This window comes from Phascolarctos cinereus, unplaced genomic scaffold (genome assembly GCF_003287225.1).
Source record: "Phascolarctos cinereus isolate Bilbo 61053 unplaced genomic scaffold, phaCin_HiC Scaffold_5;HRSCAF=322, whole genome shotgun sequence".
Taxonomy (NCBI): Eukaryota; Metazoa; Chordata; class Mammalia; order Diprotodontia; family Phascolarctidae; genus Phascolarctos; species Phascolarctos cinereus.
The window spans coordinates 251180520-251241216 of NW_027555958.1; the positions used below are offsets into that span (position 1 = coordinate 251180520).

General features: G+C 42.7%; 2 protein-coding genes across 2 annotated transcripts in view; one reads left to right on the forward strand and one right to left on the reverse strand.

The window, feature by feature from the left end:
* EPO (erythropoietin) overlaps window positions 1-2445 on the forward strand; it is a 4254-nt gene extending 1809 nt beyond the window's left edge. The window contains exons 3-5 of the mRNA XM_020979182.2: window positions 33-119; window positions 1406-1585; window positions 1827-2445. Of these exons, the coding sequence (XP_020834841.1) occupies window positions 33-119; window positions 1406-1585; window positions 1827-1982 (423 nt within the window). The 3' untranslated portion in view covers window positions 1983-2445. The remainder of the gene's footprint in view (window positions 1-32; window positions 120-1405; window positions 1586-1826) is intronic.
* An 18556-nt stretch (window positions 2446-21001) lies between these two features.
* On the reverse strand, window positions 21002-40584 carry EPHB4 (EPH receptor B4). The gene is made up of 17 exons (XM_020979148.2): window positions 39962-40584; window positions 36814-36884; window positions 34560-34847; window positions 33766-34162; window positions 32391-32546; window positions 31607-31939; window positions 31095-31219; window positions 30575-30740; window positions 30081-30183; window positions 29822-29886; window positions 29356-29469; window positions 28888-29135; window positions 26969-27184; window positions 26200-26349; window positions 25336-25529; window positions 24949-25104; window positions 21002-22125 (listed from the first exon to the last, which is right to left on the reverse strand). The coding sequence occupies exons 1-17, from the start codon at window positions 40011-40013 to the stop codon at window positions 21996-21998; spliced, it is 2964 nt and encodes a 987-aa protein (XP_020834807.1). The 5' UTR covers window positions 40014-40584; the 3' UTR covers window positions 21002-21995.
* Window positions 40585-60697: the final 20113 nt, after the last annotated feature.

A 60697-nucleotide genomic window follows, 5' to 3' on the forward strand; every position in this document is an offset into this window, starting at 1 on the left:
TGTTGCATCGGGGTGGGGTTGGGGTATTTTAGGTAGCCTGCATGGAAGATTGCAGCCTGGGTGAGAACATCACAGTCCCTGATACCAGGGTGAACTTCCATACCTGGAAGAAGATGGAGGTAAGACTGTGCTTTCTTTCTTCCATGTTGACTTGGGGAAATGATCTCAGAGTTTCATTTGTTCGTTGTTTTTTTTTTTTAAGAACGTAGCCATAGGGTAAAAGAAACAATGGTAGAGACATGAAAGGGTTTATTCATTCACTGTTGGGTAGTGTAGGGATTGGGCTGGAGTAGGCCAGGAGGAATGATAATAAGGAATTGTAATTACAGTAGTGAATGAGTCAGTGAGGAATTTTCAGGACTTTGATTGGATCTGAGAGGTGAGGGAGAATGAAGAGTCAAGGATAACTCCAAGCTTACAAATATGGGAAGGGTGAAAGATAATATTACAGAAAGAAATCCTGAAGTCAAAAAGAGAAGGTTTGGAGAAAGAGAAGTTCCATTTTGGATATGTTGAGTTTAAAAGACTGCTGGGACATTGAGGTAGAGATCTCCTATAGGGAGTCGAGTATGTTCATCTGGAGCTGGAGATAACGATTGGGAAGTCATCTGCATGGAGGTGGTAGTTGAACCTGTGGTACTTAATGAAGCTACCAAGGGAAAGAGAAGAAGGGATGGGGAAGGTAAGGAAGGGGAAGGGAGAGACCTGGGGACAAATCCTTGGGAAAATATCCACATTAAGGAGTCAGGAAGAGGATGAGTATCTCCTTCCACTGAAATGAAGAGAGAGAGAGAGAGAGAGAGAGAGAGAGAGAGAGAGAGAGAGAGAGAGAGAGAGAGAGAGAGAAAGAGAGAGAGAAAGCTAGGAAGAGAACCAAGAGTGTGGTGTCTCTGAAGCCAAGTAAGGAAATATTATCTGGTAGAAGTCAACCGGGTCTAAAACTAAGAAGTCAAACAGAATGAGGACTCAACAAAGACCTTTGGATTTGGTGATTAGTAAGTCATTGGTGACCTTTGAAAGGGCAGTTTAGAAGAGTAGTGGGAGCAGAAAGGAGATTGCAGGGGATTGAAGAGACAGTAGGTATTAAGGAAGTAGAGGAACTCTATGTAAACAACTTTTTCAAGAAGTTTAGCCATGAAGGGAAGGAGCGATATGGAATGATAACTGAGAGTCTTAAATGGTTGCTGATATAAAGGAGCTGGTGGAGAGGATGAGATTCAAGATACATGAAAGAGAAGAGCTAAAGATGCTGACAAGGAAAGAAGAGAAAAAGAGAGGCCAAGAAAAAAAAATGCTGGCCATCTGAGACAGAGATAAGGCAAGGGCAGAGAGGAGGCCAAAGCTATTGATAGAGGAGGAGATGAAAATAACCTTAGGTTAGGCTGACTCTCTTATTTCTCTTTAGGTGGGGCAGAAGGCAGGGGAGGTCTGGCAGGGGCTGACCCTGCTCTCCGAAGCTGTCCTAAAAGGGCAGGCCTTGCTGGCCAACTCCTCTCAGACACCAGTAGCGCTAAAGCTCTTTGTGGACAAAGCTGTCAGCAGCTTGAGAAGTCTCAGATTCCTGCTTCGAGGACTGGGAGCACAGGTAAGAGTAATTTGGTGGAACCACCAGGAATCAGGAGAATTGGGAACAAACTTCATTGGAACCATGAAATGTGGAAAACTCACCTCTGGACCTTTATTTCTTCCCCTTCATGAAATGGGGAGAAAATCTCTGCTCCCAGTTGAGCTCTTAGGAGTTGACCAAAGCTCCAGTTCTGCCCCCAGGAAGTTTTTCATTTTTAGGATGCAGGTAGTTCACTAAACCTTTTCTCTTTCATTGCCAGGAAGAAGCTATCTATGTTCCAGATGCCCCAACAGCAGCTCCATTTCGTACCTTCACGGTTGGGACCATGGACAAACTTTTTCGAATCTACTCCAATTTCCTACGGGGAAAGCTCAAGTTGTTTTTGAGGGAAGCCTGCCAAAAAGAGGAGAGGTGATTAGTTGCCCCCCCCACCTCCACCCTAGGCACATCCACCACCCCACCCTGCTCAATGATACTGCTTGGGTCTGCCTGTGCCATCCCTGCTACCAGCACTCTCCAGGGGAATGAAGCAATCAGAGCCAGCTGGCTTATGGACACACCAGTGCAAAGGAAGATGCCTAAAGAGCAGGAGAAACTGATACTCAACTTTGAGTCCCAGGGCTATCATAATGCCAAGACAGAGAACTATGAACTGGATGAATCCAGCTTTAAATTGAGCCATGAGAGGAAAATGCCTTAATTCACCTTGAAAACACAATGATGCCACCTAGAAGTTTGGGGGGGAGAATTGCTCCTATCTGGAGCCACCAACCAGGGAAGAAACATTCAGGAGCTTAGGTGACAAATAACCTGTTCCCTAGGCCTGGCTGATTCACCTGCTAGCCAAAGACTAATAGTTTGATGTAGGGCTGGAAGAACAGCAGAAATAGAATGGGGTCCCGGATAGGGATATCCCTGATCTCATTGGTGTCCAGTTTTTTTTTTTGTCTTTTTTTTTTTAATATTTAAGAACCTAACTGCCAAGAATTGAAAACACCAAATGTGTCTTGGCTTTTCTGTTTTCCCCTTTGATCCTGACTTTTTTTTTTTTTTATAAACCGTACTCCCTCCTCCATTCTCTGGGTCCTGTCCTGCCGTCCTGGGAAGCATGGAGGTTACAAGGGTCAGGCCCTACATGCTGCCTCATCCGGCCTGCCTGACTTCTTGACCCTACTGGGCCTGAAGCCATAGACTCAACCACTGTTAGTCAATAACTTGTCTCTACTCAAGGTTGTCCCCCAGGCAGCTGCTGCCAATTTCTGACAGGAGAAACCTTTAAAGGCAATGAGGGGGTGGGAAGAGTACTAACTGCACTGGGGGTGTGTGGGTGGGGGGGAGGCAGCTCCCAATTCAAAGCAACTAGACACTTCCCTCACTGCTTCTCCCTGGACCCCAGATTTCGGCCACCTCCAGTCTCTGCCACCATTCAAGGACCCAAGCATCCCAGTATCAAGTTACACTACCTACCTCAGTTTCCTAATGTCTAATTTAATCCAGAATCTGATTTCCCAGCTGAAATATCTCTCTTGCTCCTTAATGCAGTGGGAAAGCCGGCTGGGAGCTGGTAAGAATACCAAGGCCAGTCTTTCCGAGCAGGGCTTTCCGTAAAAGCAAACGGAACCCAGCAGCTCAGGATACTGGTTGGTTGGGTGGAAGGGGCATGGAGACTTGCTTATATCAGAGCTGAAGGGGGAGTAACTTCTGGCAATTTGCTATGGCATAATCTTTGTGCTATGCAAGCAAAAAAAAGATGAGCACTTGCATTGTTCTGGGTCTTCCCGGTGGCTATCTTGAAATAGCCATACTTTCACTCTCGAGAGTCACTTCATTATCATATTCATAAGATATTAATGGCGGCTTTGACATCCCATAAGTTACTATTGGGCTTTGAGGAGTCTCATTATGCTACCTTGGTCTTGGGAAAGTCCCTTGACCACAAGGTTGCTGGTGATAAGGTGGGCTACGGAGTGGTGAGGTTGTCTATTCAGTGTATGTGGGAAGTAGTTGTCTGCTCAGCATATAGAGCTCAGAATACAGGAGAAAGGGTTGCCTAATCAGGATATAGGGAAAGGATGGGGTCTCATTGCTCTGGGGGAAAAATAGGATTTTGCCATTTCTACTCCACCTAGCATCTAATTTTCCCCTCAGGCATGATGGAGAAGAAGCTTTGGAATACAACCCCTCAGTATCCCAATTCCTTCCATATTCATTCCTCCACTATCCCCCCTCAAATTCCCTGTATTCTTTTTTAAAGCTGTATTGATGCCTTTTGCTGTTATATAATATATATAAAAGAATGCTTTTTAATTTTAAACTTCATTGATATTTTTTCTTTTTATATCACCTTCATTTCCAAATAGCTCTCTACCCCTTTGCTTCCTCACCAAGGCATCACTTGTGACAAGCAGTAAAGAGAAAAAAAAGCAATTCAGTAGAACTAATAAGCACATCAATATCTGACAATAAATACACTATTCCACACCTGTAGTCCCCAGTCTCTGCAAAGAAGGGAGGGGAGTGTATTTTCTTGTTTCTTCTCTGAAGGCTAAGTTTGATTCTTATAAACTTTTTTGTTCTATCCATTTATACTGTTGCAGTGCTTATATCACATTTATTTCTGAATATTTCCTTCCCTGCTCCCCTACCCAGTGAATCTTCTCTTGTAACAAAGATAAAGGAAAAAAAAGGTGAGAAAAACCAACTAACACAAGAACTGTGCCTGACAGTAAATGCAACATCCCCCATCCTTAGTCCTTCAGCAGAAAGAAGAGAGATAAATGTCTTTATTCGTGGTTCTTACTTCATTCAACCTTGGGTAATCTTTCTTGAAACCCTACCCAGAAGTGATATTCTCAGCTACCCAGTCAGATAATATTACCAAATTGCATTCAAGTGTTGGGACTTGGGGACATATACTGCCCTACTCGTCAACTGTACCTGTTTTCTTTTCAAAAATGAAAGAGATCAGCCCTACAAATACCTAAGTGGAAAAGATGTTTAGAAATCCACCAAGAAGGAGGTTAAGATGAAATGGGAAATGGGATGCAGGAGATGAAACAATGGAGTAAAAGGATACTGTCTTGAATTCCCATGATGGTTACCCAAGTCCCTTGTGCAATGCTGTCCTCTGCTGGCCCAGTAGGGAAATGTTATAGGAATCAATCAATTAGTCAAATAAGCTTTTATTATATGTGGCAGGCACTATACTAAGCACTAGGAGTACAGAGAAAAATCAAAAACAATCCCTGCCCTCAAAGAACTTACAGTTGAGTGAAGGAGATAACATGCTCATCAACAGATATAAACATATAGTGTACAAAGCAATTATTACTACTAATAATAATGCAAAGTAACCTTTGATGGGAAGGCTTCCTGCACTACTAAGATAGAATTTGAGCTGAATCTTGAAGATAGGAATCTTAAGAGATGGAGGCAAAGAGGGAAGATACAGGAACCACACTGAAACCTGGTATTCCATGCCTGGTCACCTAAATCCTTCTTCTCCTTCAGGACTCAGGGGCCTTCCAGCCAATTGTTTCCTCACCTAGTCTTTATTCCACTCCTAAGAACCCAGATACCCACCCTTCCAGTTCCTTATACTTCATCTCTCAGGATTTAAGTACTCTGACTCCAGGTTTTGGCTTTTTTTTCCCCATCTAATAGAATCAGCAGGATAATACAAATGACATATGTTTGGTGTTATCCTTGCCTCACGTAGCTAACAACCTAGTTGGCATGCAAAAACTAATATGAGCAAATTAATTAACAATAAAAGATAGTATATGATTGAATTGTAGTCTACTATCACTGCCCTGGACTCCCTTCTTTTAACCTCCTATGAAGGGTAGCTGGCTGAGCAATACTTTTTACCTCATCCTTTCTGGGAATAGGAGGAGCCAAATCCTCCCAAACTATGTTTGTCTCCACCTAGGGATTTGCCTTTTGGTGGACCTCTTCTCTAGCTACAGATCTCTTTTTTCATTTTCTTCTTCTATCTGGAAATTAGCCCCCAGGTGTCCATGTTCAATATTCTTGGTGAAGTGAGGAACAAAGACTTAGTTATGTTCAGAAGCAATGGCCTGAATCCACTGAAATTCCTTTCTCTACTAATTTGGAGAGGGGTTTTTTTGTTGTTGTTGTTAATGCAGATTCTTTTTTTTTTTGGTGAGACAATGGGGTTAAGTGACTTGCCCAGGGTCACACAGCTAGGAAGTGTCAAGTGTCTGAGGCCGGATTTGAACTCAGGTCCTCCCAACTCCAGGGCTGGTGCTCTATCCACTGCACCACCTAGCTGTCCAATGCAGATTCTTAATATGGGCTATTAATAAAATTATAACAGCTCATCAACCCTTTCCTCCCATTCCCCCTCCCCCCCCCAAGCCATGGGCAAGAGACCTACCCCCAAATCCTTGGTCATCATAAATGCCTCCTAGCCCAAGTAAGACTGGAGGAAAACAGAGGGGAGGTCTTCCATGAGAAAGCCCCAGGGTGGGGAAATTGGAAGCCTTGGCAGTTGAAGTAGAATAGTGCTTCATTAAGGTAGAAGAGGTAGGACTGCCCAGGCCCAAAGGCTCTGAGGTATCACCTCACACCTACCAGATTTGCTAATATGACAGAAAAAGAAAATGATAAATGTTGGAGGGATGTGGAAAATTGGGTCCACTGTTGGTGGAGTTGTGTACTGATCCAACCATTCTGGAAAACAATTTGGAACTATGCCCAAAGGGCTATAAAACTGTGTATGTACCCTTTAATCCAGCAATATTCCCTACTAGGTCTGTATCTCAAAGATTTAAAAAAAAAAAAAAGAAAGGGAAGGAAGGACCTATTTGTACAAGTGTATTTATAGTATCTTTTTTTGTGGTGGCAAAGAATTGGAGATTGAGAGGATGCCCATCAGTTGAGGAATGACTGAACAAGTTGTGGTTTATAATTGTAATGGAAATGCTATAGGAAATGATGAGCAAACAGATTTCAGAAAAACCTAGAGACTTGTGTGAACTGATGCAGAGTAAAGTGAGCAGAACCAGGAGAACGTTATACACAGTAATAGCAATATTGCATGAGGAACAACTGTGAATGACTTAGCTCTTCTCAGCATACAATGATCCAAGACAATCCCACAGGATTTATGATGAAAAATGCTAGCCACCTCCAGAGAAAAAACTGAGTCCAACATTATTCACATACAGAAGTCTGAATGCAAATAGAAGCATACTATTTTCTCTCTCTCTCTTTTTTTTCTTGTGGTTTTTCCCTTTTATTGAGACTCTTCTTTTATAACATGACTAATGTGGAAATATGTTTAATATGATTATACATGTATAGCTTATATCAGATTGCTTGCTGTCTTGGGGAAAAGGGGGGGAAGAAAAAAATTTGGAATTCAAAACCTTAAAAAAAGGGAATGTTGAAAACTAAAAATAAAAAAAAATTTTCCCCTTTTTGCCTATACCTATTCAACTCAATTTCTTTTTCTTATCTTATTGCTATGAGTAGCATCTCTAGCAATATATCAAATAATAGTGGTGATAATGGACCTCTTTATTTTACCTTTGACATTACTAAGAAGACCTTTTATTTATTTCTATTACTTATTGTGCTTCCTCTTGGTTTTAGACAGATACTATTTGCCACACTGATTTCTTAATTTCGCATTGTTTCCTTTGCTTGTTAGGGTTTGTTTGTTTAACACAAATGGGTGTTGAATTTTGTTAAAAGGTTTTCTGTATCTAGTGATACAATCATGTCATTTTTGTTATGTTACCATCCTATGTCATTGGTATACATCCAACTTGGTCATTGTGTCATACTTTTTTGATATATAGGTGGAGGCACTTTGCTATTATTTTACTTTAAATATTTGTATTAACATTCATTAAGAATATTGGTCTAAAATTTTCTTTCTCTGTTTTGTCTCTTTGTCTTTTAGGTATGAAAATCAAATTAGTGTCTTAGAAGGAATTTGATAAAATCTTTGCTTTTATTATTTTTGCAAACCATTTACATCATATTGGAATCAATTGTTCTTTGAATGTTTGAAAGAATTTGCTTGGAAATCCTTCTGGTGCTGGGATTACTTTCTTTTTGAGTTTCTTTTTCTGAGATTGGGTAATTTAAATTTTTTATTTCTTATTCTGTCAGTTTTTGCATTTTGTATTTTTGTGATAGTCATCTGATTATTTAAAGTGTTAATTTTATTGGCACATAATTGGCCAAAATAGTTTCTAATAATATAATTTACTTCTCCTTTTGCTATGAATTTTCCTTTTTCTTTTTTTTATGCTGGTAATTTGGTTTTCCTTTTTCTCTTCTTACAATCATACCAGCTCATCATTTATCTATTTTACCGATAAAAAAATAAAATTCCAGTTTTCTCACTTTATTTTGTCTTTCAATTTTGCTAATCTCTAGTTTGATTTTCAGAATTTGTATTTTGGTGCTTAGCTAGATTTTTAAAAAACTGTTGCCTTTTATTTGTTTTTTTTTTTTTAGTTGCAGGTCAAATTTGTTGATCTGTTTTTTCCTTCTTTTGATGATGAAGGTGTTTAGTGATATAAATTTTCCCCTAAAGATTGCTTCAGCTGCACCTCTCAAATTTCGGTAGATTAGGTCTGATTTTTGTTATTTCTTTAGTGAAATGATCTGTTGGTTCTATAATTTGTTTTTTGACTAACCACTTATTTAGGATTAAGTTATTCAATCTCCAATTAATTTTAACACTTTCTCTAAAGGTTCTTTGCTAAATATAATTTTATTACATTGTGATCAGTAAAGGATACCTTTATTATTTAATATTTTTGTTATGTTATGGTCTGTAAATAATGTAATAATGTAAATTTCCACCTTTTCATATTTATTTGCCATTTTTCTGTGACCTCAGATAAGGACCGTTTTTATAAAAGCACTATGTGTATTTTGTAAGTATTTTCTTTTGTGATCACATCATAAAGTACAATAAATCTTTTAGCTGCAAATTTTACAATATATTTATACTTAAATATTTCCTCCTTTCTTTATATTTCTTTCGGATTTGTCCAACTCTGAGAGAAACATTAAAGTCTTCTGCCACTGTTGTATTACTATGTATATCTTTTTGAAATTTATTTAATTTTTATTTTTTGAATTTAGATGCCATGTCAGGAGATTAATATTTGTAATGGTTTGTCTTTTATGGATTCTTTTAAGCATTATGTAATTTCCTCATTTTTAGATAATGTATGTCTTTGCTTTCTAGTGTATTTCTTGTAAACGATAGATTGTGCGGGGTTTTTTTTTACCCAATCTATTACCTTCTTTCATTTTATTGGATTTTTTAAAAAACTTTTAAATCCATTTAAAGTTATTAGAGTTAGGATTAGGAGATGGCATTGTATTAGACCCAGATCCTCCCTCTTTCCCTCAAGCATTCTACCTGGGCTTACTTGGCAATATGCCACTCTACTAGATCAAAGAAAGGATCACCTCTGGACACTCCCACCCAACCTAGGAATGCACAAAGGAAACCCTGGAGTCTTTTGAGATACTGGGATAGACAAGCCACAGCAGGTTGAAAGAGAAAAGCAGAGATCCAGGCTCAAGCAGCTGACTGTGGAACCTTCAGGGCAGTTCCAGAACTTCTGGCCTGAGCTTTACAGTGACCAAGAACAGAAAAGCCTAAGACTTTCCTGAGGCCAGGGTTTCAGGAAAGTGACTTTGGGTTATACTGGAGGGTCAAGCATGGCACTCATTGCCCAAGCTGCAGAGTATCATACCCAGACTTTTGACTGGATGCATGAGCCTGCTTCAGAAGAAGCATACTCAGAGTATTCTAAGCAGGTCTAGCCCAGGACTCTCAAAAACAGATTCTGAGGCTAGGCTAGTCCCAAAAGCTTGAACTCAACCCTATCTTAGCAATGAAATCAACCTTGGGATATTAGAAGCAGGATCCAACATGGCACCAGTGCCCTGAACCAAACTTCGGGAGAAAAGGCCTACTTAAAATCCAGCCTGAACAGTCCCTGGAACCCGTGATGAGAGCCCAACATGAGGATAACCCCTGAATTCAGCAGTAAGGAGAAGGACCACAGTAAGAGGCTACAGTAGAGAGAGGTCCTAGAGTCATGTGATAGGAGGGAGCACCCAGGTACAGCCCAGCACCAAAGCAGCCCCAGAGTGCCTTTAAGTAGGGGCCAAGTCTGGGCCCCTATCCTTGATTGGATGGACCATGCCCATACCATTCAGTTCTGGATCTTGACTTAAACACAGATTTCCTACCCCCACCCCCATAAGCAAACCAAGGAAAATCATGAATAGCATAAGGAAATACCTTGTTTTGAGAGACACTCAGGGGATCCTTTAACCCTAGAAGAGAACAGTGAGCCCACAGCAAGTGTAGGTAAAGCTCAATTTAAAAAAATATATTGGGAGGCAGCTAGGTGGTGCAGTGGATAGAACACTGGCCCTAGATTCAGGAGGACCTGAGTTCAACTCTGACCTCAGACACTTAACACTTACTAGCCATGTGACTTTGGGCAAGTCACTTTACCCCATTGCCTAGCCAAAAAAATATATATATATTTGTGTGTGTGTGTGTGTTGGCCAGAGGTACTGCAGGAATACAGGAGAAAATGAAACAAGAGATGGAAAATTTAAGGAAAATTGATGCCTTAGAACAGAAGATAGGAAACCTCACTCAAGAAATGAATGCCTTGAAAATTAGAAAGAGCCAGACAGAAAGCAACATATCAGTGATACAAGAAGAACTATCAAAACAACAAAAAAAAGAGAAAATCTTAAAAAGTAATATTGAAATCAACTGACCTGGAAAGCAGGTCAAGAAAAGACAACCTAAGAATTATCAGACTCTACAAAAATCATTATCAGAAAAGAACATATAGATGGCATATTTCAGAAAATTATAAATGAAAACTGCCTAGAACTCTTTGAACTAGAAGGCAAAATGAAAACAGAAAGAATTCACCAGTTACCTCTGGAAAGACACTCCTAAATGAAAACTCCCAAGAACATTGGAACCAAAATCCAGAGTTTCTAGGTAAAAAAAAAAATACTCCAAACAACCAAAAAGAAATAGCTACCAAGGAGCCATAATAAGGATTCCACAAAACTTGGCTGATGCTAGCATAAATAAAAGGAGAGCTTGGAATACAATATTCCAAAAGGCAAGAGATAAAGAATTGCAACTAAGGATAACCTATCTGACAAAACAGTATAATACTGTGGGGGGAAATGGAATAGAGGATTTTCAAGCATTACTGGGGAAATGACTAGAATTGAGTAGACATTTGGAAACAAGAATTCAGACGTCAAGGGAAACAAAAAAGGTACATATATTTGTATATATGAAAAGGACTATGTGGAGATTCCCACATATAGGGAAGCTAGGTGATATAGTGGATAGAGCACTGAGCCTGGAGTCAGAAACACCTGAGTACAAATTCAGCCTCAGACACTTAGTAGCTGTGTGACCCTGGGCTAGTCACTTAACCCTGTTTGCTTCCATTTCCTCATCTGTAAAATGAGCTGGAGAAGGAAATGGCAAACCACTCCAGTATCTTTACTAAGAAAACCCCAAATAGGGTTACCAAGAGTTGGATAAAACTGAAATGACTGAACAACAATATGTGGTAATTAACTATTTACATATTAATGAGAGATAAGGAACAAATGTCTTCAATAATGTATAATGCAATGTAATATAATATGATACAAATACAACACAACATAATTATATCTTACATAGTATATTATACATGTAATACATAAATAATATATAATGTGCAATATAACTGAAATAGTAGTTGAAAATGTAATTTTAAAAGAACATGTGAGAATAAAGTGTTTATCTAACATATGTGTAATATATATTATATTATGCTGTATTATATTTTACCTTATCATAGCTAACATATAACAACTCTAATATAATTAATTAAAGGTCATAAAGAAGAAAGGTTCTAATGCCAGGGAGTCTGTGGGGTTTTTTAATGGTCTTAAGAGAAAACAAAAATGGACAAAAGACTACATTGGGAAAGAAAGGAGGAAGAAGGGACAGAAAAACACTATTGCATAAAAAAGATGTATAAAATGAAGACAATATAGTCATGGAGGAAGGAGTGCGGGGGAAGAAGTATCTAGTGAAGGTCATGTTCATTTGAACCAGAAAAAAGAAGATTGAGCACAACTGCATACCCATGTGTGCACACATGCACACACACACCCCCACACACACATTGGACCATTTGAATTTCCTTTCCTTCATATGTGAATGTCTTCCTTTATGTTATTTGCAAAATTTGTTGTCATTGAAATTGTCAAATTTAAGCACTAGATGTCTTGGATTTTGAAACATAAGGTAAGTTGTTGTTTTTCCTAGAGATCATCTGAGGATTCTTTTGATTTGTGCTTTGTTTTCTGTATTCAGAATTAGTAGGCACTTTCTTACATTAGGTATTATTTCTTACATCATAGTGTTCCGATTTTTTGACTTATGTTCTGGAAGACTATGATTCTTAGTCTACAGCTATGCAAACTGTCTTCAAGATCAGTGGCTTTTGTTTATATGGAAATCATGTATTCTTTTAACATTATTCCTTTTTGCTTTCCTTTTTCATTTTCCTTTTCCAAATTGTCCTTCATTTCAGAATATTTGTATTCTCACATCTGGTGTTCTAAAAAAAAAAAAACTTGAATCAAGTTTTTCTATTATGCTAATAATTTATGCTATGCAGTTGTTAAATTCTGCCATTTGTTCCCTTCTAAAAATCCCTTATCTCAAGATTTTTACTCCTCACTTGAAACATTATGGATCAACATTATGGATAGAGAGGTTTGTAATCTTTTGGATATTTTGGTACTCCTCTTCCCTTATAATTTTAGTATCTTCTCTGTTGATTTTTCTGCTGGTGCTGTAGGCTTCTAACTGAATTTTCTCTTTCTTGAAATTTTTGGTGCTTTTTAAAAGCCTTATATTTCCTTGTCCCTCACTTTGCTGGTAAGTTTACCCTGAGGCATGCACACATGTGCTGTGTGTGTGTGTGTGTGTGTGTGTGTGTGAGAGAGAGAGAAAAGAGAGAGAGAGAGAGAGAGAGAGAGAGAGAGAGAGAGAGAGAGAGAGAGAGTACACGTGGCAGGGACAAATAAGGAGAATAGAGGAATGGGGAAGAGGATAATGAGGCCTCTGGGTTGAGAGTTCTCCAGGAAAGGCCCATTTTTTTTATCCCCTGTGTCTAGAGTGGCTTCCTCACTATCTCCATTCAAAAGAGGCCTTTACAATCCAATCTTTCCTTCAATCTAAGGCCCCTAAGTGCTCCCATTATTTCCTACCCAAATGGCCTTAGTCATTCTCTGACTTCATGTCTTCAGAGAACCTCAGTTGGTAGAATCTTTGCAAGAATGATGGATTGTGTCAGGAGCAGAAAAGAGACAACTTTACCTGCAAATGTAAATTGGTTACTGGAGGGAGGTCTTCTCTGAGTCCCAGGGAGTTCCTGTCCCCCTCAGGTATAACCCAAGTTTGAAGTCTGGAGCATTTGAATAAGATACTTTTTGTTGGAGAGAATGAATACCAGACATTGCCTGTCTATGTGAGGGAAAGAACTGATGCAAGAACTTTGGAGAGTTTGAAGAAATTCTCCATTTCTTCATTGAAAGAGATAAACTTGGTTCCAGACTTTCTTTGGGACTGACTCCAGATAGAGAAAAAAAGACATGTAGGAAACCTTGATGTCAAGTCGACGGATGAAGGGATGGAAGAAAGGGGAGGAGGGAATATAACTGACTTGAGACTCCAGACAAAGAACACTATTACTTCTCCCATCTAGTCCCACTCCAGTCTTAGTAACCTTTCCTTCACTGATGCTGCCTACTTATACCTATGTCTCAACATGTTACTGATTTCCAGTTTGCCTCCATAGATACTTCAGAGAATTTCCCCTTGGGTGGGATCAGAGTTTCTCTCGCAGTTGAGCTGAGACATCTCACTCCTAGTGGGAAAGCTCATTCATTCTGTATTTTCTGGTTAATTCTAATCTATAACTTCTTCAATTTCTGTTTGCTATCTGCTTGGGCAAATGGATTTACTAGCTACTCACTATTTGTGATGGTCTTTTGTATGACTGGCATTTGATAGGAAGGAGTTGAGTCTAAGGATATAATTTTGGGTTAACCCCTTCTCTTTCAAAGGAAATAAACATTTCCTTGGACCAGCAATATATAAAGGAGCAGATAGATAAAATTTTAGTCCTATCTGCCTCTCTCATTCAGAGAAGAGAGTGTTCAGTTTCGTGACTTCTTCTCTTGCTCCCCTCCAGGCAGGAATCACCCTTATATTACCCAACTTCACCTGCAAGTGTGAACCTAGTTATCAAGAAGAGCTTCTTCTCTATCCCCTCAGGTAAGAACATTTTCCCAAGATTTTCCAGCCCTCAAACTTTATTCCTATCAGGAACTTTAAAACTACATATCTCATGAACTTTAGGGATAGCAATAAGCTACCAGATGGTAACTTTAAGAGGATGATGGGAATTATAATTCCATACACCCCTTTTCTCTTCCCTTTACCAAATCCCTTTCTCTCTTCTCCCTTTCCTAAATCAAAGAATCCTAGTTCAGTCTTCCACTGTCAACTAAGTCTCCACTTCCCTGTTGAAATTTATGTCCCACCACTGCTGCCATGTTCCATTCCCTATTACCTATCCACTGACTTCCTATTCTTCCTTTTCCCATTTCTACCTATTAAGGACTAAAATTTCAATGAGTTACCAGATGACAGCCCAGGTCAGAGGATCAGCTGAATAAGGAGGCCACCAATGATATTATAAACACTACATGTTCTGAAGCATGAAGAGCCTCTCAATCCAAACCACACGACAACTTCAATTCTTCACAAGCCGCTGGGACTAATTTCTCCCCTGGACAAAGAACTAACTGCTTCTAAAGGCTAATAGGAAAAGTTTTCCTGGTGGGTTGGGAACAAGAGGAATAAACAGAACAGAGCATCTCCTATTGATTCTTCCTACCCTTCAATTCAGTTCAGTTCAACAAATATTTATTAAATATCTACTATATCAAGGGCTCCAAGGAGCTGAGGATACAAAGATAGTTAAAACATTTCACTTTCAAGAGGCTTATGATATAATAAGGGATAAAAAGAGGTAGGGATATATAGTGAAAAGAACACTGGATTTACAGTCAAAATACCTGGCTTTGAATTCTAATACTGCTACTTTTGGATTTTTTTTTAATAAACCTATATGACTTTGGGTAAGTCACTTTACCTTGCCAGGCCTCATTTCCTCTGTTAAATGAAGGGTTTGGATCTGATGATATTTAAGTTTCCTTCTAGCTCTGAGTACTATGGTCTTATGTATTTTATGTATAATTTTATATAATTTTGTAATTATGTAAATTTTATGTAAAAATTATGTGTACATTAATCTCCCTCAATCTCCAGGCTACATCAACCAAACTCATCACCCTGCTGGTGAATGCTGATGTATGTTACAGTGGTCATACTAGGTGTGGCCAGTATCTGTATCTACAGGAAGAACATGGTGATAATTGGGGAGACGAGGATGGACCAAGGAAATGAAACTAGGGGCTTGTCATAAGAAGGCCTATCAACTTACCTTTGTGTCTATTCCCTACTTTCTACCAGGAAAGAAATTCCAATCAAAAACAAAGCCAATCATGTGATGAAAGTGACAAAATTTAGGCTTAGAAGGTCCTTAAGCAGAGTTAGGGGGCCAAAGGTTGGGTAGCTAGTGCCTCCTTCGTGTATTGCTCCTAAGTGTACTATCAAGATCATTAAGTTTTGAGTGTGGAAAATAAAATATTTATTTATAAAACATGGCTCTTTGTATTATTCTGGGAGAGATGTGAATATGTATTTCAAGTCTAGGGTGTTAGGGGAGAAAGTTCTACATCTAGAAATATATATATGTGTATATATATATATATGTGTGTGTGCATATATATATATACACACACACACACACACATGTGTGTATATGTAATCTGAGGATATGTATATATATTATATGTATATATACATGTATATATGAACACACATGTGTATATAGGTATGTGGACATATATACACAATACATATACCTGATACCAAAGTTCCTAAATATGTCTGCATATACATGTGTATATGCCTATGTGTACATATATATATATATATATATATATATATATATACATATATGTATATGGAGAGATTTACATGTATTTAGGAACTTTGGTATCAAATTGGGGGTTGAGGGAAGATGCTAGAAGAAAGGTGGAGCATGAGATGGAGCTCTAACTTCTAAGACTTGGGGGAAAGGACACTATTACTTCTTCTCCAGACCACTAGACCCCAATAAACTTTCCTCAGCAGATCCTTCCATTTGACCCAGCTATCCCTGACCTCCTCAGTCATGGGTAGTTAGCTGTGATTCTGGGGAGAAGGCTCAAAGGTTGAATTCAACACCCTGATGATAGTATTGAGTACTGGGCAGCGAGATTTTCCCCCTCTCCCTCAGTAGGAAAGCATGCTTCTAATTCTGTTGTGTGTCTTCATCCCTCTGCCCTCATCCATTGCTCTAAAAGCCTTGCTAGTTACTATGGACGCTGGGAGCTAAGCCCTTGATGAAAAGAACCTGAGCTCAACTCAGGGGTATCAAGACCAGCTCTGCCAATTTTACAGACCTGGGCATCCTACTGCCATACCTCAAAGTCCTGAACTAGCCCTTAGCTCACACCATCTCACAATCGTGAAGCTCCTTGCTTTCTGTATCCTTCTGCTGATCTCTGCCATCCCATATTCAGGTATAAAGAGGGAGCTCTTGGATAGAAAGGGAGAGCTGGGAATAGGGTTAAGAGGAAGAATATATGCATCCTGACATAAGATGCTGCCCACTTCCATATGTGAACAGTATGAGCATCGAAAAAGCCAGAAAAAGAACATTGGTATAAGAAAACAAGACAAAAATCAGCTTGTGAGGAAACAGATTAAGTGTTGAGGAGACACTGATTGTTCTGAAGACCAGACAGAGAACTGCCTTCATAAGTGAACTACAGAAAGGACCTGTTTGAATGCAGACCAAGGACTGAGGTAAAGATGGCTGCAGGCCATTGTGGTCCATCAGTTTATTTGTATATGACTATTTTAGAGTTTTGAAGTTTATAACTGAAACTATTACAAACCAATTAAGTGTTTGGAGAATGCTATTGAATTAATATCTTACAGGGAAAAAAGCATTCATTCAGCAAGGCACTAGGGGCAGCTAGGTAGCACAGTGGATAGAGTGCTGGGCCTGAAAATTCATCTTCCTGAGTTCAAATCTGGCCTCAGATATTTACCAGCTCTGTGACCCTGGGCAAGTCACTTAACTCTGTTTGCCTCAGTTTGCTCATCTGTATAATGAGCTGAAGAAGAAAATGGCAAACCATTCCAGTGTCTTTGCCAAGAAAATCCCAAATGGGGTCACAAAGAGTTGGATACAACAACTTCCTACCTTGAGGCTCCCGTGCTCTATCCACTGTGTCCTCTTTTCTCAGAAGGATTTTTTTGAGTGTCACCTCCTAAAGATGATTCATTACATAGGAGCCTCTGATCTGAGGCATTAGGAACTGTTAAGAATCCAAGAAAAGACGTTGTAGGAAGAGATACAGGAGAGTAAGGGGAGTGTAAAAAGTCACAAAAAGAAAGGTACAAAAAACATTGAAGACTTCCGAGACAGCTTCAGAGGTTTTGCTGGGAACTTTCTGATTGGCAGAGAGGAACTGCCTTGCCAATTGTCATGAGAGCAATGAATGAGTACAGAACAGGAGCAGCTAGGAGCCAACCAGCTTTGTGTCATGCAGGTTGTTTCTGAAGGGACCAAAGACAATCAAAGCTGGCAGTCCAGAGTTGTGAGTTGCCCTGAGCACTCAGGATTTCCCCACTTGGGTCTCCCTGATAAGTTTCTTTAAATGCTTCCACTCTCCCTTGCAGACATTGCATGACACTCCATCTCTAGGCTTCCCATGCCTGGAATGTGCTCCCTCCCCTGCTCTGACTACTGACCTCTCTGGCTTCCTTTAAGTCCCAGCTAAGGGCCAATTGGGTATTAGAAGGTTATTTTCATCTTTAATCTCCATATTACTTTCCTAGACCTACCAACACTCAAGCCTCTAGGGCAGTGGTCCTCAACCTTTTTTTTTTTTTCCACATTGTGGACTCCTTTGGAAATCTGATGAAGCCAATTGACCATGGATCACCTTCTCAAAAACCTTTCGTTGTCTTCATTCATAACTAAAATCCTACCTCCTACAAGAAGCCTTCTACAATTCTTTAGTTCCAGTTAGTTCCTATTTATCCTGTATATCACTTGCTTCTTATATATTTGTTTGTATGTTAGGTTATAAGCTCCTTGAGGGCAGAGACTGTCTCTTGCCTCTTTTTGTATCTCCAGTGCTTATCACAGTGCCTGGCATATTATAATAAATATAAATATAACATAAACAATAAAAATAATAATGACCACTTTGTTATTGAATCATGCCTGACTCTTTGTGACCCCATTTGGGGTTTTATTAGCAAAGATACTGCAGTGGTTTGCCATTTCCTTCTCCAGCTCATTTTCTAGAAGAACTGAGGCAAATAGGGTGAAATGACTTGCCCAGGGTCACACAGCTAGTAAGTGCCTGAGGCCAGATTTGAACTCATAAAGATGAATCTTCCTGATTACAAGGCTAGTGCTTATCCACTGTGACACCTAGCTGCCCTAGTGCTCTAATGGTCACTTAACAAATTTATGGATGGGTTGACGTCTTGATTATTCCTGCTTTTGACTTCAAGCCATTGTTTGTTATTATTTTTGTTTCTACTTTATTGTTCAGCAAATGTTTCATGTTTAAGACAATAGCATCATGGTGACTAGTTTCTTGGGGGCTCATATGTTGTGTCGAATAGTAAAAGGTCCTGTCCCCACACACATACTCACTAAGGTTGTCTCTAGAACCTTGAGAGTAGTGACATGATAGTTATGACTGTCTCTGGGAACCTCAAGTACACCTGGGTAAATCCAGGTTGGGTTAGCTATGCCAAGAATGGAGGGGGCTTTGGGAAGAGAGGAAATCTGGATGTGAGGGAGGCAAAACACCTGGATATTAGAAGATACCTTCATCTTTAGTCTCCACATTCCTTTCCTAGAGCTACCAATTCTAAGCCTTTAAGGTAGTGGTTCTTAACCTTTTTTTTTTTAAATGTCATGGACCCTTTTGGAAGTCTAGTGAAGCCAACTGATCATGGACCACCTTCTCAGAAAAACTTTTGTTGCATTCATTCATAATTGAAGGAAATTATAAAGTTCAGCTAGAGATTAGTGAAAGTAGGAATATAATTGTTTTTCCATCTAAGTTCATATACTCCCTTAAATCGAACTTTCTGGGGCTGTGGACCCCCAGTTACGAATCCCTGCCCTAGATGAAGTACCCTTCTTCCCCAGTGAAGATGAGTCTGATAGAGAATGGGGAGAATGGGGTTCCCACAGCCCAGCCACCTAGCCTTTATTTGGCTCTCCTTTTTGGCCCCAGGAAGCGGCCCATTTTGAGGCAGAGGCAGGAAGGTTACTTTGGAATTAAACTGGACTGCATATATGTAGAAGCCTAGGAAGCATAAGGGAACCTTCTCCTCCCGCCTACCACTGTACCACCATCACTGATGAGACAAGAGATTGATTCATGGGCTACAGCTCTGCCTTCCTATCCCTGATCACTAACCCCTCGTTCCTTCTTTCTCCTCTAGATTCCTCCTTGACTTTCTGACTGTGTTATATACTCAGAGGAAAAGAGAAAGGGAAGAGGCCTCTAGCATCAAATTCCTAGCAGCTTGGATAAATAATAATAGCTCACATTTATATAGCCCTTTGAAAACTGCAAAGAGCTTCACATACAACATGTATTTGATCATCACAACAACACGAAGAAGCAGATATTATTATCTTCATTTTCAGTTGAGGAAACTGAGGCTCAGAAAAGTTAAAAGCAGCTAGTGAGTGGCTGAATCAGGACTTGAACCCAGCTGTTTTTGATGCCCAGTCCTACATTCCATCCACTTTTCCAGGATACCTTGTCTTTCACTGGGCCCAGCTGCCCTGTGTGGATAATTTCTCTATCTTGTGTTTTCCTTCACGTATGATTTTCACTTTTCACCAGGGACTCAAATGTTATTTTATCTTTGTAGAGGGCAAATGGGGCTGTGGGAAGGGTAGCTGAAAGATACCTGGGTTGAAAGAATGAACGTGTATATATGGAGAGGAAAATTGTGGGGCAGTCAGTATTACTGGGAGGGAAGGGCATTTAGGGTTGCCCTAACACGCCACAAGGGGGCATCTTTGATGTAAAAATGGCAGTGGGACTCCACAGCTCGTTTACCTTCATAGCTGCTGCCCTGCCCCTCCCCAGGCTTCTCCAGAGGCCTACTTCATCAGTGGGATCCATTCCCTAATGTCAGTGCGGCTCTGGATGCAGAAAGGGGTGAGAGAGACAGAGACAAAGGTAGAATGGCAGAACGAGAGAAAACATTGAGAAACAAAGAAAGTCAGGTATCGGGGGGTAGAAGTGAGGAGAGACAGAAAAAGAAAATGCTGAAGTGGGAATGGCCCCCACCTTGGTCTGCCTGATCAGAGCAGAACTGGGGGAGGGGAGAATAAACAGAAGAAACCTCCAGACAGGCTTCCTCTTCTCTTCATCATTGGTTAGGAGAATCAGCCAAGGTTTCCTCCTGAACAGAATCGTGTTCCCAGACCCAAGCGGGTAGGGTAAGAACAGTTCAGGAAGATAGAACAGGGATCAAGGTCTTTTACTACCACCCCCACTCCTTAGAGTCCCCCACTTCCCTTATAACTGTAAATTCCACCCCTCTCATTTCACCGCTTTTGCTCCTCCTTCTGCAGCAAAGCCCAGCTGTCAACATCTGGACTACAGCTGTCTTCCCCGCTGCCTGAACCCCCCACTCTAGCCTGGGTCCCCCCCCCAAATTCCACTTCCCCCTTCCCCCAGGGCCTGCTAAATTGGACTGCTAGGCCTTGCATTTCTCCTCTGTTCTCTCACAGGACTCCTGCTGAGACAGGGGCAGCCTGGGGAGGAGGGAAAGACAGCCCCACCCCGGAGATGCCCAGGGCTCCTGGCAGCAACTGGAGCCTTTAGGAGCAGCTGCCAATGACTCATTCACACAAACCCAAATACCCTGGGGCTGGGAACCCAAGCATTCTACTTCCCTAGCAGATTCCCAGCCCCAAATGCTCACAAATGAGGCTCCTGTTCTTTCTTCTCTGGCCCAGTAACTTCAAGGACCCACGTTTAGCCCCTAATTCTTCCCTGTTCCTCATTCAACTCTTATTCACTTTCCCGATGCTAATCGTCTTGGAATCCAGTGATTCCAAGTCAGCCCAGAGTGCACCATTTCCTTAGTTTTCTTTTATTTATACAAAAAAAACCCACCCTCAACATCTTTATAATTTAAGAACCCCTCCAAGGAACTTCTGTCAGCCAGGGCCCTTCCCTTCAGCCCTTCCCCATTGTCCTCTTCTGGTAATCCCTTTATAAGGCAGGGCCAGAATGGGATGCCCCATCTCGGGAGGATGGGCTATGACAGATGTACTGTTCAAGAGATCAAGCAGGTACACTGTGGCCTCCTATCCCAGTCTGGGCATTAAAAGAAGAACAACAAGGGGGACAGGTCCCCTGAGACATCAGGTTGTGACAAGAACTGGGAAGAAACAGAAAGATGAAACAAAAAAACAAAAAACCTTCAATATGAAGGCAGCAGATGTGGGGTAGGGGCATTTACAGGGTAAAAAAAATGAAGTGGGGTGACAATATCACTTCTAGGAGGATAACAAAACAGCCAGGAAAATGATGTCATATGCCACACCAGCATGTTCACAGTTGACTCCCCACCTCCTGTGACATCATTGCACTTCTGATATCATAGGACTGTCCCTCTGTCCTCTCTTTGGTCTGTGTGGGGTATAGCCCCTTAGGGGCGGGAGAGAAGCACCTGAGGAGTCCTGTTCAACGATGAGAAGGACCCTGAGAGGGAGCTATGCTCACCCCTCTCTCCCAACCACAAGGTGGAGAGCAAGAGTTAGGAGATTGGATAACTTTTGTTTCCTTTCCCTCAAGTGATAACCAGTTCTGAAGGAAAGCCTGGGAGATCCTGGGAGAAGGGGATTTGTGATCCACAAACTATCCTCAAACACTTCCACGTGACTGAATCTCCAAATCTGGTCTCTCCAAAATTCCATCCCCCATGGGTTCAAAGTGCAATCCCGCAAGGTTAAGGAGTGTGGTGGGACCTCAACTCTGCTGGGGAAGAAAAGGTTAGGAGTCCTGGGTTCCTCGGATCGGTCCAGGGACGTGAGCTCCTGGGGAGGAGCAGCAGAAGAAATGGGGATCAGTACTGGGGGGCTGGTCCTCCTGCCCCTCCTGGAGCTGCAGGCTTGGCCTGTGATCTCATGTGTTGGACGCTTGAGAGTATTTTCTTCTGGTGTCCAGCCAGAGTGACGCCAATCCGGAGTAGATCTCTATGCAAAGGAGGAGTAGAGGTCATTAGGTCATTACAAGCATTCTCTCTCAGAAATCCTCATACTACCTTCTCTAGTAATTTCTTATAAGATCTCAGATTAGAAGGGACTTCAAAGTTTACCTAACCTTTACACAACAGTGACATATGACTCTCTGGCCTCTGTTTGAGGACCTCTAACCTGCCCACTCTCCCCTGAGGGCAGTCCTTTCCACACTGAGACAGCTCTAATTATTAGAAAGTGTGTCCTTGGATTAAGTTGAAATCTATTTATCCAACTTTATTTTTTTTGGCCTCAGTTTCATTTTACTCACCATAGTGCATAAAACAAAATGCAAAGGAATATAAAGGAAACCAATTATATTGAAATGCAGTTATCAAAACCATTTGAAAAATACCTACTCTAACCTGTAGAGTTACCGGTGATTTGTACTGATTAATAGGAGTTTCAATTACAGGTTGAGTGAGGGAGGAACTTAGTATTTATTTATCCAACTTTCCATAATTGCTCCTAGCTCAGTTCTCTTGGGCCAAGCAAAACAAACCTAATTCCTTTTCCAAGTGACAGACCTTCAAACATGTGATGATGTCTCCCTCATTTTCTCTCCAGGCTAAACAACCCTAGTTTCTTCAACAAATCTTTATATGACACCATCTTGAGATCCCACACTATCCTGGTTGTGACCCTCTAGAATTTTCTAATTTGACAGTATGCTTCTTTAAAAGTCCTAGTTTCTCACTACAACTATACTTCTTCTTGGGGCTGGAAGCATCCAAGCAGGTTGGCCTGGGAAGAAGGACAGAAGAAAGGAAACAAGCATTTATTAAGTGCCTACTATGTGCCAGGCACTGTGCTCAGTGCTTTACAAATATTATTTCATTTGATCCTCACAACCCTGGGAGGTAGGTACTACCTATTATTATTCCTCTTGAGGAAACTGAGGCACACAGAAGTTACATGACTAGCCCATGGCTACACAGTGGTAAATATCTCAAGTTAGATTTGAACTCCAGTCTTCCTGACTCCAGAGGTGAGATGGTGGTGTTAAAGACAAGTCCAGTATCTGAGGTGGTTCCCAGAAAAGTGGAATGGGTGGAAGCACTGCATGAGCAAATACTGGATAATAATCCAATGCAACCTCCTCATTTTACAAATGAGGAAACTGAGGCCTAGAGAGAGGAAGGGACTTGTCAAAGAGGTAATGAGTGGGTGAACTAGTATTTTCACCTAGAGTCTTCTGATGCCAAATCTGGGGTTCTTTCCATTATACCACAACTTCTCATGGCCAAAGTAAAGAAGAGAGAGACACACACATAAAGTAGTGGAAGGAGAAGGGGGCAACAGGAAGGAGCTGGTGGGGGAAAAAAAACTGAAGGAAGAGGAGAACAGATAGAAAAAGAACATCAACTGTGCTTAACACGGTCTCTGGCACAGAGCAACACTTAATAAATGCTCACTGTTGGGGCAGCTAGGTGGCACAGTGGATAAAGCACTGGCCTTGGAGTCAGGAGGACCTGAGTTCAAATCCAGCCTCAGACACATAACACTCACTAGCTGGGTGACTCTGGATAAGTCACTTAACCCCAATTGCCTTACCCCAAAAATAAATAAATAAATAGATACTCACTGACCGAGTAACTAACTGACCAAAGACCAACAAAGACAGATTTGCCTGCTTCTACTGGGGACTGAGAGAGAAGATGGAAGGGGAGAACTGAAGCTAAGATAGAAAATGAAAGAGCCAACCAGAGAGGAGACAAGAGATAGGGAAGAAGAGTGAAGCAGAGCCAGGGAAAAGAAAGTGGAGACAGGTTCTCGTTCTAGCTCTTCCAGTAGTGATATGACCCTCTCTGACAATTTGTTTTCTCATCTATAAAACGAAGGGGGCTGGACCTATGACCTATTCTATGACCTAAACTGAAGAGAGACTGTGGAGAAGGAATGGGGAAGGGAAGGGAGAAATGGGGAGCAAAGAGAAAGGGAGGAGAGTACTGGGTACTTAAGAAACTTAAGAAGGGCTTCAGAGGTCATCCTGTCCAATCTTTCTCCAAAATATGAATCCTCTTCATGGCTCTGGCTTCTCCAGGGATGGAAAACTCACTGCCTCCCATTCCACCAAGGATAGCCCCAATTGTTGAGAAGTTCTTCCAAGTCTGCCCCTCCTGGAAACTTCCATCCTTTTATCCTAATCCTGCCACCTGGGACCAGGCAGAACGAGTTGAACTAGATCCTCTTTTGCATGACAGCCCTTCAAATACTTGGAGGCTGCTATCATACCACCTCTCTCACCACAAGTCTCCTCTTCTTAAGACTAGATATCCCTAACATTCTTTGAATGCCTTGGGGTTTGAATCCCCTCACCATCCTCCTCTAAGGACAGAAGAAAAGGGTGAGAAACAGGGGGAAAAGGGGACATGGAGGAGGAAAAAAGAGAAAAAGGAAGATGGAGCCAGGAAAAAGGAGAACATACATTCAGGGGAGAAATTTAAATGGAACAAAAATAGCTCAAGACAGAAAGGAGATGAAAAATCATGAATCACTTCAAGTTATTTCCTCCATGATTCTTAGATGTTCAGATTTTAAGGATTTTGGAATCTTTTTTTTTTGCTGGAACTATCAATATGCTTGATTTTATCAATGCTACTCTCAAGTCGTTCTTGCTATTAAAGCAATCATCTCTACTCAAAAAGGAAAGCTAATACTACATACAGGTCAATCCCAAAGGACTCTACCCAAATCCTCTGACACTCTTCTGGTTTTCAAAGCCTCCATTCCCCCATGCTTCCCCTAGCTGTTGCTTCCCCACACAGGCCCACAACTCACTCTGCTGAGATCTGGCTGACCAGCTCAAAGGAGCCAAACCCAGCAGCTGCAAAACTCTCTTCATATCGACCCATCTTGATCGCCCGAAGCCATTCGCCCACCGAGCCAAAGGCTGAGAAATGAGGCAACCGCTGATCCAGGAGAGGATGGGAGGCCCTGTGGGGCAAAGGACAGGTATGGAAGGCTGAGCATTATCAGCACTGGGAGTAAGGAAAAGGAAGGAGCAGAGGATAGCATGACAGGGCATTGACGAATGGCCAGGTATTGGGAGGCAGGCAGAGAATGGTTCCACACGACATCAGCAAAGCATCTTTCTGGAGGAGGGAGGTTCTCCAGTAGTCATCTAGAATGTCAGAAGGTAGACCCATAGAAGACCAGAGTTCTCACCCTCCATTCTCCCGGGCCACAATTTTGAGGCTGGCAGGGTTACGAATCAGCTTGTCAAGGGCACTGACCACCTGGGGGAAGCGAGGTCGTGCATTTCGGTCCTTCTGCCAGCAGTCCAGCATGAGCTGGTGCAAGGAGGTGGGACAGTCCGAGGGTGGGGGTAGCCGGTAGTCTTGCTCAATGGCGTTGATGACCTGACAGGTAGGAGGGGAAAAAAATAGTCAGGAAGTAGTGAGGTCTGGTGAACAGTGAATATTTTGAATGAAGATTTGTTACACCAGATTGAGGGAACACAATCAGACTGGCCACGTATGAGCAACCTATGTGCACTGTTTGGGATGGGTATAGGTACAGAGAGAAACCCTTCAAATGCCTCCTATGGCATTGGAACTGTGGTCCAGATATAAAGCCTTTCTTACCCTGCACTCCAGCCTCTGTTTCCCTAAAGGAAAGAGCGGTGCATTTGGAGCCATGCAGTTCAGTCCCTGGGTTTGAATTCTGGTTCTGTTACTACTTTTATGACTTTAGGCAAGTAGCTTAACTTCTCTGGGGCTCAGTTTACTCATCTGTAAAATGAGAGGGTTGGATTACATAATTGCTAAGGTCCCTTTCAGTTCTAAATCCTATGGACCTCTGAAGATTCAATCCTATCCCTAATACCAAAGATGTCTTCCTACCTACCCCACCTCTTTTCAGCGGAGACCACTCTGAAAATTCCCTTCCCTGCCAGCTTAATAATGGTGGATAGATGGCTACAGAACGGAGGGAAAGACCACATTGAAAATCTTTGGAAGAATTCTGTATAATGTATTTTAGGGCAAGTAAGACATATCCAGTGAGAACATCTTGAGGAAAGGGACTTACATCCTGGTTGCTCATGTCCCAATATGGACGTTCCCCAAATGACATGACCTCCCACATCACAATTCCATAACTCCAAGCATCACTGGCTGATGTGAATTTCCGGAAGGCAATGGCCTCAGGGGCTGTCCAACGGATGGGAATCTTGCCACCCTGAATAACAGAATGAGAAGGGCAACGTGAGAGATGGCTCCAACCCCAGCTCTTACTACCTAACCCTGACCTACTTTCTACAACCCAGACATTCAACTTCAGTCCTAGGCTTCTTCTTAGAGAGACATTGTGGAAGAGTTTGGGAGAAAAAAAAACTGAACTTGGAGCCTGGAAACCTTGGTTAAAATTCAGGCTCTGGCATATGTCTGTGTGACACTTCTCTGAGCCTCAGTTTTCTTATCTGCAAAATGGGGCTGCTAATACTTACACTAGTTACCTTACAGGGTTGTTATGAAGCAAGTGCTCTGTAAACTTTTAACACTACAAAAATGTGAATTGTTGCCTGTCATCAAGGTTACCTGCTCCCTAACTTCAATTCTAACCCCAGTTTTAAACCCCAACCACATCTACACAGGCAGCCTGTATTCCTTCACCAAGAGACCCAGGTGATCTGTTCTCCATCTTCCCAGGTGTCTCACAGCTCCTAGCCCTTCCCCTAAACCTAAACATCAAATCCCTCAGTCTTTGGCCCTATGTCTTTTTCCTGGCCCTCATTCCCTCCCCTTCTTGCCCCAAATACCCAGACATCCCACCTCCCTCGACTCTTCCTTCTGCCTACCAGGGAGCTGGTGTAGGTGGGGTCAGAGGAGTTCTCCTCCAGGAATCGGGAGAGACCGAAGTCAGAAACCTTGCAGACCAAGTTGCTGTTGACCAGAATGTTTCGGGCAGCTAGATCTCGATGCACATAGCTCATCTCTGCTAAGTATCGCATGCCTGAAGCGATGCCCCGAAGCATGCCCACCAGCTGGATGGCGGTGAACTGTCCATCATTAAGCTGACAAGTGGAAGGCGGATATTGGGAGAGGGAGAAACAAGACAAGGGAGCAGTGGATCAGAGGAGGCAGGAGGACTTGACAAGACACCCATTAGGCACCACTCTTGGAATGTTCTCATTCCTTTACCCTGAAAATCCATCTTCCTCTCAACTTCCTTTGGGACCCACCTCAAAATCCACCTCATTTTGGAATCTTTCCCCAGATGATTCCAGGCTGATCCCTTTCTTATTCTGATTCCCTTTCAACCTATACTTTGTTGCTTGGTTCCAGACTTGCATAATTCTACTAATGTGAGAGCAGGGGAGTGCCCTAGATTTGAAGGACCTGGGTTTGAATTCCAGCCTTATTGCTTACTAACCTTGGGCTGGTCACTTAATCACTTTGAGTCTTGGTTTCCTCATCCAAGAAGGGGCTGGACTGGATAATCTGGTTCTAGATTCTCTGAGGGTGTATGCATCCTGTCTCTTTAGGCTAGATTATCAGACAAAGATTATATTTTCTATTTTTTTCTACCCCTTAGTACATATTCTGCACCCAACAGATACTCAATAAATGTATCTGTTAACTTCTCTTTAATAATACTATTATTTAATTGTTATTAATTATTTATTTAATAGTGCCTTTAATAGGCTCTTCTTTATATATAGGATGTCTTATTGTAGTTTGAAGTTTAACAAGTTTTATTAATAAGCTTCATTAAGAGCCCTAACAAGCTACACAAGCTTAAAAGTGCACTAAGACTTTTGGGGCACCCTGAATACTACTGACCCACCAAGTTTTTTCCTTTGTGCTGATGGATTTGCATGAATCCAAAATACTATAGCTCAGGCTATTTTGCAACCAACATTAAGGTTGGTCTGGGCCTTGCTACTACCTGAGCATTTACAAGATCGTTAGCAGGGAGTAGGACACAGTTTGTGACCAAGACATAAAATAGGACAAACAAGGGACTCAAATCCTGACCTTGACCTCAGTAATGGGAGTCTTGAGCTTCTAAACTAACCAGTTACATAACAACACATCTGCCATTCAGCCAGGAGGCCAGAACAGAGTCACAACAGTCCCCTGTAGTTGGAGGTGGGAGAGGGCAAGAATACATGAGATCTCTTTCAAATGTGATAATATCTTCAAAGAACTTAGCATGGTGCCTGGCACATGGTAGGAGCTTAATAAATTCTTATTTCATCTTTTTCATCCCTGAAGTACAAAGGTACTTCTAGCTGTCTCTGGAGAGAAACTGAACTGATATATGTAACAGGGTGATGGTACAAGCTCTGGGATAAACACATATAATAATATTTCCTTGGAATATTCAAAGAATAATAATTCCTTGACCTTTGCTGAAAGAATAATGAAAGGGGCAGGAAACTATAGCAGGGGGGAAAAAAAGGTTAGACCTGGCCCTGCTACTTACTAACTATGTGCCTTTGGGAAAGTATTCCCTTCTCTAGGCCTCAATTTCTTCATCTGTAAAATGAGTGAGTTGAAGTAGAGGATCACTAAGGCCCTTTACAGCTATAGATCTAGGGTCTCATGATCTCAAGAGAATAAGGAAGCCAGAAATGGAAGAGAGGAAGCCAGGTATCTTACCTTTGATGTCTCATAACAAAAAGAAATATCTTATTCTGCTTCAGGAGAAAAGCCATGGGGGTTAGGAGGGTATAACTCCGGGAGGCTACGAGGGCAAGGAAGCAGGACTTACCCGAAGGAAGGAATCCAATGCCCCATTCTCCATGAATTCGGTTAGGATCATGACAGGCACACTATTGGTGACTACGCCTTCTAGTCGGATGATATTGGGATGTTCAAACTGGCCCATGATGGAGGCCTCACTCAAGAACTCCCTTCTCTGCCTCTCTGTATAGCCACCTTTCAGGGTCTTGATGGCTACATAGCTTTCCTTCTTTCCTGGGGTTTTCAGTCGTCCCCGACACACCTCTCCAAATTCTCCTGAAGAAAAGGAAGCTAGGTGTCTCACTTTCCTCACCACCGAGCGCCTCGCCTTCCTACACATAACCCTTTGCTTTCTCTAGCTCCAGTTCTCGACTTCAATCTCAGAGGTCCAAGCATCCAGCCTTAAAGCCCCACAACATGGTGATCTCTCCCCTATATTTCCACTCCACAAACAAGTACCCAAGGACCCTGCACCCTGAACTGTTGTCTCTCTTACCTGCTCCAATCACCTCCTCAATCTTGACGTAGGATACATCGATCTCCTTTGCAAATTCTCTCACAGCCTCATTGGGGTCTTCATAAGTGAAGGGGTCAATATAAACTTTTGTGCCTGGGAAACAGGGTGGGGAGCCATCAGTAAGGGATACACTTACTCAACTGTTTCCCTCAAGTACTCTGGTAACAGTATAACAGAATTATAGGCTTTAGAGCTGGAAGAAACAAGCTAGTTCAACCCCTATTGAAACTGAGGCCCAGAAAACATAACTGACTTGCCCAGGGATGCACAGGTAAGAAGTAGTACAGGTAAGAATCCCATTCTAAATCTTTTCCACTAGTACATAATGCCTCCAGGACTCCAGGTATCTTCTCTACAATCTTATTACCCCTCTTCTCCCAAAACCCCAGTCTCCTTCCCAAGCCAGGGCCCAGAACTCAGGTATCTAGTTATACCATGCACACACCATGCCCGATGAGATATTGTCCATGCTTGTCCGAATATTCAGCATCTCTCCCGCTGCTCTGTTTCCTGTAGTCAATGGGGAAAGGCAAAGGGATCAAGACTCAGGCTTATCTCAGTTTCCCAAGGGTGGAGAAAGAGGGAACTCCATATAAAATCCATGTTCTCTTTCCCACTCACTAGAAATGCCATCTGACTTGCCCTGGATCCAGGAAACAAGTGATTGTTTCAGGGCACAGAGGATGGGAGCTGCTGGTTCTCACCTGAGGCAGAGGACTGCGATGACAATGACCACTAGAATCAGAATAACACCCACAGCTGCTGTGCCCGAGATCAGTGCCAGCTGGTCCCTCCAGTTCTCATTCTCTATTTTCAGAGGGAACAAGTTTGGAGAGTCAGAATGGGCAAGACCCTTGGGAGAGTGGTATTAAGGAATATTTGGCTTATTGACCTTTCTCTTCCTCCTTCCCCCTCCCCAGCACTGAACTAGAGAAGGAGGGTGGTTGTGGGTTTGGCCATCAGTGCTCCTCCCCTCCAGCATTCTTCACACAGTATGACTGTATGACAGAAACAGAGACTGAGAAGGACAGAAATAGAGCAAGAAATCTGAGATGGAAAATGAAGACAGAGATGGGTTAGAAGGAAAAGCGGCTGTCAGGGAGAAGTGATCAGGGAGAAATCCACCATAGAGATAATAATCAAGAGCCCAGAAGACCCTCTTCCTACTCTGTTCCTGACCCCACTGTAAATCTCTTACCATCCAGTTTGGTTTGGCTGTCATGCTCACGGCCAAAGGGCCCATAGCCAGCTTCAGAGCGTGCCCGAACTTGAACAAGGTAACTGGTCCCCCTCTTCAACCCTTGTAGTTCTGCTTGATTTTCTGATGTTTTTAGGAAGCGTACTCCACTTGGTCCTTCCACACCCTGTCCTCAGTGAGGGAGAGAAAGGGTGGCTGTGAGTTAGGATTTCAGGTTCTCTGTTTAACCCCTTGCTTCAGCTTCCAACCCTCTCCCTGCTAACTCTCATCTCTTCCATTGATGGCATCCCCTAAAGCATTTTTTACTGTTTATCCTGAATTGAACAACTTGTTTTGACAATTTGGGTCTTATGTGTCTCAAGAAGGGTGGGGAGTTCATGCCTTCTATGTACCATACCCCTTCCTTACTACACAAAGGATACTCAGCCAGTAATGACTGATTCTGTCTTTAAAACACAGGAATTCAACCCTGGGGTCTTCTGCCCCACCTCAAGGACTTTAGTATCTGAGTAATTCTCACCTTCTCGTGGTACTTGACCTCATAATCCAGCACAGCCCCACTGGATGGATGGGGAATAGACCAAGTCAGGCTTAAGCTGCTCGGGGATGCTCCTGTCACTTGGATATCTGATACTGGAGGTGGTACTAGAGAGAAACAGGTCAGACAAGTTACTCCAAACTTGCCCCTAATCTGTCAAGTGCTTTCCTTGCCCTTCCCAATCTCTTCAGTCTCCCCATTGTTCTTATAATCTCTTTCTCAGCTCTGCCTAGTGCTATGATTTCTCTTCTGTGTCCTTCAGCCCCAGGCCAATCTTGAGCTCTACAGATCTCCACTCTTGAGCACCTTTGTTCTCCTTTTTTCCGTTATAACCTCAACCCAACTAGACTCTGCTGGTCTCCCATCTACTCAGCCCATTTGGCCCTGCTTATCGGTCTTCTATTGCTAGTTTCCCACATTCCTCCTGGGCTCTCCATGCCCCATCACACTGCTTATTTATCCCTATTCTCTAGTCCCTAAATCCCCAAACTTACCCTCTCGGTCTGTGGTGACATTGACTGCTTCCACAGGAATGGGCCCAAGGGCCACAGAAGACACCCCATTGATGGCCATGACCTCAAAGGCATAGGTAAAGTCAGGACGGAGCCCTTGAACCCCTACCCAGGGCTCTGCCAGGTTTTCAGGACCCGGATCAAAGATCAGATCTCTTCCACATGGTACACAAGAGCCCCGTGGATGGCACTCATGGCAACGAAGGGCATAAGTCAGGTCCCCTCGGCCTCCTGATTCAAGAGGAGCACTCCACTCCAGGCGAAGAGATGAGCCGTTGAGACGGGCCACTACGCTCCGTGGGGCTGAGGGCGGTGCTGAGGGACACGGGGAGGACAGACACAGAGAAGTAACAACAGAGGCAAAGACAAAAGGTAACATTCAGTGGGGACAAATAGACAACTCACAGAAGAGACACAGAGGAACAGAGAGAAAAATATACATACATAAAGAAAAAGAAACCAAAATAATCCCACCAGATAGACAGACAGAGGGAGAAAGGGGCAGAGACAAACAAAAGTCAGTTTGCTTTCTTATGAAGCACAAAACCTTAAATAGTAAATGCTTAATAAATGTGGGTTGAGTTGAACTGAATGGAACTATAGGTGGTGTGTGTTGCTCAATTTTGTATGACTGAGGGACGAAATGCTTGACTCCTGAAGAGGTCTGTTAGAGATCACCTTGCTCAAACCCCTTCCCCCCGATACACACAACAATTTTCAAGATGATATCAAGGCATCATCAGATTTCTGGGCCCTGGTTACTTACTGGTACAAGGAGCTCCCAGGGGGTCTTTGGGAGCACGAAAGTAGCCAATGCGGCACTGGCAAATGGTCGAGCCAAAGGAGTTGGACTGGCTATTAGCTGGGCATAGCTGGCATGACCCCTCTCCTGCAAGAGGCTTGAATGCTCCCTGCATACAGGCTGTGGAAGAGAAGCAAAACTATTTTCTACTCCCCATTACAGTTCATCTGATTCCAAAGTTTCATGAATACCATCCAATAGTAGAGAAGAGAAGGGAGAGGGTCAGGAACCCAGAAAGAGAGGGGATAAGGTGTTCACTTACAAAGAGAAAACATACAGAAGAAAAAGGAAGAAAAGGAGTCAGAGGTCATACTGAATAAGTTAGGTCCATGAGGTTTTTGTCCCCTGACCCCAATCCTGATCAAGACCTGATGGAATTCTTAGTGCTTAGGTTAAAATTCTCAGAGGTAGGGAAAAGGATGTAAGAATGTGGTTGAGGCTTGCGAAAGAGGCTAAAGTGGAGAGGGGAAAGATTAGAGGAAGATTAGAGATGACTTAGAGTCATGAATTTTGAATCTGGCCTCAGCCACTTATTAGCTGTGTGACCCTGGGCACTCATTCACTGAGTCTCAGTTTCCTTATTTATAAAATGAGGATAATAATGGCACCTATTTTGAGGGCTGTTGTGAAGATGATTGGAGAGAATATGCATAAAGTGCTTTGTAAATCTTAACATGCTACATAAATGTATTATTATTGTAGTTAATTAATTGTAATGTAATTAATTAAGAGAGGTTATGGTTGATGAATTCATGAGTTGTGGAAACATTGGAAGTCCCAAAAGAAGAGGAATTTACTGGATTCCATTTGCTCCAGTTGAGGCTATGGTAAGAGAGTAGATTTTGTGGGATACTTCCTGAAAAGAAAGGCTAGAAAACCCAAGAGAGGGGAGACCATTAGATATAGAAAAAGAGCTGTAGGAACTAAGAGGGACAAATTCTGGGAGTCAAAGAACCCTAGATTAACGATTGCAGGGACTTCAGAAATCACAAGTTCTAACCTATTAATCTTAAAGATGGGAAAGTAACTTCTGCAGGTTCCCATAGCTAATAAATAGCACAGTCAAGACTCAAAACTCAGGGGCAGCTAGATGGTGCAGCGGATAGAGCGCCAGCCCTGGATTCAGGAGGACTTGATTTCAAATTCAGCCTCAGACACCTAACACTTACTAGCTGTGTGGCCCTGGGTAAGTCACTTAACTCCACTGTCTAGCCAAAAAAAAAAAAAGACTTGAAACTCAGGTCCAATTCTCTTTATACTACACCACACTGTCTGCTTATGGATAAAAGAAAGGTGGGGTCAGGGGTTGGGGTGGACAGGATAGGGGAACAACCCTCACCTCGGCACTTGGTGTTGTCTTCAACTGCTTCATGGCCTGAAGCACACGTACACCCAGTGACTGGTTGCTCCGCCCACTGGCCATCTTCCCGGCAGTAGAGGCTAGGACCAGGGCCAGAGGCTGGGACAGCATCTGCCACACAGCTCCCAGCTACAGGCACCACTAGTTCATGAGGTACAGTCTCAGGGAAGTGGGTCAGGTTGACAGTCAGCTGGGGGCATTTCTTATAGAAGAGGTGGAGGGATAACAGGGCCATGCAGGCACCCTGGTCTTGAAAGGCCAGGTAGAAACCAGCCTTGGTGAGAGGGCCCAGTCTCAGGGTCTTCACATTCACCTTCCCAGTTGCCTCAACCCCTGGACGCTTCCGAGTCAGGTGCTCTGCTGCAACTGTGTCCACCTAACCAAGTTTGTGGGGGATGCAATGTTTACATCTGTAACTGTCTCACAGGACCCATGTACACTATTGCCAATGCCCCAGTTCTTTTCTGAGTTCTCCCTAGGACCCCATTCTTCTTCTGGAGTCCATGTCCTGCATTGTTTTTCTCTCATACCCCTTCCAGACTCTAGCTTCATCTTCAATATCCCCTTCACTCAGCCCCTCCCACCCAAGTCTTTGTTCCCTTCCCAAGACCATGGCACCCTGCTTCCCTAGTCCCCTAGCTTTCCTCTAAATAAAGCTCTATTTAGAAATTAGAGATCTGTTAATTTCATATAGTCCCCTCCCTCTCCCTCATTCCCTACTTGTCAGCTCACTCCCCAACCTTTACGTATTCAATGCTGCAGGGTCTAGATACCTTGATATAGGGGTTCTCCATCCAAGAGGGTGAGAGGGCAGTAGCAGTGTCAGCATCACTTTCGTAGTAGAAAACAGTGAAAGTCTCTTTGCAGGCACGCCCAGCTCGGGGCAGGGATAGGCATTCCAGCATGGTAAACCGTAAGGTGGCATAGACAGTTCTTGCCCCTTTCCGGGGCACCCAACCTGTTCGAAGCCAGTGGGGCTGCCCAGGTGGCCGCTGTACATCACATACTTCATACGTCCGAACACTATGCTGCTCTTCGTCCAGTCCGCTCAACTCTTCCCACTATTCAGAGAAGAGGTGCTATAAGTAGAAGCAATGGGAATGTGGGAAAGGGAAGGGAACAGAAGGAGCAAAGAGAATTGGGGGGCAGCTAGGTGGCACAATGGGTAGAGCTCCAGCCTTGGAGTCAGGAGGACCTGAGTTCAAATCTAGTCTCAGACACTTGATACTTACTAGCTCTGTGACCCTGGGCAAGTCACTTAACCCCAACTGCCTCACCAAAAAGCAAAAAAAAAAAAGGACTGGGCCTCTCAGACCATCTAGTAGGGAATCTGGATCAAAGGTCTATGCATGGGAAGATGGTAGCAGAAGCTTAAATCAAAGGTCCATCTGTAACAGGTTAGAGGGCCAAGGCTCAACAGTTGCAATTCACTGCAAGTTGGGTCAGCCTTTAAGGAGAGAATGAAGACGCCTGAACTTACGAAAGTTGGGAGAGAAGAGATATCTGAGGATCTGAGAGCCAAAGGACTAGGACAGGGAGACTAATGGTAGAAAGGCTTAGGAGATGAATACTTGGAGGGTTGAGGTGGTAGGATATGTCTTTATCCTGTAAGTTTTCTTCCTCCATCCCATAATCCCTTCTTTAAATCAAGTCAAGAAGTTTATTAAGTGCTTTCTATGGGCCAAGAGCTGTGCTAAACTTCAGGGATTAAAAAAAAAGGCAAAAAGTGGTCTCTGATCTCAAGGAGCTCATAGTCTGATGGGGGAGATAACATGAAAATGTTTATGTACAAACAAGATATATTCAGCATAAATTGGAGATAATATCAGAAGGAAGGCACTGCCATTAAGAGGGAATCCGGAAAGGCTTCCTGAGGAAGGTGGGATTTTAGTTGAGACTTGAAGAAAGCCAGGGAAGCCAGGAGGCAGGTGAGGAAGGAGAGCATTCCAAGGATGGGAACAGCCAGTAAAATTCCGAGAGTCAGGAGATGGAGTGTCTTGTGTGAGGAACAGCAAGGAGGACTGTGTCACTGGACCACAGAGTACATGGAAGGGAGGTATAAAGTACCAGAAGACTGGAAAGATAGAAGGGTGTTAAAAGGCAAACAGAGGACTTTATATTTGGTCCTAAAGGTCATAGGGAGCCATTGGAGTTGACTAATAAGTGACATGATTAGATGTGTACTTTAGGCATGAAGGTGGCATGGTAGATAGAGTGCTAGGTCTGGAGTCAGGAAGATTGGAGTTCAAATCTGACCTTAGACACTTATTGGCTGTGTGACCCCAAGCAAATCACGTAATCTCATGGTTTGCTTTGGTTTCCTCCACTGTAAAATAGGTGTAATAATAACACGTACCTTCCAAGGTTGCTGAAAGGAACAAATGACAAAAATAATTGTAAAGCACTTAGCACAGTGCTTAACACATGGTAGGTGCCTAATAAATGCTTATTTCCTCCCTTCCTTCCTTCCTTCCTTTCTTCTTCAATTTGACAGCTGGGTAGAGGATGGACTAGAGTAGAGAAAGACTTGAGGCCGGAAAATCAACCAAAAAGATATTGAAATAGTTCAGGTATCTGGTGATGAGGGCCTACACCAGGGTGGCAGCTATTTGAGCAGAAAGAAGGGGATGTATACAAGAAATGCGGGGAAGATAGAATCAACAAGACATGGGAATATATTAGAAATGGGGGTGGCAAGGTAAGAGAGTGATGACTTGAAGATGTCATCTCAGCTTTGAGGTTGGAAGCCTCAGCAACCAGGTTTGATTTTAGATGTGCTGAGCTTGGCATATCTACAGGAAACCTAATGTGAGATGTCCAATATGCAATTGGAGGTGTGACAGGTCAGGAGAGAGGTTAGGGCTGGACAGATCTGAGAATCATTTGCATAGAAAGAGGGTAAATGAATTCCTGTGAGTGGCTGAGATTACCAATCAAAAGAGCACAGAGGAAGAAGAGAAAAGGACACCTATGATAGGGGAGTCTCCTTTTCCTACCTCCTTCCATGTCCTTGGCCCTGGCTCTTACCTGTCCCTCCACCTGAGGATAAGTAACCCATTTCAGATCTGCCGTCTCCAGCTTTGTGTTCAGGAGGGTCTCTAGGAAAGATAGAAAGGCAAAATCAAGGTCAAGGAATTTGGGGGACAGATGGACCCACTTATCTCTATGGGGGATAAAGGTTCTGAGGGAGATGAAACCTGACAATTCTAATTTAGTTGGGTTCTATTAGACAAAGGAAACGAAGTTCCAGAGGTAGGGGTGGGAATTAATCCTGGTTTTTTTTCCTCCTCACCCTCTGGTCTTCTTTTCTCTCTTTGGCTGCCAGCTCCACCCCTAACAGCTGGCAAATGCCTGGTTCACCCCCTGAGGGATCCCCAAGATCCTGGCCTTCTTCCCTACATTGGTGGATCATGGAAGAGAGCCTTTAAGTCTAGAAAGCAGCAGGTTAGGAAGGTGTTCAGTTAGGACCATCAAGCACCCTTCACCCAATCTCACCAGTAAAATGTAATCTCTTGGAGACTGGGAAAGGTCTGTCATTAAAAAAAATCTTTTAAATATATTGCCAGTGTCCAGCACAATATGTTTAACAAATGTTTGTTGAATTTAGTTAAATCGAATTGATTCACTGACCCATAAGACATTGACCCCTCCTTTGAAGGGCAAAGGGCTGATGAAGAGGGAACATCACCCTCCCTCTTCTCTCAGGATCCAGGTTCCACTCTCACAGCCTCCATTTCTCTCTCCTCAACTCCTACTCCCCCCCCCCGAAGACATAGACATTCCATCCTGCAGACAGTAGTTCTTCCCTTTCAGTTATTGCTCCCACACTGGGACACCCCCCCAACAAAAAAAGTCCCTTTCCCCATCAGGATCAACTCTCATTCTCCAAGTAGAGCCTAGACACTTGGGTTTCATGCCCTGGCCCCCCTATTGGGGCCTCACATCTGGATCTGGTTATGGGAAGGAAAAGGGGAGGAGATGAGAAAAGCCCCCCCTACACCACACACACACACACACACACACACACACACACACACACACACACACACACACACACCTGGCTTTGCTTCTGCAGCTAGGAGAGGAGGTGGAGGCGGGGCTGGTGGAAGGAGGAGATTAATAGAAGCTGCAGAGCCCTAGGCTGGGGAGGGGAAGGAGGAAAGGTAGGGGAGGGAAATCCCCTTTAAATTGCTTGGCTAGTTGGAGCAAAATCCCTCCTAGGACCCAGGGAAGAGTAGAGGGTGCAGAGGATAGTTAGTCAATTTGAAGGGCAAGCCACTTGAGCAGGACAGGGCCTGAAGGAGAGACAGAAAAGGTGAATGAGATAGCCTCTTCCCTTTCACTCAACTCGATTCTCCTACCAAGAAAAGGGATTTCTCTCTCTGGCTCTGAGTCACTTGGGAGCCCAACCATCCTAAGGCAAAGCCGCCTAGCAACCCTCTAGGGGTGATTGGAATATTAGAGAAAGCTAGGGACAGGTTCTGGGAAGTGGATTGGAGGAAGGTAGAGGTCTCCTCCCTCCATTGTTCCCCTCAGAAAGAGTTTTTCCTGTCTCTAATTTATGCATCATCTCTGTCAGTAATTTTCTCTATCTCTGTGTATCTCATCTCTAACAGAGTCTCTGTCTATGCCTCAGTCTCTATTGGAACTGTCATTTCTGTCTCCCTCTTCACTACTCTCTCTCTCCCATTCTCTGTTTCCCTTTCCTATGTCTTACTCCTCTCTCTCAATTCTCAATTCTGTTTCCCTCATATTGTGTATTTCTTTCATCTACCAGCTGACAACTACATTCCTTTTTCTTCTGTTTCTTTCTTCTGGTTCCTCAAGTCCTTTTTTCTTCTCTTTTCCCTTTCCCTCTCCCTCCCTTTCTCTTCCTCTCATTCTTTCCCCCCAATTTTCCCCACAAGCCTTTTTTCCCTTTCCATCCCAGCCTTTTTGAGCATAGAGAGTTTATCTTCCCTCCTCACATGCTTTTTGGCCTCCACTTCTCTTTGATCCATGGCCCAGTGCTCTGTGTTGCTCAGCCCTAAGAGAAATCAGGATTTTCCAAATACCTTTGATTCTTGCCCTTTACCTCCTCTATGGCCCACTCCCCAGAGACCCCCTTTGATTCCAGGCAGTCAAAAGGAGGTGGGGGAGCTCATTGAAAGAGATCAAGGCAATAGGAATGGGATTTACAGGGCTCTTGTCTCCCCCTCCAAAAGAATGGAGGGTGGGAGGGGGCCTGAAAGACAAACATATTTGAAGAAAGAGAAAAAAAATGCTTACAGGATAACTAAGGAGCTGGTGCCTGGGTGGCAGGGTTAGTTAGCAAGAGTTTTTTGGGTTTGGGGTGGGGACTGGGGTAGGGTCTATAGTAGATTTTTGGGTGCCAGAGACTGATTGGTGAGTACTGTTTGGTGACATGGAATACAACTCTGAGAAAGGTATCAGTGTAGGGGAAGAATTCCAGTCAAATCCCTTCATTTGAGAGCTAAACTGTTTACAGACATCTTAAGGGGTGTGAATGTGGATAGAGCTCAAGTTTTGGGATGCTTTGGGGCCTAGGTATAGAAGGAGAGTGTGAAGAGAGCTGAAGTTCTGGGGCCTAGGTACTGGGGAGCAGACCCATATGGTTTGAGGAGGGGGTTGTTCCTGAGATGAGGAAAGTTATGGAAGGCATTATTTGGATAATGGTAGTAGTGGAGGTAAGGTGTAAATTCATTGGCAAATGTCTCATTTGAGGATGGGGCACATTTGGGAGGAAGGACTATATTAGTTTGGGAGTATGTACAGCAAGCTTAGGAGAGATCAGAAGGGAAGAGTTTGGGGAAAAGTTTAAGCTATTGGGGAAAGCTATTAGTGGGGGGAGAAATAAAGGGGCTTGGGAGGAAATTTTGAAGCCTGGGAGAAAGGTATGAGGAGCTGAGGTGGGGAAACGTCCCAGGACAAGGGATTCAACTCCCTCTTCTTTGCAAACAAAAGAAAAACCCACTTCCCTGCTGGGCAGCCTACCTTCCCCCCCCCCTTCCCTTCCTACCCACCCCCAGCCACAAACTCCAATCCAGATCCTTTTCCCCAGCCCAAAGGCAGAAAGGCCAGGGAAGGGGTGAGGAAAGAATAGACCCCTTATCTCCTAAGCCAAACTTAAAGCCACTGGGAATTGGGAAGGGAAAGTTCCCCCAAACTCACCCACCTTCTAGCGCAGAAGCCAGGGACGCCCAGCAGAGCAGCGCTCGAAACTCCATGGCGCCACCTGGTTCCCAATTAGATCCGAGTTTGGGGGGCGCGAGCCCCCCCAGGTCTGAAACCCTCTGATTAGGAGCACAGTTCTTGCCCCCCGCACCGCTTTCTTTGCTCGCAGTCCTTTCAGTACCCCACCATACGGGGGGAGCGCAAGGATCCAGAAGACGCCCCAGATTAGAGCTCCAAAACTGTTTTTGCTTCTCCTCCCGAGGTGTGGGTATAGTCTATCCTTCTCTCTGAATAGTTTAATCTAGAAAGTGTGGAGACCATAAGACTCTCTTAAATTGGGGCACAGTCAGAGAGGGAGGGCTGGAGTTGGGGGTCTCTCTGGATTCTCAGGATCTCGTCCAGGGGCCTCTCCGGGAAGAATCAGGGTGCAGTTAGGTCTCCCTACCCCTTCTCTCCAATCACTTTGCTCCCACCGGGCCCCCAGAGTCCGCTCCCGCCAGCGAGGGAGAGAGAAAGAGAGGGAGGGGAGCAAGCACTAAGATGGGGCCTGAACCGGGGCAGGGGCTGGGACTGGTACTGGGGCCCGGGCCAGCGCCTCGGTTGGGGAGGGAGGGAGAGAGGAGGGACTGACGACCAAGGGAGGAGCGGACTGGCTGGGCAGGGCCCCCAGGGAGAGAAGGGGCAGGACTGCCCGGATTGGAGCCCGCGGATTACTGAATAATTCATGAGGAAAGTAGAGTTGGGAACTAAAAGGCGGTGGGGGGTACATGGAGGAGGAGCCGGAAAGTTAGAAGAAAGTTTGGAAAAGAGGAAGGAGAGAGGGAGGGAGAGAGGGAAAAGGAGGAAGCGGGGAAGGGGGGGCCCGTGTGCCGTGAAAGAGGCAAAAACACTGAGACACCCCTGGTAGAGGCAAAGAAATCGGGAAGTACTCAGAGTACGAGGGTTACACAGAGATGCAAACACACCAAACTTCCATGCAATGCAGAAAACACGCATAGAAAAATGGACTCATTGCCATCTACCCAAATTTAAGAGTCTAGTGGTCTCAGGTGTTCACTATTCTGTCATACTTGGCATGTGGTTGGGTTGCTTAGGCACAAAGGAGTGGATAGCAAAGAGTGGAGATCTCTCATACACCTATGGCAGGGAATAGAAATTGGTCCTACATAGGCACTGAGAGAGGTTGTTCAACATTTATTCATCCAATAAACATTTATTTGGTGTTTACTATGCTAAAGAATCATACATCAGGAATTGAAACAAAGAACTCGGGAAGTTGGGAACTGAAAAGTGAAAGGCAGGAGGTGCCTCTCCCACTTCCCTCACCGCCCCCATGCCCTGCAGTGAAGCAGGCACAGACAAAAAGGAACTGAGTAGGATACCCAGTTGAGGAATCTCCAGTCTCTAAATCCCTGCCTCTCCATCCCACTCTCCCTAACAGTAGGAAACTCCCCCCTTTCCCAAGCTCTGACCCTTGGGGGGAGTGTCACCATAGCTACTTCCTCTGTCCTTCCTGAGGCTGTTTCCTGTCTGGCTCCTGGGGGCCCTTGGGACCTCCTTGGGAGGGGCCCTTCCTCTCACTACCCCACCCCTCTAATCTGCTCTGCTAGCAAGAGGGGGAGGAGCCAGAAGGGCCCCCCTCTCCTCTTCCATCCCCACCCCACCCCCAATTTCAACTATTCCTTTTCCTGCTTCTGAGCTGGGGTCAGGAGGAATAGGAATCAGAAAAGGGGAACATTTAGCACATTTGGGGTGAAGAAGTCTGGAGGAATAATTGAAAGAATTGTAGAATGGGTGTAGGAGCCCTGTAGGAGAACTGGTTGAAGAGGATACAAAAGTAGCAGGACAGATTAGGGTGGGACAGAGAAGAGAGGAGCTTGGAAATATTTGGGAAGCTGATTCCCTGCCTCAAACAGAGTAGACAGGTCTGGAATGAACTTAGCCCTTGAACTTATCTTACTACCCCAAGGGATGTCCCCCACACCCTGTCCTTGGGTCCAGCTAGGATAGGGCAGGGTGGGGAACATAGAGGGCAGGAAACAGCCTTCTCTTCTGAAGCTGAATGGAACAGGACTGAGAATCCCATTCTCAACCAACTCCCACCCCTATCCTACAATTTCCCTCAACCTCTAAGCTCTTCTTCCAGGCTAGTCCAGCTAAGTCTGTGCCTCATTGCCCTAGTCCTCTAGATTCTTCTTTCTCCTTTCCTAGCTCCCTAAAAGGTCTATCTCCCACATGTCTTACTGGTCTGAATGTCTATTTTTCACTTCTCTAATCATTCTCTCCCTCCATCCTCCCACTCCCCATCTACTTCCACTTTTCAGTCTTCTTCCCTGGCTCTCTTTCACCTCCCTCCCTCCCCAAGTCCTCTCTGGCCCTTGATTGCTGGAATGTCTGCACAGCTGTTTCTCATATAGTAGGGATACTTTGCATCTTTCCTGGAGAAAAAAAAAAAAGGAAGAAAGAGACTGTAACTAGAGATGGAGAGAAGTGAACAAAATGTGGGCATGGTAAGCTCAGGGATCTGATGGAATCTAGTAGATGAGGTAGAAAGGTAGAAAGATTTAGAAAAAAGCAGTTTTATTAACAGACCAATTTTTTGTGTGAGTGTGGTTTTTTTGTTGGGTTTTTTTTTTGGTAAGGCAATTGGGGTTAAGTGACTTGCCCACAGTCATACAGCTAGTAACTTTTTAAAAATGTGATTGAAACTGGATTTGAGCTCAGGTCCTCATGACTCCAGGGCCAGTGCTCTATCCACTGTACCACCTAGCTGCCCTTTTAGCTGAACTTTTACATAGCATTTTTTTTTACATAGCATTTTCAGGTTTACAAACCACTTTATATATATTACCTCCTCTTGGTAACCTAGTGATGTGGGTACCATAGGTCTCATGCCCATTTTACAGATGTGGAAACTGAAGTTACATATTTTGCCCATGGTCACACAGTTAGTAAATGTCAAGGGTAGAATTCCAACTTATGATATCCCTGAATCCAAGGTCAGCACTCATTCTACTAAACTACACTGTCTTCTTTAGGAAGAAACATGCTCTCAACTAGATCATACTGTTCTATGAAATTTTTGCCCAGCAGTACCTTGAAATATAGGTAAGATTATCATGCTTTCTGTTAGGAGGTCAGTTTCTTCTCTTCCCTAAATACAATTAATAATTGTAATAATTATAATTAATAAATACAATTAATTTGTTTCATTCCTTCATCAGATGTGCATGTCCCAATCACGTGCAGTGGATACAAACTTTAAGGCCCAGTCCCTGATCTCCAGGAGCCTACTCTGATGTTTCAGTGTAGGTGATCTTTCCAGTGGTGCAGATCCAGCAATCTAACCATGCCTTTTCATCTTAGGTGCATGTAGTTGTTTGGTCATTTCAGTCTTATCTGACTCTTCATGACCCCCTTTGGCATTTTCTTGGCAGAGATACTGGAGTGGTTTGCCATTTCCTTCTCCAGGTCATTTTACAGTTGAGGAAACTGAGGCAAACGGGATTAAGTGACTTGCCCAGGGAACACACAGCTACTAAGTATCTGAGGCCAGATTTGAACCCAGAAAGATGAGTCTTCCTAACTCCAGGCCCCCAGCACTCTGAGCACTATAGCGCCACCTAGTTGCCCTCATATTATACATTTCCTATAATAAGCCTTGTAACAGGACATCTTAAAACCGGGGCTGTGATTTTTAGCTCCAGCATCAAAATCAAAACAGCAGTGAGAGAAGCAGCTGCGATGTAGTGGAAGAGCACCGAACCTGGGGTCAAAACATCTGCACTTGCTGAATGACCTTGGATAAGTCACAAGTCACCCTCGGTCTTAGGGGGGTTTTTTTATCGTAAAATGGGGATAAATACTGCCCTTTGGAGGTCATTAGAGGATCAAGTAAAATCATGTTTGTAAAGTTCTATTATATAAATGTCAGTTATTGTTATTAGAATTGTTCTGAAACCTCTCATATTTAAGGTTTTCACTGGAAGGCAAAGTGGATAGAGTACAGGGCCTGGAGTGAGGAAGACTCATCTTTCTGAGTTCAAATATGGCCTCAGACATTACTAGCTGTGAACTTGGAGAAGGAAATGGCAAACCACTCCAGTATCTTTGCCAAGAAAACCCCAAATGGGGTCATGAAGAATTAGACATGACTGAAACAACTGAATAACGTTATCTTTCCTATAGACAGTAAAAAAAAAATCATCCCTTTTTAATTCCACAATTAATTCAAAATATCAAGAATTTGATTTCATGATGTTGAACCTCTCCTAACTTAGGCTAGTCTAAGACAAAGAGACATGAGGCCTGTCACTGGGCCAATACACTATCAAACCAATATACTGTTTAAAATGAGCAACTCTTATCTCATATAATATTCGTGTTATAAGTAGGGGGTTGCTAGAGCCAGCTGTTCTCAGCTCCAGAAGGCTGATTGCTAAATTTTCAGTGTTAATATTTATACCTCAGAAATCAGTAAATTTATCAAATCAGGGTTTTATTTATTGTTCCATTGATTGTCTAGACTTAAGAAAGTGTTGGATAAAATGTTAACAATGAAGATTAAACTTAAAGATATGTTCTATGCACTTTTTTTCTTTTGGAGAGTCAGTTGTAAAACATTTACCAGCACACCACTGGTTATAAGCCTTTTCTCATTATATTGAATATAGGATTCTGACCCATATTCCACTGTATGCGATTCTTATGTCTCTCCCTTTCTAATTCAAGAGAGTAAATGTAACCTCACAGGCATTATTGAGACTTGGTAGAATATAAACGCATAATTGGACTACTCTACATGGGTACACTTGATTCAAAAGAAGCCAGATAGGTGAAAGGAAGATAAGGTAGCTTGTATATTAAGAAGATATACTCATGTAATCAAAGCCAGGAACCAGAAGGGAAAAGCATGATGGGGAGAGTTTGGGTAAAAGTCAAAGGAGAAAGAAATAGAAGTGATTTAGTCATTGAAATATACTACAGATCACCTAGGCAGAAACAAGAAATAGATAAGGAATTTGGCAAACAGACCATAAGCCAGGCACAAAAACATGAAATAGAAGGAATGGAAGACTTCAATTATCCAGACATCTACTGGAGCTCTCTATCAAAGGCAGTAACATGCTAATAACTTCTTATTACACCTTCATCATAATTTCATCTTTCATAAGGTAGGGGAACCAACAAAGGGAAATTCTATTCTGGATCTGATTAACTTGGTAGGTTGGAAATGATGGGAATTTTGGGGAGATATGACTACTTCTTTCTACGGTTTGTAATAAAGAGGAGGAAATCTGAATGCAGTTGGACATGTACCATCCATTTTGGGAAAGCAGATTTCAAAGAGTTCAGAGGAAAGATAGGTAGGATCCCAGAAAATAAAATGATTCCTTAAAAGTCATCCAGAAAAGATGGGAAAAGGTTAAGAATGAAAGTCTAGAGGGCAGCTAAGTGGTAGAGTGGATGAGGCACCAGCCCTGGAGCCAGGAGGACCTGGGTTCAAATCCGGCCTCAAACACATAACAATCACTAAGCTGTGTGTGACTCTGGGCAAGCCACTTAGCCCCAGTTGCCTCACCAAAAAAAAAAAAAAGAATCAAAGTCTGAGGATATAAAAGGAAATAATTAAAGTAAGGAAGAGAAATGGGATTTGTCTAAAGAGACCAATGGCAACGCGCAGGGGAACAGCACCCAGTTTAGATTTTTAAAAGAGATATACAGAAGATGGAAACAAGGCCAGTTAACAGAAGATGAACGTAAGAATTTGTCATGGTCCTATAAAAACAGTGCCAGGAATGCTAACTTCCAGAAGGAGTTGAGGCTGTGGAGACAAACTGAGAACAAGAAGAAGTTTTACCTCATTTTTTTAGCTATAAAGGAAGAAAAAGAAGGATCAAAGAAAGAAGATCTTTGCTTGAGATGGATGGGAAGATGATAACTGACCACAGAGATAATAAGGTAGAATTCAATTCTTCTTGAGTTTCTATTTTTAGTAGATGAAGAGAATGTTATTGATTTAGTTTATCTACTAGATTATAGCAGAAATTTTTAATAAAATGCTTCATAGTATAAGATGAAGAGATATGTCTTAGATAATTGAAAAAATGGTTGTATGAATAGACTCAAAGAGTAATTGTTCATGGTTCAATGTCAATGCAGCAGAAAGTGTCCAGTGGAATGTGTATTTTTAAAAAATAAATGTTTGCTTATTCATTTTTGAAGCAATAGGGGTTAAATGACTTGCCCAGGGTCATACAACTAGCTAATAAGTGTCTGAGGTGGGATTTGAAATCAGGTCCTCCTGACTCCACGGCTGGTGTTCTATCCACTGCACCACCTAGCTGCCCCATGCTTATTTATTTTCACACATGTTTATGATCTATCCCTCCCATTGCCCCCATTCCAGTTGGACAATAACAATAATTGTGGGAAAACAATAAACGTTTGTGGGGGGAAAAATTCCCACGTTGGCTATGCCTGAAAATAAATGCCTCTCTGCCTTTTAGGTTCATCACCTCTCAGTGACAAGGAGCTGGATCTTAGAGCTGCGGTGATGATGAAGTCATGTTAACAGTCGGGTAAGGTGTTTCATCTTTGAGAGTCTTGTCATATAATTTCATTGATCAGAGTTTTACATTTTTTTCCCTCTATAAAGTTGTTGTCATTGTAGAAATTTTTCTCCTAGTTCTATTCACTTCATTCTGCATCACTTCCTAAAGCATGTGAACTGTTTCTTCAAATTTTGGGGGCCACTAATTTATACATAGGGATCTTCATGGTCCACATATTGAGATTCTAAGTGCTAGAAGCATACAGCAAAGAGCAAACTTAAGGTTTCAGCGCACCTCTGAGAAAAGGGAGGACTGAGCTGAGAATGGAGATATACCTCCCATCAGAAGATCCTGGCTGAGAGAAGAAAAAAGAGTAGAGCAAAAATTAAAGAGAAAATCATTCAGAAGGAGGAAGACCAAATCAAGACGTGTAGCTCTGTTGCTGCCAAATTGTGGTTCTTAATAGATGGTTGAATAAGATACCCCAACAGGAGATACTATGAGATCTAAAGGCTGAATGTTGTGGCCTTTAGGCAGACTCATCTTCCTGAGTACAAATCTGGTCTCACACATTTACTAGCTATGTGACCTTGGGCAAATTATTTAACCCTATTTGCCTCAGTTTCCTCATCTATAAAATGAGCTGGAAAAGGAAATGGCAAACTACTGCAGTATCTTTGCCAAGAAAGTCCCATCTGAGTTCACAAAGACCGAAAAACAACTGAACAACAGGTTTTAGAGGAAGAAATACAAGTTATCAACAGGGCCATATAAAAAAAATCCTAAATCAATCATTAGAAAAATGAAAATTAGAACAACAACTTTACACCCAACAGGTTGGCAAAAATGACAAATTTTGAAGAGGTGGTGGGAAAACAAGTACAATAATGCATTGTTGGTGGAGCTGTGAATTAGTTCAGCCGTTCTGGAAAGCAATTTGGAACTATACCCAAAATTATGCCCCCAAAAGCTACTTAACAGTGCATACCTAGAGATATCACTAGTATGTCTATATTCTCAAAGAAGCTGAAAGAGGAAAAAGACCCATATGCACAAAAACATTTATAGCAGCTCATTTTCTGTGTATGGTAGCAAAGAATTGGAAACTGTCAGGTGTGGTGGTGCTCACCAATTGGGGAATGACTGAACAAGTTATGGTATGTGAATGTGATGGGATACTACTGTGCTGCAAGAGGTGATGAAGGGGATGGTTTCAGAGAAACCTGGGAAGATTTATATGAGCTAACTCAGAGGGAAGTGAACAGAACCAGGAGAACAATTTATACAATAACAACAATATTGTAAAGACAAACAACTCTGAAAATCATAATGACCAATTATGATTCCAGAAAGCTTATCACAAAACATACTATCCACTTCCTGATACACTTAGAGTGTATAATGAGATACAATTTGTTTGGAGATGGCCAGTCTCTTGCTTGACTTACATATGTTTTGCTTGCCTATATGTGTTTATAACAGGGTCTTGCTTTTCTTGTTGGTTTTTTTTCTCTCCACTGAGAGATCAGAGAAGGTGAGAGGAAGAGAAGTTGGATTTTTGTTTCAAATTTTTAATTAAAAAACAGCTTGTTCAAGTACCCATTGACTATTTATCTATATGGAGAATGGCTCTTAATCTTATAAATTTGAATCAGTTCCATTATGTTTTAGACATGAGACTTTTGTCAGAGACACTTGCTGCCAAGATTGTTTCCAATTTACCGTTTCTCTTCGATCTTCTTCCCACTTAATAGTATTTTATTTTTTCCAATTACATGTAAAGATAGCTTTCAGCATTCACTTTTATAAGATTTTGAGTTCCAATTTTTTTTCTCCCTCCCCTCACCACTGCCCAAGACGACATGAAATCTGATGTAGGCTATTCATGTTCAATCATATTAAACATGTTTCCACATTAGTCATGTTGTGAAAGAAGCATCAGAACAAAAGGGGAAAACCATGAGAAAGAAAAAAACAAGCAAAAAAGAGAAAACAGTATGCTTCAATCTGCATTCAGACTTTATAGTTCTTTCTCTGGATGTGGATAGCATTTTCCATCATGAGTCTTGGAATTGTCTTAGATCATTGTATTGCTGTTTCTGTTCTAATTTTAATTACATTAGAATTTTTGTGCAAAAATTCTCAATTTTACGTGATCAAAATCATCCTTTTTATCTTCTATGATCCTCTCTATCTTGTTTGGTCAAGAGTTCTTTCCTATTCATAGATTTGAAAGGCAATTTCTTCCTTGATCTTCTAATTTGTTTATAGGACCTTTTATATCTAGGTAACATATACATTCACAGTCTGGTGTGAGATGTTGGTCTACACTTAATTTCTGCCAGACTATTGTCCAGAAGCCAAGATGGCGGAATAAGCAGCAAACAGTAGCTTTCTCATATTCACCTCGAAAGAACCATAAAATATCTCCCCAGAACAAATTCTGGAACAGCCCAGCCAGCAGAAAGACCAGCTGGAGTGTTCTTTTAGCCCAGGAGACTTGGAGGATCAGCAAGAAAGATCTGTCTCACTTGAGTAAAAGGGAAATATGCATTCCAGGACAGGAAGTGTCCCAACAAGCCAGCAGCAAGCCCCACCTCAGCAAACCAGTGGGAAATCCTAAGCTCCAGTGTGGTGGAGCAGGCAAATGCCAACACCAGGATCCACCATGTGCTTCAGTGTATGCGAAGTGGAAGAAATGCAGAAACACCCACTTGGCTTCAGCACATGCCAGACACCATCACTAGGACCCCAGCTCAGCACCAGGTAAGCTGCCAGTCACCTACAGCCTCTAGCAGCACCCCACCCCATCCCTCAACACAGCACCAGACTCAAGAGTCCCTCGTGGGCTTCAGGGCAACATCAGTACAGCACCAGGTAAACAGCCAGGGCCTGCAGCCACTAGCACAAGAAGCCTGAGACAGAACCTATTCTACCCTGGGAGCAGAGATAAAATTTAAAAGAAAGGGAAAAGGGAAAAAAAAAAAGATGAGCAAGTGAAAAAAAAATAATCTGACCATAGAAAGTCAAGACACAAACTCAGAAGAGGATGACAATGTCAAAACATCTGTGGGCAAAACCCCAAAGAAAAACAGGAAGTGGTCTCAAGCCCAGAAAGAACTCATGGAAGAGCGCAAAAAGGAGCCTTAAAAATCATATAAGAGAGATAGAAGAAAAATGGGGAAAAGAAATGAGAGTGATGCAAGAGAATTATGAAAAAAGACTCAACAGTTTGGAAAACTGCTTAAAAAGTAGAATTGGTCAAAAGGAAAAGAAGATACAAAAATCCACTGAAGAAAACAACTCCTTCAAAAATACAATTGGCCAAATGGAAAAGAAAGTACAAAAGCAAATTGAGGAAAACAACACCTTAAAAGTTAGAATTGGGCAAGTGGAAGCTAATGACTTTATGAAACTTCATGAATCAATTAGACAAATTCAAAAGAATGAGAAAATGGAAGAAAATGTAAAATGCCTTATGGGAAAAACAACTGATCTGGAAAATAGATCCAGAGGAGACAATATCAGAATCATTGGACTACCTGAAAGCCATAATCAAAAGAAGGACCTGGACAGCATCTTTCAAGAAATTATCAAGGAAAACTGCCCTGATGTCCTGGAAACAGAGGGCAAAATAGGCATTAAAAGAATCCACCAATCACTTTAGGAAAGAGATCCCAAACTAAAAACCCCAAGGAACATTATAGTCAAATTTCAGAACTATCATGTCAAGGAAGAAATACTACAAGTGGCCAGAAAGGAACAATTGAAATATCAAGGAGTCACAATCAGGATTGCACAGGACTTGGCAGCTGCAACATTAAAGGATTGGAGGTCATGGAACATGACATTCTAGAGGGCAAAGGAGTTAGGACTACAACCAATAATCACTTACCCAGCAAAATTAAGCATAATACCTCAAGGGGAAAAAATGGTCATTCAACAAAATAGAAAGATTTCAAGCCTTCACAAGGAGAAGACAGAACTAAACCAAAAATTTGACCTCCAATATCAAGACCCAGGAGAAGCACAAACATATAAAAAGGGAAAAGAAAACACAAGGGATTCAACAGACTATTGTCCAGTATTCCCTTCAGTTTCTGTCAGAGAGTGAGTCTTTCCCTCGGTACCTAAAATTTGGGGTTTATCAAATACTACACCACTGTATTACTTTGCTTCTATATGTTGAGTACTTAATTAGTTCTATTGACTGACCTCTCTTTTTTAACCAGTACAAAATTGTTTTAATAATTACTACTCTATAGTAGTTTGAGACCTGGTACTGATAAATCTCCTTCCTTCCCACTTTTCCCCCCATTATTATCCTTGAGATTCTTAGCTTTTTGTGCCTCCACGTGAATTTCATCATTATTTTTTTCAAACTCTATAAAATATCTCTTTGGTAGTTTGGCACAGCACTAAGTAAGTTAATTAATTTAGGTGTATTGTCTTTTTTATTATATTGGTTTAATTCACCATAAGCAACTAATATTTCCTTAATTATTTAGCTCTGTCTTTATTTCTGTAAAGAGCATTAGATTCCTGGGCACTATACACTTCCAAATATTTTATAGCTTCTGTAGTAAATTTAAATCCAATTTATTTTTTTAGCTCAATCAGTTCTTCTCTCTTACAACTCTTTTCTTTCTCTTGCCCTGTCCCGATGTCTCACTTTCATATTTCTCTCTACAACATTTACAATTTATTTTGTTTATGACTGTATCCTTACTTATCCTGCTCTCCCTCCTAAACACCTCTCTCCCTCTCCCTTGTCTCTTCTGAATTTAACTTATTTCTATATGGATTATACATATGTGTAATTCTATATAGACTCTATATTTGTGTGTAATTGTGTTGAATTTTTTTGTCTGATTGGAATTGAGGTTCATAGGATGGCAATATTCTCCACTTCCCTCCGTGATTATATATTCTTCATCTTATTCACACCAACTATATGATAGTCATTTTCCTCCCTTTCTACTTCTTTTCTTCTTCTCCTTTTCCTCCTGTTTTCATCTTCTCCTAAGACAATCAAAATAGAACAAAATCATCCATAGGCCCTCTGTCATTTTTACCTTTCTCCACGACCTTTAAAGATGTTGGGGTTCTGAGAAAACATTTGATTTTTTATCTCCTTGAGGGGATAGGCAATTTATACCCACATTTTCCTCTTTTATTTCACAAATATGTGCATTTTTCTATGTTTCTCTTGATACCTGAATTTCCATTTCAAAATATCTCCTCAGTTCTGGCCTTTTCATTAGGAAAGTTTGGAAATTCTCTAGTCCATCTGTGTCAAACTTGGATGGAAATGGGGGCCACTAATCCATACATAAGGATCTCTGTGAGCCACATATTGACAGTTTCAAAATGAATTTCATCTATGTTGTATTGTATTTTTAATTCATTTTGTTAAATATTACCCAGTTACATTTTAATCTGGTTTTAGCTGTATGCCATGGCCAGTATATTTGACATTTCTGCTCTAGTCCATTAAAGTTCCATTTTTTCTTCCGGTAGGGATTATTTTTATTTTTGCCAAATAGGTTATCCTTGATTGTAAACCTTTTTTTTTGCCTTTTGGAATATTAGATTCCAAGCTTTCCTTTATGCAAGCAACTTTCAAATCTTGTATGACCTTTGCTGTGGCTTCTTGTTACTTGAATTCTTTCTTTTGGGCTGCTTATAGTATCCTTTCTTTAACTTCAACCTTTGGATTTTTGATAAGATCTTTCTGGGAATTTTAATTTTGGAATTTCCTTTGGGAATTGATTGGTAGATTCTAATAGTATTTATACAGCATTTTATGGTGTGCAAAAGTGCTTCACAAATATTACCTCATTTGATCCTCACAACCACCCTAAGAGGTAGGTGCTGTTTTTCCCCCATTTTGCAGATGAGGAAATTAAGGCAGACAGAAGTTAGGTGACTTGACCAGGGTCATAAAACTGGTGTCTGAAGCTGGATTTGAATTCAGGTTTTTCTGACTCCAGCTCCATCAATCTGGATATTCTGCCACTTATCTACCTTTAATTTTCTATTTCTGTCCTAATCTTTCTGTTTTTCACTTTGTTTCCTGGTCTTAAGAGTTCTGGGCAGTTTTCACTGATAATTTCTTTAAAATGGTATAGACTTTTTTTTTTCCATGATGATACATAAGGCTGATTATTCTTTGATCACCTCTTGACCTGTTTTCCAAGTCAGTTGTTTTTTGATATATTTCTTAGATTTTCTTTTGCATTTTTCAGTCTTTTGAGTTCATTTTAATATTTCGTCTTGTCTTGTTAGGTCCAGTGACTTTCTGTCTGACCTATTCTAGTTTTCAGAGGATGTAGTTCTTATGTAAGATTTTCCACTGTTTGGTGTATGATACCAATTCCCCTGACCCTTTTTCCTCCCTGACTAGTCCATTTGTATCTTCTTTGGTTAATTCTGGGTACTTTTGTAATCTTTTTGTCAGCACATTTTTTTCCTCTAAGGCTGTACATGGATTTGTTGTGGGTGTCTATCCTTTCCAGGGTTTACCTCCTGGGCATTTTTCAAACCAAGATATTTCTCAAACTATCTAGATTGGAGGTAGGGTGGGTCACAAATACTAGGTCACAAGCACTGGTCACAAATTGCTGTATGACCTAGCACTCTGATACCTTCCTATAATCTCTCTCCTCTCACCTACCATGCTGATTAACATTTTTTATTGATGATGTAGATAAAGGCATAGGTGACAGACTTAATCAGATTTGTGGCTTGACACAAAGCTGGGAGGTACAGCTAACACACTGGATGGCACACAATCAGATTCTAAAAGGATCTTGACAGTCAGTGAGTTAACAAGTATTTATTAAATACCTACTATGTTCCAGTACTAAGTGCTGGAGACATTAAACTCACAGTTTAATGGGGAGTCAACATGTAAAAAACTATGTACAAACATATATACAATACAGACTGGGAATAATCAACAGAGAGAAGGAACTAGTATTAAAGGAGATTCCATGGATTAATTTACTATCTCTATGCTAATGATTCTCAGATCTATTTATCCAGCCCTAACCTCTCTCCTGACCTCCAGTCTTACATCTTCAACTGCCTATTAGGCAGCTCAAAAATGGATTTCTTGTAGACACTTCAAACTGACCATGACCAAAACTGAACTCATTATCTTTCTCCCCAGCACCCTCTCCTCCATTCCTAACTTCTCTATTGAGGATACCACCATCATCCCAGTCTCCCAGGCTCCCAGGCTCCCAGGCTCCCAATATAGATTCCACGCATGGTTCCTTACTCCTTCTCACCCCCATATGCAATGTTCCCAAGTTCTGCCAATTTAACTTTCAGAACATCTTTTACACACAACCCTTCTCTCCTCCAACACAGTCTCCACTCTGAAGTAGGCCCTCACCACCTTACACCTGATATTGCAAGACCCATACCCTGCTGGTTGGTCTCAGCCTCAAGTCTGTCACCAATCCTGTCCACCCTCCACTCAGCTGTCAAATTGATCTTCCTTAAGCACAGATCTGATCACGTCCCCTCTCTCCCTCCATTCAATTAAACTCCCTGAGTGGCTCTCTATCACCTCTCGGATCACACATACATTCTTTCTTTGGCTTTCAAAGCTCTTCATAAGCTGTCTCCCTCCTACTTTTCCAGGCTCATTACACCTTACTCTTTTCCACACACTCTGTGATCCGATGACATTGGCCTCCTGGCTGTTCCTCAAACAAGACACTTGATGCTGACTCTAGGCATTTTCACTGGCTGTCTCCCATGCCTGGAATTTTCTCCCTTCTCATCTCTTCCTCTGGGTTTCCCTGGCTTCTCCTTCAAGTCTCAGCTAGTCCCATCTTCTGAAAGAATCCATTCTCAGTCCTCCTTTATACATAGTTGTTTTCATGTTGTCTCCCATTAAACTGTGAGTTCCTTCGGAAGAGAGACTGTCTTTCGTCTTTCTTTGTATTCCCAGGGCTCATTACAGCATCTGGCATATAGCAGGCACTGGCTGTTGGTTGACTGACCTGTGGAAGGATCTAGTATTATAGATTTAGAGGGATCTATTCCAACTTTATCATTTTACCCAGAAAGTTCTTGTCCAAGGTCAAGGTAATAAATTACATAGGTAATAAGTGACTAATGTGGAACTCAAACTCAGGTCCTCTGAATCCAAACCTGACACTCTTTCCATTGTACCCCATATATCAATCTTTCACTTCATTCTACACATTCCTCCTCTGACCTAGTGGAACCAAAGTGAGACTAGAAGCATCTCTGTGTCTCTCTTTTTTATTTATTTATTTTCATTCATTCATTCATTCATTTATCTATTTATTTTCTCATTCACTCATTTATCTATCTATCTATCTATCTATCTATCTATCTATCTATCTATCTATCTATCTATTTGTTTATTTATTAGGCAATTGGGATTAAGTGACTTGCCCAGGGTCATACAGCCAGTAAGTGTCAAGTATTTGGTCTGAGGCTGGATTTGAACTCAGATCCTCCTGACTCCAAGGCGGGTGCTCTGCCCACTGAAACCTAGCTGCCCCTCCTTTGTGTCTCTTTCAATCTTTGTGTGTCTCTCCTGAGGTTTCCTCTTGAATTTCCCTCCTTTAATCAACAGGAGAGAAATGTGATTACCCCTCTGATACTCTGTGAAACTCACTCTACTCTGCTACTGACCTTGGTCCAGCGGGTGGAGGAGGGGCCTGAGGACCTGAGGAATGGAGGGAGGAGACTTGGGGAGCCCTAGCTGTTAGGCAGCTGGGGCTTGGGGAGAAGCGGATAGGAACAGAAAGGATAGAGCCTGGGGTAGAGCCCCCAGATGTTTGTGTGCCTGAGAGGCAGAGCTATGGAGCAAGGGTTGAGTTGGGGGTGGGGGAAGAGCTGAGCAGGGTGGGGGGAGGTAGATTGGAGGCTCATTGTCCAAGCAGGGGGAAGTCCTTTGTTTCCTCTCTTCCCCTGGCAATCCAACCGGATGTGAGTTTGAGCCCTCTCCCTTCTCCCCCACCATGCCAAGACCCCCCCCACCCCCACCCCCATCCAACCTGCCCTTATGTCACTGACAGCAATGGAAGAAGGTGAGTGCTGGACACCTGGGTCCCAAGAGGGGATCTGAGCATAAGTGTTAACTAGGAGCTGGTATGCCCGGGTCCTGGATGAAGAGTAGGAATTGGAGGAACAAGATGCCTTGGTCCTGGGCTAGCCAATAGAATTCAGCAGAGTAGGCTCTCTCTCATCTCTCCCAGCATAGTGCCTAGGGAGGGGCAGGAAGACAGAGCTGGGTGGGGACCAGTGAAAGAGGGCAATGGGTCAGGTTTGGCTAGGAAAGGGGGTGGAGAGTTGGGCCCCACTGAAACTGAAGATAATGCAGTGTCTGTGGCTTCTTGTAGCTTTCCCTCCTACCCTGTTCTGTGTCCCTGAAGGCAGAAAATTCATCTGCTCCACTCCTCCTACTCCATACCTCTTCTTGCCCCCCCCCAGCATCCTCTATGACTGACGTCACACACATACTTGTAATCGGGACCCACCATAGAGTAAATCCAGGTGTCTTGTTCCTAGTTTCTACTGCTCCTCTCAGCCTTCCTGCCTTTTGCACCCTAGACATCCTGTCCCTTAGGCCCACTCCCTTCCAGGAAACAGGAGGCCTGCCTCCCATCTCTTGTTGCTCTCCTGGGACCTAGGGGTCTTATGCCTCCCCTTCCTTCAAATCAAGATTGCTCTGTCAGTGATTCTAAAGGAAAGGCTCCCTTCTCTTTCCATCCCTTTTGTTTTCTGGAGCTTCAGGAAACTGTCAGGGCAGCTGCCAAGTACTCATCTGCTTCTGGTGCCTAGGGGGTCAGGGGCCACTATGTTCAGGCCTGGGGAACTGGGGTCCGGGGCGAGGTAATGATTGGGGAACTCATAGGCTCATCGATTTAAAGATGAAAGAAATCTCAGAGGTCATCTAGTCTAACAACCTCGTTTTAGAGATAAGAAACTAAAGCCCAGGAAGGCAGTGATTTGATCATGGTCAAAAGGGTAGTATGTGGCAGAAGTAAGCTTCAAACCAGGTCCTCTAATTCCAAATCCTCCTTATACTTTATTATACTATTTCCCCAGGGTGGAACACCCAGAGAGTTGGAGGTCTGTATTTCCCCAGGAGCAGGGGAGATACTTAGAGTAGGTTGGAGGTGGTAAAAGGATTAAGGATGCCTGGACCCCTAAGGTGGGGCCAGGATTGATCTCACAGTGGCATGCAGCAAGCTTGGGTCCTAAGGACTAAAGAACCCAGCCAGCCTCACTGCTATAGCGCTTCATTAGTTCCTTAAAGTCCAATTCAATTTAACATTTTAAAAGTTCCTACTTTAAAGGTACTATGGACCTGGCACTTTTTTTTGGGGGGGGAGTAAAGAAAAAACTGAAAACAGCAGTCCCAGCTATATGGGCACATTTGTGTGTGTGTTTGTATATGCATAAATACAAGATAATTTGAGGAGAGAGGGGGAGCTAACAACTGGAGGGACTAAGGAAGACTTTAAAGAGAAGGTGGTACCTGAGCTGAGTTTTACAAGGGAGGCAGGATCTTGAGCATGAAAAGAGGAAAAAGTGAATTTGAGGCATGGGATAATTTACAGAGCTGGGAGACTGAATATTGGTTGCATTTATGAAACAGCTAAAATAGGACAATTTGTCTTAGAAGTAAAGTGCCTAGAAGAAGAGTCGTGTGAGATAAGGCTAGACAGGTACCTAGGAGTAAGATTGTAGAGGGGTTTAGATGCCAGGTGGAGAAGATTGAATTTTACCCCAGTGCTAATAAAAGAGGCATGGAACAGCAGGGGAGTGACACGGTCAGATCTGTGGGAGATTATTTGGCAGTACTGAGGAGGGGGGAGTTGAAAGGAAAGAGACTGAAAGTAGAGAGACCATTAAATTAGCTGAGGTCAGAGATGATGCAGGCTAGAACTAGACAGGTCACCATGTAAATAGAGAGAAGGGGATAGAAGAGAAAGATGTAGCAGGGGCAGGATTGGCATGATTTGGCCACTGATTGGCTATCACTCATCCAATGAGCATTTATGAAGCATCTTCCATTTGCCAAAACCTTTACTAGGTGCTGGGAATATAAATACAAAGAATGAAACAATTCCTGTTCTCAAGGACCTTATATTCAAATGGGGAGACAAGTCCATATGTAAACCAGGGAAGCCCCGAGCTCAGCCCCTTTGCGCATATGCAGCATGCTGAGCTGATTTACTTCTCGGTTGGAAGAAGCTGGGAAGGTTATTTCAGCAAAGATGTGATAACATGTAATGGCAGAGCCCTGTTCCCCAATTCAGAACATGCACAAGTATTATTTCTGGTATGCTTACCATGTGAAGAAGAGGAATCTTTTGATTGGCTGCTCAGCTAGAACAGAGGATGCATTCAAAAGGCCCTAACCAGGCAAGGCATTTTCTTTTTCCTTCCTGGCTTTGTTTGAGTCAGGAGGCCAGCCCTGTGTGGGGAGAGATGCCTCAGGCGCTTATCTCCCCACCTGAGCCTCCACCTTATGGCCCTCCCATTGCCTCTGTTGTCTAGTTTTTTCCCACTCTTAGTTGAAAGGATGTTAGAAATGACTATAACTTTGTGAGCTTCAACATGTTAACAATAGGGAGAACACACCAGAAAAACTGACTGTGCATTTGCAGTCTAAAACAAAAGAATTAGTTGGTTTGGGTTTTTTTCCCTTTTTCTGGTCTATATAGGGTATCCAAGAATAAAAGCCTGGGTGTAGAGTAGGTCCCTGATAAAGCTAAGGATCATATGGCTAGCTCAGATGACCCCCCCATATGTTGCACCAGCTGGGGTGTGTTTATCCCAATTTATATTCACCCTGATCGAGTCTGTCCCCAGATCAAGGCTGGCCAGGTCCCCTCACAGCCCTAGGGTTAGCCCTAAGAAGCTGGAGATGACTTTTCTAATGCTATAGCTCAAGTCCTTATTCTGGCGTATTTTCTTCAAGGTTACCTACCTTGCAGTGCCTATCATTTCATTTAAGTAATTACTATCAATCAGTTTTTACAAAGGAATGTTTACTGAGAAGATAAAGCAAGAAGAGAAGTTACAAATCTAGAAAGGAGGTATCAAGAAGAGAGTAATTGAAATATGTCAAAGGCTACAAAGAGATCAAGAAGGATGAGAATTAAAAAAAAAAAAGGCCAGGAGTCAGAGGCTGAGGAGATGGAGAGTTGAATATGAGGAACACAGAAAGTCAGCTTTGCTGGATTGCAGGGTACTGAAAGAGGAGTAATAATGTACAATGAGACCAGAAAGATAACTTGAGACCATAGTGCAAAGGACTGAACAAATAAAAAGCATTTATTAAATGCTTTATATGTGCAGTCCATTTATTAAGCACCTACCACATGCCAGCCACTAGGGACGCTAGAGGCAAAAAAAGGTCCCTACTGTCAAGAATCTCACAGTTTAATTGGGGAGACAACATAAGGGGGGAACCCAAAATTATGTACAGACAAGATATATACAGAATAAATTGGAAATAATTTCAGAGGGAAGGTACTAATATTAAGGGGAATCAGGAAAGGATTATTGCACAAAGTGGAATTTTTTAGCTGAGACTTGAAAGAAGAGGGCACAGCCAGGAGGCAGAGGGGGGAAGGAAAGAATTTCAGGCGCTGAGGACAGATGGAATGTCTCCTACAAGGAACGTTCGAAGAGGCATAGGACAGTGTCCCTGTATTATAAAGTATAAAAGGAGAGTAAGGTATAAATGCTGGAAAGGTAGGAAGGAGCCCGGTTGTGAAGGGGTCTAAAAGCCTAACAGAGAATTTTACATTTGATGCTAGAGGTAGGTGCCAATGGAATTTATTGAATAGTTGTGGAGGAGTATGTGACATGGTCGGACCTACTCTTTTTAAGATTTGAAAGCTACCACCTTTCCGCTCCTGAAATGCATGCATTCATTCACTTATACAATCAATAACATTTATTAACTGCCTGCAAAATTTGGGATGATTGCCCCTGCCTTCACCACCACTCTTTCAGCTTCGCCTCTGCAGAGGTGCCTGAGTCCACGTGATTTATCCGCTGGACCTTTAATTTCAAATCCCACGCTCGTTTCACTACGCCGAGGCTGGGATTCGAAGTGTCAGGGCTGGGGTGGGTTCGCTGAGGGATGGAGCGAGAACTGAAAATGCAAAGCTCACATCGGCCCCTACTGTCCTAAAGACGGTGCAGCGCTTTTGAGTCAACTGAACAAGGGAGAAGGGTATGAAGCGGCACATGCGCAGTGTCACAGGTCGACCGAAGTTCGATGCAGCACCCAGCCGAGCTAGACTGTCCCGCGCGCAACCGCGTAGGAGACGGAAACGACGCTCCAGCCAGCCGACTGTTATCCTCTCGCTTTCCGGTCGTTCCTGGTCCTTCTCTTTCAATCCCGCCCAAGAGCCGCCATTTTTTTCTCCCAAGTAGCTACTTCGGCTTCCTCTGTCACGTGACAAAGGACCACTTTTTCTTCACACACACCCCCGCCGCCCCTTTTGCTTGTTCTCGATTTTCCGAGGAATAAAAGAAAAAGTCTCTTTGCCTTTGGGAGAGATGACAATTGAAGGTCACTGTGTTGTCAAATTCGGTTTTAGTCCCCTTGTAGCAGACCTCCCTCCTTCACAAAGTTCTATGTTCGTGGGGAAGGGGAGGGAAATGCGCGAGGAAGAATAAATCCCATCTCCATAGCTAGCCCCTGCTTGGAAAGCACTCCCTCTTCCTCTAGCTTCTGGAAGCCTTAGGTTCAGCTCAGGGGCTGCTTCCTACAAGAAGCCCTCAGTGTCTGGTTTCTCCCTCCTTTCCTCCTCAAATTAGCACCTATGGACTCAGCTATGTACGCGTTATCTTCCCCTACGCAAGGAAAAGCGACTCGAGGGCCAGGTGCTCAGAACATCCAAAGTCAAGTCGACACGCATTTATCAATGCCTACTGTGTGCCAGGTACTGAGTTTAGCGCTGGGGATACAAGAACAAAAACAAAAAACGGCCCCTGCCCTCCGGCCTCTCTGGAGTGTAAAGATAACACCTGCTTTCTGCCCCAAGTAAGGTCAAGCCAGTTCCTGCCCTCGAGGAGCTCACAATCTGGGGAAGAGGGAAGAGACACTGCAAAGTCCTAGGTGCTTTCTACCGCCGGGGTCCCCAAAGCCCCCGACGCGGAAA

Excerpts from the sequence above, each read along its gene's own strand:
- EPHB4 (XM_020979148.2), bottom strand. The coding sequence starts at position 40,013 with ATGGAGTTTCGAGCGCTGCTCTGCTGGGCGTCCCTGGCTTCTGCGCTA. Across the intron at positions 34,163-34,559 it reads TGGAGAACCCCTATATCAAG|GTGGACACAGTTGCAGCAGA; the intron begins GTATCTAGACCC and ends AAACTTGGTTAG. Across the intron at positions 25,530-26,199 it reads GGGACATGAGCAACCAGGAT|GTCATCAACGCCATTGAGCA; the intron begins GTAAGTCCCTTT and ends CCTACCTGTCAG.